This window comes from Hydra vulgaris, chromosome 12 (assembly GCF_038396675.1).
Source record: "Hydra vulgaris chromosome 12, alternate assembly HydraT2T_AEP".
Classification (NCBI taxonomy): Eukaryota; Metazoa; Cnidaria; class Hydrozoa; order Anthoathecata; family Hydridae; genus Hydra; species Hydra vulgaris.
The window spans coordinates 54,419,964-54,492,052 of record NC_088931.1 but is presented as its reverse complement, the minus strand read 5'-3'; the positions used below and the strand labels follow the sequence as shown (position 1 = coordinate 54,492,052).

At 27.0% G+C, this 72,089-nt stretch overlaps 4 protein-coding genes across 4 annotated transcripts in view; 3 read left to right on the top strand and 1 right to left on the bottom strand.

Moving 5' to 3' along the window:
• The window catches only part of LOC100214813 (transmembrane 9 superfamily member 4), an 80,808-nt gene extending 64,099 nt beyond the window's left edge, over positions 1 to 16,709 (top strand). The window contains exons 13-22 of the mRNA XM_065813731.1: positions 4,214 to 4,346; positions 4,465 to 4,546; positions 4,991 to 5,066; positions 15,141 to 15,224; positions 15,304 to 15,399; positions 15,480 to 15,559; positions 15,650 to 15,713; positions 15,789 to 15,908; positions 16,087 to 16,176; positions 16,270 to 16,709. Of these exons, the coding sequence (XP_065669803.1) occupies positions 4,214 to 4,346; positions 4,465 to 4,546; positions 4,991 to 5,066; positions 15,141 to 15,224; positions 15,304 to 15,399; positions 15,480 to 15,559; positions 15,650 to 15,713; positions 15,789 to 15,908; positions 16,087 to 16,176; positions 16,270 to 16,419 (975 nt within the window). The 3' untranslated portion in view covers positions 16,420 to 16,709. The remainder of the gene's footprint in view (positions 1 to 4,213; positions 4,347 to 4,464; positions 4,547 to 4,990; positions 5,067 to 15,140; positions 15,225 to 15,303; positions 15,400 to 15,479; positions 15,560 to 15,649; positions 15,714 to 15,788; positions 15,909 to 16,086; positions 16,177 to 16,269) is intronic.
• Positions 16,710 to 29,660: 12,951 nt separating this feature from the next.
• On the top strand, positions 29,661 to 30,348 carry LOC100212676 (calcium load-activated calcium channel). The gene has a single exon (XM_065813730.1). The coding sequence runs from the start codon at positions 29,740 to 29,742 to the stop codon at positions 30,289 to 30,291; it is 552 nt and encodes a 183-aa protein (XP_065669802.1). The 5' UTR covers positions 29,661 to 29,739; the 3' UTR covers positions 30,292 to 30,348.
• A 3,476-nt stretch (positions 30,349 to 33,824) lies between these two features.
• LOC100206517 (uncharacterized) lies at positions 33,825 to 69,043 on the top strand. Its single transcript, XM_065813729.1, has 9 exons — positions 33,825 to 33,953; positions 34,134 to 34,169; positions 34,775 to 34,815; positions 51,376 to 51,420; positions 51,498 to 51,524; positions 52,355 to 52,389; positions 55,982 to 56,060; positions 62,211 to 62,284; positions 68,931 to 69,043. Exons 1-9 carry the CDS (start codon positions 33,923 to 33,925, stop codon positions 69,016 to 69,018), a joined length of 456 nt encoding a protein of 151 aa, XP_065669801.1. The 5' UTR covers positions 33,825 to 33,922; the 3' UTR covers positions 69,019 to 69,043.
• A 2,368-nt stretch (positions 69,044 to 71,411) lies between these two features.
• LOC136088204 (histone-lysine N-methyltransferase SETMAR-like) overlaps positions 71,412 to 72,089 on the bottom strand; it is a 1,029-nt gene continuing 351 nt past the window's right edge. The window contains exon 1 of the mRNA XM_065811885.1: positions 71,412 to 72,089. This exon is cut by the window's right edge and continues 351 nt beyond it. Within this exon, the coding sequence (XP_065667957.1) occupies positions 71,412 to 72,089 (678 nt within the window).

Here is a 72,089-nt window from a genome sequence, read left to right as displayed (position 1 = left end):
GGGAAAGCAGTTTCGATATACGTATATCGAAAGAAAAAGATCAAGAGATAGTAAAAAATTTAATTAAGTCAAGAAACAATTTTACGCCTCAAGAGTTATGGAAAGTGATTAATAATGACCCTGTTTTGATAAGTGTTTATGCTAATTGTATGTTTTTGACTAAGTTACTCCTTATATTTCCTTTGAGTGTAGCTTGCGTTGAAAGATTTTTTTCAAAATTAAAAATAGTTAAAAACTGTCTTCGAAATCAGCTAAGCCAAAGCGCATTAGAAAGCTTGATGATGATTGCAATAGAAGGTCTGAAGGAGTGTTTTGACGACGATTTGTTAGAGTACTTTGTCGACGAGTTAAAACGTAAAAATCCAAATATGAGAATTATGTTGTAAATTGATAGTTTACAACGTAAATCTCATATTTTGATTTTTTTATTTGAGACTACAGACTATTGGTAAATATTTATTGTTTGTAATTTTTTTCACGAAATATTCACGGTGATTTATTTGTATTCCAACTGTGTTTTTACAATTTTTGTTTGTTGCAATTTAACTAATCTAAAAGTTCTGTTGTACAAATTTAAATTTTATACTTATAATAAAAAAAAGTAAAGGAATAAGAAAGAATTCTGTATTTACAGCCATACAAGGTTATTGTAATTAATCTAAGAAACTTTTGAAATGATGGAGCTTTTTTTTTTTTACTCGCCAGCCGAGCCGACATCAGCCTAAATTCCCAATCTGATGGAAACGCGGTATAAATTTTATTCCTGGGTAACACTCTGTTAATATATTATAAATATTAAATATATTATATTATATTATTATAAATAATATAATATATGAAATTTAACATATTTGGCAAGGTCCTCAGGAAATATATAGTATAAATTTGGAGAGATAAAATGGATGGAAATAAATATTGTTAAAACTTTTAAAATCTGGTATTTATTCTAGTTTGATTTAAACAATTTTACTCAATTATGGACTATAAATATATATTTTTTTAAACTCTAAAGAGACCAACTTTTTAAAAGAATCAAGTCTAAAAATAATTGTCATTTATCAACAAATTCAAATTTTAAAATAGTTAAAGTAGTAATTTAAAAAACTGAAAGTATCAAAATTTAAAAAACTACACAAGTAGCTGAAAATTGAAAAGTTATAAATTTTAGAATGTTGTTCAACATGCGCAAATGAATCAACTATAATTTTTAGATAATGTTTCTACTATAAAAGTTTAACTTTTTTTGGATAATGATGTTTCTACTCAAATGTTTAACTTTTTTTTGATTTTTTTTTATATTGATTATTATTGCTTTAAAATAAACCAATTACATTTGCAATAAAGAAAACTTTACTGAAATTGCTTTTGATGCAATATCAAATGCATTCCTAATAACTTTTACAGTTATAGTTAACTATAATTACAATTACAATATCAGTTAAAAGATTTTTAAAACCATAGGGCTTTGTGTGTCCCAAATGCATTATCTGCAACGAAAACATAGGTCGAAATTTTGTTTCAATTATTATCTATTTTGAAATGTTCAGTAAATTTTAACATACTGCTCTCTATCACTATTACATTGACTATAATAGTCAATAAGAAAAAATACAGTATCTGCAAAATATTCTTGCACAATTTGCAATATACTTAATGTTCGTATGTGAACCAGACAAAACCATACGAACTTTTAAAGTTTTCAGGTATTTATTAATTAGTATTAGTATTATAATAGATAAAAAAATTTTGTTTTATGTTTTTTGGTTTAATTAGTTAAAAAATGAAGCAAGAGATATTTTTTACAGATACTGTGTTCTTTCTTATAAGGGCAGTAAAGTTGTAAAGCTTCCATTATTTTGTCTGTTAAAATAAATATTGATATGATGATGAGTAAATAGTATTTATTATCAGAGGCAACTATCAATACTACACTATGTGTCTTTTTACAGTAAAATAACTTGTTCCTGATTAAGCTTAATATAACATGAGCATGCTCTCTGTCTATGGCTCCAATACAATAAGGAAAGTCTAGTTTTACATTTAGGAGCAAAATTTTTTCCAATTTGATGACTAATATCTTGTAACAAGGTGTTCCAAAATAGCAGCAAAAGTTTTAATAACTGTTAAGAGTGATTAATGACATTTGATAATTAGCTTTGATAATTAGCTTGTAGTGTGTTTATCTCCAGTGCCCCCGATACGAAGTCTTTCTTGTGCACAAATATGTTTGCATATTTTTGTTACGGTTTTTGATTAATGAAGAGCTGCAATTTTTAAGTTTTTTAAAGTTAACATTTTAAAATATTTGAAAAATTCTCATGACAATAAAGTTTTAAATCATTAAAAAGAGATCCCCTTTTAACTTTCTCTTTATTGTTTTCTTGCTGACTCAAAAATGTCTTTTTATGTTGTATTTTTTCTCTTTGCCATATAAAAAAAGTCATGTATAATTTTTTGACAAGAAGTAAAATTAACTTTTTTTAACCTATTGCACGTAGTGGAAAATTATCATAAGGCAAAGAAATGAATAGTCTCTTTGCCTGTACTGGCCCCCTTGGCTCTTATAAGTTTAAAAGTTTAGATGAGATTTATTAAAAAGGAGTATCAAATTTAAAAGAAGAAAGGAATTTAGGGATTAAGAAGTTTTCATTCATTAGTCATTTTTTTATTTTACACAAGTGAATTTTATTATAAAATAAACATAAAGTGTATTGCTAAACATATTTCAAGTATATTGTAGTTTTTAAAAACTCTAAAGTATACTTACATGATATCATAATTATATTCCAAATATATTTTACAGGGTTGGGGTCAAATACGTATTTGTATTTAGTAATAATAGGCTATATTGTCGTATTTGTATTGTGTTTAATTAAAAAAAGTATTTAAATATTTGTATTTGATTAAAATATATTTTCAGATCCATGCACTAGGTGACTGACATTTACTTTGGAAAAGTCAATAGATTTGTTGCTTTCTTTTCTATTTTGTAACAATTTTTTTCATTTTTAACTCTAAAATAATTAAAAAATTTGTTTTTAAGTGATATTTGTCAAAAAACGATATTTGTCAAAAAAGAATATATTCTATAATATTATAATATTATATATTCTAATATATTATAATATCAAAAATGCTAATTATGATTAAGCGCAAAATTAATGAAAAGGAATAAAATACTATTTTGATACTATTCTCTTTTTAAAATAATCAAAAACAGAATAGTATCGAATTTAAAAAGAAAGTAATTCAATTAAAAATAACATTTTTGGTTCTAAATTAGAATTAATATATTATTATATTTGATTCTAGATTAGAATTAATATATAATGAAAATCAATATTTATTTTCAATAACTATCATTGCAAAATTTCATGTACAAATAAGAAAAGCAAAAAATTTTCTTCAAATAAAGTTTTTTAATACTATTCCTAAATCCAAATTTCGGTATTATTTCGTATAGGCATTTTTGACATTATTCCTTCTAAATAAATTTTGTATTTTTATTATTTTGAATTACTTCCTTAAAATTAATTTTTGATATTAATCCCTGAAAAACTTTTCAATCAAAAAAATTTTGATATTAATCCTTTTTTTGAGCAATTTTTTTTCAATACTAATCTGCTTTCCCTTTTTAAATAATTTTTTTATTATTTCTAGTGAAATACAAAAAAGTGTAGTATGATTAACAGGGAGTTTTTTGCTATTTAATTAGAAATGTTTTTGAGATATGAACTATTTTCTTCAAATTTTACCTTATAATTAAAAAGAAATCTATTATTTAATAAAATGAACAAAAATTAGTTAAGATTTAAGTAATAAATTAAGTCAACGTTAAGTTAATGAAAATTAAAAACATGTTTTTTTTCTTATCCTAAAATACAAATATTTGCATTTGCATTTTGAAAATACCATTTATATATATTTAGAATTTTAATTTGTATTTGAAATTTTAATTTGTATTTGAAATTATATTTTGAATTTAGAATTAATACATTTGTAATTGTATTTGATTAAATGTATTTGACCCCAACCATGATATTGTTATTATGCTCTTAATGTATTGGGTTAAAAGTTGTATAGTGCAAATGTATTGCAGCTGTTATTACAAAAAAATCGCATTATTCAACTTAAAGTGCAATATATTTGCATTATATTATTTAATGTTGTATAATCCCCACTAATTATCTTTTGTTAATTTTTTTATCAATAGGAAGAAACATTAGAAGAAACAGGATGGAAACTTGTTCATGGAGATGTATTTCGCCCTCCAAGATATAGTATGCTCCTTTGTGCATTGATTGGCTCTGGGGTCCAGTTATTTTGTATGATTCTTGTAACAATAGGTAGGTTTTTAAATGATTATCAATAGATTTTTAGAATCACAAAATAATAAATTTTGAAAAAAAGTTGTGTAAAATTAAATAGTAAAAAAGAAATTGAATCTTGTTTAAATTTTATTAGTATTTGCCATGTTGGGAGTTTTATCTCCTGCAAGTCAAGGAAGTCTTATGAGTGCTATTATTTTCCTCTATGTTTTTATGGGGTAAGATTTTGGTTTTTTATAGGGTAAGATAATGGGTTTTTATTGAACTTTATTATGTATTTTTTTTTTAATGAAAAATAATCATTCGCAAGATGATTTAAAAAAAAATTTTTTTTACGTTCCATTAAAAATAAGATTTATAGTAAATGTGTGTAAAATAACTTAAATAAGTTTCTGTAATCTATCTACATATAATTAAATAAAATACATGTTTTCCTGTAAACATCAAATAACTGAATAATAAAGTTAATACTCTTAAAAATTAAATGTTGCGCAGGTTTTTGAAACATTTCTTTTACAAATGTTAACCTTAACTGAACTATATTATATATCAATTAGATTGATGTAAAATTTGTAATTGTTGCAAATAATATTTGTAGTGTGTTTGTTTTAGACTACACTTTAATAAAATGCAATTTTGATTTTTAATTCTGCTTGTTTTAGCGTTATTGCAGGTTATTATTCTGGAAGGTTATATAAATCTCTTAAAGGAAATCAATGGAAAAGAGCAGCATTATTAGTAATTTTTTATTTTTGTGTTTAGATTTCTTATAACCTAATTTTTTTTTTTTTAATTTTTATTTAATACAATTTAATACAAAAAGCTTGAGTATATTCTTATTATAATTGAAATTAAAAATAATTTAAAAAAAAGGTGTCTACAGAAAATTAAGTTTATACTACCAGTTTACATATCTGATTATATTTAAATACATGTCTTATTATAAAGCGTTATGTTTTACACATTTAACACAATTGATGTGTGTGTACACTTTTAAATAAAACTATTTTATTAAAGAATATTTAAAAAGTTAAAGTGGTTTCTTTGAATGTATTTGACTGTCGCATGTAGTGTAACAAAGACTCATAACAAAGCCTGTAATTTACTAAAAATAGATTAATTAAAACTAAAATCTAAAATTAATGAAATTTCAGCAGTTTTGTTCACTTGGTTTAGAAATGTAAAAATGTTTTATTTGACTTTTATATAAACTATGAGCATTAATTGGAGTTTGCTACGTGTAGCGCTAAATTCTTAATACGTGTTTCTTTACATGATATTGTATGTTTCTTTACTTGATATTGTGTGTATACAGTATCATGCAAACAACTTAACTTTCATTTTTTAATTACCTTTATAAAAAGTGTTGTCAACTTAAAAATTACCAAAGTAACATTCCAAAAATTACTAAATCAGAATTAAATCAAAAAAATTTTTAAACACTTGTTTTATTTATTTTAGTTATTTTATTGAACACTTTGCATATATTTTTGTAGTTTTTGAATATTAGTGTTATAGTAGTCAAAAAATAATTGAAAAATGAATGAAATTTAAAAATCAGATGAGAAAACCATATTAGAGATAAATGAGAAAAGATAAAACAGTTTTATTTTTTTTTAATTTTTTTTTTTTTTTACAAGAAAAAGATTTTAATTTATGTTTTTGTTGTTGTTGTAGAGAGAATTTTAAGCTGTATTTTAATGCATACAAATAAAACCTAAAATTTTTTAGTTTCTAAAAAAACTTTGTTTAATTGAAAAAAAAAAATTTCATTTGATCTCATATTTGGGAAGAATAAAGTCCTTTCAATGTGTGATTAAAATATTGCCTAATTAAAAAACCAATACTAACAATTAAAAAACAAATTAAACAAAACTTTTTTAATGATTCTTGTGATAATGTTCAATCATTGAGAGGTTCTGGATAATATGCTGAGTTCTCATTAGTATCACACTTTTTGGTGCAATAAAACTTGGTGCCTATTACATATTCGTTTGCATATTTACATGCACTGTTAGTATGCATGTTTGTAAAGCCTAATCTTGCATTTTGAACATTCACTATTTTGACACAATTGCTTGTATTGATCACTTCTATTCCAATCATTCTGATGTTTTCCAAACATGCTTTGTTCAGATAACAATACAACCTTTAATCATTTTCAGATGCTAAAAGTGTTAAATTAATATACAATTACACAAAATACAAATTCAAATTTCAAGTGAATGTTGAAAATCAAAACTACAAATACCTGTTAAACTCAATTGAACTATTATTCTTACCACATACAGCACAAGTAAGAAAACTCAGTGGACATGCATGATAAGAATGCATTTGTGGATAAAATAATACAATATTAGTTAGTAGGAAAGGAAACCATTATCCATTTCAATAATGTCAACTGCACAAAAGATCTTTCCAATAACGGCTATTCTATACTCACAAAAAATGTTAGCAAGAAGAAAAAACCATCACTCCTGATGATCATTGAATCGGTTCAAAAATTTTTGAGACTATAAATGAAATACTTTTAAAAAATTTTCGTAAAAAAGACACGCTTTTATTTATGTATAGAAAGTGTACTAAAAAGAAGAAATTAAAAGTAATATTTAAAAAAAAAAACTTTTAAAAACACGTTTTTGCACTTCAAAGAATAAAATAAAAATTTTCTATAATTACAGGTGAAATCCGTGAACCTATCCCACTGCACATAAATTCTAAATCTAAAGTTACATCAACACATAGGTACAGTTATTTATTTCGGAAAAATTCCTGAAAATTGATTTTAACAATTTTGAATATTAAAGATTTCCTTTGTAAGGTTTTGGAAGCATTTGTACGGTTTTCACGACTGTCAGGATAGATATATATTTCTAATTAATATGGTAGTAACATGTATATGATCAAAGTTGTGAAACTTTTAATGTTTATTAATATTCATAAAAATTGTATTATATGTTTTGCAGTCATGATAGAGAAATGAGTTATGATGAGCGGCCCACGCCTTTATGGATAGGTTCATGTTTTTATGGACAGGTTCATGGTTTTATGGACAGGTTCATGGTTTTATGGACAGGTTCATGGTTTTCACCTGAAATCATAGAAATTTTTTATTTCTTCTTTCATGCACAAAAGCTTGTTTTTGAGAATCTTTTTTTTTTTTTAATATTTCAAATATAGTAAAAAAATTATAATTTCACAGCCAAAAATTTACCAATTTATCAAAAAAAAAAAAAATTTTCATAAAAGTTTTTATCCTCTTATTCTAAAAAAGATTCTCTAGCACATAATCAAAAAATATTAGCTAAAAGTTTAATTTAGAGTAAATGAATAAACATTTTATAACTAAGGCGTGAGATCGAAAAAAATGAGAAACAGAAACTTTCAAAATAAATTACTAATACATTAAAAAGTAGTAATAATAGTAATCAAGTAGTTGTCAAAAAACTTAAAAAAAAAGAAATTCAAATTATAATTTATTAATGTCATCAAAGCAATTTGAAAATCCAAAAAAAACTTGCACATTTATGAAGAAAATCATGGAACTACAAATGAGTCTCAAAAGCTACTAGAATTCCTATATCTACTTTTGGAAATGTTATAAGACGATATAAGGAGACTTTATTCACCAAATAAGCTGAGAGATCAAGAAGAAAAATATATTTCACAATAAATCAGTTGTAAATAAAATTTGTTGTTCTTTTGAAAGAAATCCAGGTCTAACAGAGAAAAAACTAAAAAGTACAAAGTTTCTGATTTTTTGATAAGGAAAGTGAAAAATACTACAATTACAACTCTTTCCGACCAAATAAATACTCAGATCATTTTGACAAACAAAGTTCCGCTGCCAAAACACAAGCACAAAAACTCTACACCCAAGTTTTGACAATATCAAATAACTGCATTTTGATGAATGAGGAAACTTTTTATATGTGACTTTAGTCATTTTCTTGGTGACAAATATTATACTTTAATTGTTTGTGGCAGTGTAAGCAACAAGTATAAATACAAACTTGTAGACAGCTATGGCAAAAAATTGTTCTTATAGCAAGCAATTCATAGTTGTGGTAAAAAGAGTAAAGTTTATGTGATGTCATCAACTTTGACATCAGAAATTTATAATTAAAAATATTGGGGAATTGGGAAATAATATTTGCGTAAAACAGGCAAGACTATTTATTTAGTACAAGAATTGCTGAAGGCATGGTCAACGATAAGCAAGAAAATGACAATGAAAGTTGTGCAGAAATTAATCGGCGCCATCACCAGTAATGTATGTTTACTTTTTAGAAAAGAAAAACTTTGAAACTAAAAGTATTTTTATACTTTTTAATTTCTTAACTTTAACTAAAAATTAAAGAAATTTGTAAAAAATAATTGTTTTAAATATTTTTGAAAAGATTTTCCTTTATCATTTTTTTCGATCTCATGCTTTATTATATTCTTTATTTCATTTTACCCTGTTTTACTTTTTTTTTATTTTACCTTTTTAAGGTCCCGAAGTCACAACAGCTACTTTTTTTTATTATTATTAAGAGCATGATTTAATTATATCAGTTATTAACTTTTTTAATCAAAAGTCTCTTGTAAACAAATATCTGGTTGTACTTAATGTTTAAATAAATTTCTATCAACATGCTTAAATATAAGATATTTATGCATGGATATAACATAGATCAAGTGTGATTCTGTAGTAGATTATTTAAAGAACACATGGCTTACAATCATGAGGTTCCGTGTTCAAATCCATCCTATGCCTTTGGAAGTGAATCAACCTGTTTTTCAGTGCAGCAGCGATGGTTTTGTGTTTTGAAGAGAGATGGTTTTGTTGGTTTTGTGGTTGAAAGAGTTGCAAATAAAAAAAAAAATTTAAGGAAATAAAAAAGAAAAAAAAAGAGTAACCTCATCCACTGTAGTGGTTCTTGAGCCTTGGTGGTGTGAATTTATTTTTTTTAAATGTTACTCAAGTGCTTCTTTTTTTTATTAGCTCAGCTACTATAGAACTACAGAACTATATTTAGATCATACACAGTTATAATCAGTGTCATACACATATCAGGATCATACACAGTTATGATCAGTATATGTCACAGTTATGGCCAAAAAGATTATATTTATTACTAGAAAATGTTTTTAAAAATTTAAAGAAGGCACAGTTAAAAGCATGTTTTTCTAACTTGTATTGGCTCCTCAAAATTTTAGAACACCATCTATTCTTTTCACCATTGAGGCAACAAAAGGCTCACAATACTCTGGTGTTATCTTAAAACACCATGTATTCATTATGGCTTTTCTTAGATCTGCTAGTGAGGTTGGGTTCTGTTTAGAAGCATCTGCTTTAAATTTCACGTAACAGTTTTTGGTGGGGTTTGTATTGGATGAATTGACTGGCCTCAAGGCAAAATAAATTGGATTTTCTGTCTGTTTTGTTGATCAAAACTTTTGGATCTTTTTTTCTTAAGAAAATTATTAATTAAATTTTGACATGGTTTTTTTAAGGTTTTTTGCATGGGATAAATCCCCAGGTTCAATCCCCAGGTAGAAGTAGTTAGCACTTTAAAATTAATATTTGAGTTATTTCAGAACCAGTTTTTAGATAAAATGATTTTGCAAAACAGAAATGTAATTATCTGCTTTATCCAACCACCATCAGAAACGCTTCATGAGCTTCTTTCTGATGCCTTTTTAATTTAAAAGGACAATAAAGATTTATTTTTTTTCCCTTCAACTAAAAAATGTTGTGGAAGTCAGTTACTAATTGCATTAACATAAGCTACAAGACTTTTTTCCTCTATATAGCAATGCAATCAGGTCAGATTTGGGAAGTTTGTACAACAAAGTATACTTTTCTAGTAGAGCTAAGAATATCTTTAATGCTAGCTCTCTGCTAAATCTCTTTTCAAAAACTTTTTGGTCGGATTTATGCTTCCCTCAAATCTTTTCTACAAGTTGATTAAATTCATCTACTTTCTGGTTGTTATAAAGTTATGAGTTTGAGGCTTTATCTTGAGCCACCATTTTACATAAGTTGTTCTGTTTTTTTTTATTTATTAACCCTGGTCTTTGATTAGTCAAACTAGATCAAGCAACGCAGATTTCTTGTTTCAACAGTTATAATTGCTGAAAAATGAAAAATTTCCTTTTTTTTTCTTTTTCTTTCTTTCTTGATGAAAAGAATTATCATAATTATAGGTACTGCAGAATTGTTTTTTTTATGAATTGCTAAGTATATGTTATCAATAACAATCAGCCAAATAAATCAAAACTAAATATTTTAGATCAATTTATTGAAAATTGGAAATTTCATAATTTTATTTATTTAAATAATCTAAAAAATAAGAAGTAAAAATGAAAATGAATGTTAAGCAACTAACAATTTAGAAAAAGCAGTACTAGCAGTACTTTTTTTTATAAGAAAATGTGAACAAAAATGCATGCAAATATCTCACTTGTAAACCTCAAAATATGTAATGTTAAAACATATATCAAGTTTTACAGTTTTACTTTCACTTAAAAATTGCATTGTGGCAACATCTTAGTTTAAGACAATGCCCCTGTGTGGTCGAGTGGATAGCTTGCAGAATTTCTGAAGCAAAGCGCCATAATTCAAATCTTACCACAATAACCTTTTTTTCTAAAATACAAAGTAAAACACTTTTAAAGTTTTACAGATATTATATAGATAACATATGTAAAGATATTATACACTGTAATGAACGAAAGAGAGTGACTTTTAAAAAAAAAACTTAAAGTTTCTAAAAACATCAAAACACCAGTAGAAATTTGTTGCGCATATGTCAAGATAGTTATGTTCTTAATGTGCTCAAATAATTAGGCCTAATAAGCTGCGGATGGTCAGAAGAAAAAAAATTATGGTCTAAAACTTAATAACGAAAAAAATTAATAAGCCCGTCCTGCTACTCCAGTAAGTTCTGCTGCAGAGGCAAAAAAAAAAAAACACAATTGCCATCATGTTAGAGATACTTATGTTAAGTGTTTACACAATCAATAAAGTTATTCTGCGCATCTAGGACATTAAAAAGATGGTTTTCTTTTTAAAAGTAGAAACTTATATAATTCTTTCTATATTTTTTGTGCAACTGTAGCTAACTTTAATTGTATTTCGATTAAAAATTTTATGTAATTTATTACATCGCGGGAAATGCTTATCGACCAATTTTAAAAACACTTTTCCTATGTTAGTAGAAACATTTTTGCTATATGGGGGGTTGAACCAAATTACATTTCTAGTTCTATTTCGTTTTTTTGTATTCTTTTTTTCAGGGTCAAATTTTATTTCAAATGAGTTTTAATGAGCTCTAAGCATGCGAAATATTAATTGTAATTTTTTTTTTCTTTTCTCTTTTGCTCTAATAGCAATGTTTAAATGAATTATTTTTCTACCATTTATTCAGAAAACATTAAAGTAAAGAAATAGACATAGGCGCTAACATAGGGTGCAGGATGGGCAACTTCCCACCTAACATTTCTGGACCGAGGGCAGAGGATATCTTCTGCCCCCCATCCAAATTGTCACTGTCCCCGATTCAAAACAGCGATAATTTTATGCACTCCAAAGAAAAAAAAATTTTGCATTCAATAAGAAAGTATTTTAGCTTATCGATATTTGTATTTAAGTTCCTGATGTTGATGTGTATTACCGTGAACTTTCCTATGTTAGTTAGGAGTTCAGCTTTAAAAGTTTTAATAACAAAATATGTAGAGTCAAATACTTTTCTGTTATAAAAGAAAATATCGCCCTCATATAAATCAGTCACAAAAAAAATATTTTCAGTTTCGAAAACGTCAAAATGCAACTTTTGAAAGTCTATTGTTTCAAAGTCATTATCCATGACAAAAAAGAGAACTAAATTAAGAATTTTTCAATAGAATTCTATTAGTAAAAAAATTTCATTGTACAGAGTATAGAGTACAGACTCCATGAAAATGAAATAAAATTTAAAAAAGGAAAATTTGTTTTAATGTTTAATCACACAATTCTTTAACAAATCAATCAATGTCCAAAGAAAAGAAGCCTCATTTAAAGACTATAGACGTCTTCTTTTCAAGAGTGAGGTTAGTAAGCATTTAATATGTTAAATTTAAATCATGGAACAGACAATTGTACTAAATAGTTGCCTAGGTTAGCTAGCATACGTAGTGTGATCATTTTACGGCAGCATGCCATAATCGCATGACTACTGAAAATATTTTTTTTTAACAAATACTAAAAGGTGAAATGTATGTAATATCCATATCTAAATCCTTTAGGTCAGACACGGGCCAAACTGAAGCTGATGGTTGCGCTTGTGAAACCTCTACATCCTCACAGTATGATTCTGATCCATCAACACAGCCATCTGTGTCTACCACATCCACTTTCTCTGCCAAGTTTGAGTCAAGCAAACCTGCTGTACCGGCAGTAACAGGTACTGCCTTGGTCCTTTATCCCTTTCAACCTTTCAGCGTACAAATTCCCAACTAAGAAATTTGCATCAGATCAGTATGAAAGGTCCTGTAAGAGTATTTGGTTTGCGAAATGGCCATGGTTACACTATGTTCCTGGGACAGATTCTGTTTGGTGTTTCAATTGCTTGGAAGCTGTAAATAAAAAACTAGTAACTTTAAGCAATTGACAAGCTAATGTTTTTGTTGATTCTGGCTTTTCAAACTGGAAAAAAGGAACTGAAAAATTTTCAATTCATGAAAAGTCATCCGCCCACAAAGAAGCCACAGAGAAAATACTGTATTCCAAACAGACTCCTATATCTGCTATTTTGAGTGAACAAGTGTCATCATCTCAGGCCATCGCTCGAACTGTTGTGAAAGTAATATTTTCAAGCATTAAATATTTAGGATGACAGGGTCTTGCATTGAGAGGAGGAGAACATCATGATGGAAATCTATTTCAGCTTGTACTAGAACGGGTACAAGATGTACCCTCTGTGAAAGAGTGGTTAAACAAACGCGACACATGGATTTCAGACACAATACAAAATGAAATTGTTCAAATGTTTGCACATTCAGTTCAATGAAGCATTGTCACTATTATATCACAGTGCTCATATCTTGGCCTTACAGCTGATGGAACTACAGATGTGGCGGGTTGAACAATTTTCAGTCAGCATACGGTATGTAGGCCCTAATTTAAAAGTACAGGAATGCTTTATGGGTTTCTACAATGCCAGAACAGCACTGCTGAAACATTGTTTAATGCCATAATTGATGTGTTTACCCACTGCACAATACCCATAAACTAGTTGGCTATGCATTTGATGGAGCCAGTAACATGAGCGGACACTTATCTGGAGTAGGAGCTCTTCTCGGAGTAACTTTCCCACAGGCAGTGTATGTTCACTGCGCAAATCATTTGTTGGATCTTGTTTTACAAGAGGTCTGCTTTGAAGTAAAAATGGTTATTGACACAATTCAATTTGTGGAACAATCATAAGAGAGTCTTTAAAGGGAAAGGCATTGCATGAATCTCTGTTTGGTTCAGATGATGTTGTTCTGAACTTGGTCAGCTTATGTCCAACTCAATGGTGCATTAGGGCAAAAGCCATTAGTAGAATTATGACAACTTATGGAGAAGTTTATGAAACATTGCTCAGCTAGCAAGTGACAGGTCAGTACGTGTTGATGCAAGGACTAAAATCTCAGGCTTAGCCAGGCAAGTTTCTAAGGCACAAACCTTTTATGGAGTCCTATTATGCGATGCTCTGTTTTCCAAATTTGAATTGGTTGCCAAAGCTTTACAGAGCCCATTTGCCCACTGAGTGCATCAGCCGCTGAAAAATGTGTTCAACTCCTTCTGGCTCAACTTCAAGACTTGCGTAGTGATGAATTTGCTTTAGAATTACACAGGAAGGCCATCAAGAAAGTTACCACAATGAATCTCGAGCTGCCTAAGGCACAGCTTAGTTCCACAGTTAATGTTTCTGCTCGTTTCTTGCATGGAGCTCAAAGCCGTAATGTAGAACAATTAACTACAGATGTTATCTGGAAGAAATTCTCTTCGAAGCCATTGACCACTCATTTGCAGAACTGCAGCGTTGTTTTAACCAAGAAGGATTGCATAAAATTGCACAGAAGCTATTTTGATAGATTCATGCACATCCACAAGTAATGCAGCCATACTAGCCAGCATGCCACTGCAAAGTTTGCCAAATAATGTCGATGTTCCTATGTTGCAGTTGTAGTTACAACTTCTTCTACAGTTGTTTAAGGACAAGTCACTGTCTAAAGATTTACACCAGCTAGTAGTAGTTTTAAAAGACCTTGAACCAAGTACCCGCAGGTTATTTGACATGGTGGAACAGGTAGTTATGTTGTGTTTATCTGTTCTAATACCCGTAGCTGGTTCTGAAAGGTCCTTCAGTGCATTGAGATGGCTTAATACTTGGTTGCAGTCAACAATGTCACAGAGTCGCCTCACTCAGCTCGCTTTAATGCACATTAACAAAGATTACCTAGACAAGGTTGACATTACAGCACTCATGGAGGAGTTTGTGGCTAAAGGATTGCAAATCTGCATTTAGCAGGGTTAATTACGTCTAAAAAAATTTCAGTGGGATAACGCCTCCCAAACACCTCATTCAGGGATGGGTACCCCTCCCCAAGCCCCACCCGATTCTGCCCCCTTAATTATCATTAAAAATTATATTTATTTATCACTTTTTTTTACTTATTTTAAAGTGTATTTATATATATATATATATATATATATATATATATATATATATATATATTCATTTCTATATTTTAAATAAGGTTTGGTTCTCACAGTACATTTAATGTTGTAATTTTTTTTAGACTGGCTTGCTTTATCCTGGCTTTGTTTGCGCAATATCGTTTTTTTTCAACTTGTTTCTTTGGGCAAAGAATTCTTCAGCAGCTGTAAATTCTATAAGTCGTTTAATGCTTGTTTGTATTTTTATTGTTAGTATTATTTTGCTATAGTTTCAAAAAATTATAGGTTCCGTTTACAACAATGTTGGCTTTGATTTGTTTATGGTTTGGTATTTCGATTCCTTTGGTATTCCTTGGTTATTTTTTTGGATACCGAAAAGCAGTGAGTTTCTTTAAATCTGTGTTACCTTTATGTCAAAATAATTTCAAAGTGTTATTTAAATTTTGTTTTCTAAAAATCAGCCTTTTTCTCAACCTGTACGAACTAATCAAATACCACGTCAAATTCCAGATCAAATGTGGTATATGCATCCTTTTGTTGGGTAATAATTTCAGTTATACCGTTTGAAATTATTAAAATCAATAGAAAACCCTCTGTTCATATTATTAAGTTCCATTTTAATATTTTACAGAATGATTGTTGCTGGTATTCTACCATTTGGAGCAGTATTTATTGAGTTGTTTTTTATACTATCAGTTAGTCTTTTTTAATTTTAGTTTTTGTTAAGGTTTGCTGGTTAAACAAACTGCAAGTTTAAATTCAATTTTTAGGCTTTATGGGATAATCAATTCTACTATCTTTTTGGGTTTTTGTTTTTGGTGTTTGTCATTGTATGCTTTTGTTGCTCAGAGATTGCTGTTGTTATGATATACTTTCAGCTCTGCGAAGAGGTAAGATAATGTTAACGTTATTTGTTACTTTTTTTAATGCAAAATCTAAATGTGTCTAATAGTAGTAGGTGGGCTTCAACCCTATCCCATAAGTAACAATCTGTCAGCCCCAACTTCTTTAAACAAAATTCTTGCAATAAGACTAATGAGTATGCTATTAATTTATTTTCTTAATTAGAATTACAATTGGTGGTGGCGATCTTTTTTAATGTCTGGATCTTGTGCTCTCTACGTTTTTTGCTATTTTGTCTACTACTTTTTGACTAAGGTAGTGTAAACAATATTTGATATTTGTATTTAGTTTTTCAACTAGTATTTATTCTCTGGTTATACTAATTTATGTTTATAATTTTTTTAACAGCTTGATATAGTAAGTTTTTTCTCTGGTTTGATGTATTTTGGATACTCTATTGTCATTGCTTTCTCCTTCTGGATAATCACAGGAACTGTCGGCTTTTTTGCGACGTACATCTTTATAAGAAACATTTACAGCTCTGTAAAAATAGATTAATTTTTTAAAATTTTCGTTTTGTTTTTGAGTTTGATTTATTTGTGATTTAATTTTTGTTTTGCGATCAATGAGGGTTTAAAATTTAATACAGTTTTTAGCAGTGCTTTTGAAGCATGTCTTGTGTCGCTGCTTTTTGGTTCGTTCTACAGTTTTTCATTTTTTTTCTTTTTTATTTGGAATGTTTGTGTATTTATATTGATTCTATTTATAGAAGTAAATTTGTTATCCTTTTTCCAAATTGAAATTTGAGGGTGTCCTCTTTTTACAGGCAGTAATTTTTTTAATCTAAATTTCGTTTCTTTTTGTTTATTAAAATGTTAAAAAATCAACGTTTGGTATATCGATAAAAAATCATCTTCAGAAAAATAGAAAACTGATTCAGTTTTTAACTTTGAAACTGAAGATGTTAGCAAAGCTTTAGATGGCGAAAAAAGTGTTGAATTTTTTGATTAAATTTTTAAACATCAACATCAAAACAATATAAAAAGTTGAACACAAAAAACTTTGAAGCTTCTGCTATTTCAGTTATTGCAAAATATCTAGAAAGTTTTTTTAATATTCTGGAGAATGATAAATTAGAAGGAATTAAAAATTACTAGTTTTTTGTAAACTCTTATTTGGTATCAAAACAAAAAAATTTCAAAGTTTATATAAGATTTCAATTTTTGTTAATAGAAATTCTGTTTTATTTCCCGTTTACGTAGTCATGTCGTCAGTGTTTATTATATAAAAAGCAGACTTTTACAAATTTAGAGTTCTTCGGATCAAATACGTAACATTCTCAGCTTATTTTAAAAATTTAACTAAATAAAGCATTTAGCTCTTCTTTTTTTTCAATGACACGCAAATTGCAGTTTTTTTTTATTCAAAAAAAAAAAAAATTGACAAGAAATGTAAAAATAAAAGAGAATGTTTATCTCCTGAATTCTACGCAACGCGCTATATAAGCTCCTGAATTTTAACTTTGAAGTAACTTTTCTTCAAAACTTTTATTTACATATTCGTACAACCTTTTCTTTGATTATGATTATTTTTTCCAAATTTTGTTGTTTTTTAAATTTTAATAACGACTACATGCCAAAAAAGCGTTCTAAAAACCATTTAGTCAGCTACGCAACATCAAGTTTGTATTACATTTCAAGCTCAAGTACAAAAAAACACATTTTACACTGGCTTCGATTCCAACCACAACTCTTCTTACGTTCATTGCAGCATAATAATGCCAGTGCATTTTATTAGGGGAAAGCCCGGATATTTAAGAAAAAATTGATTGTATACATGTACTAACAGCAAAGTGTCAAAAGACTTTTTTAAAAGTATAAACATCTATCGAATTAGAAACAAAAAAATAATTATTATGTACCTTAATAATATACAAAACATCAAAGAAAAAATGTTAGAAAAAAGGCATGTTTCAAATTGCAGGGTAGCCTCGGACACATAGTTTAACCTTGGTTTTATTTCTTTTTTACCCGTGTGACACAATTATAATATACAAATAGTTAGCCTTAGACTGTTCTCAACGCATTTTTAAAAAAATTGACTTTAAAAATTGCCTCTAGTATTTAAGGAATGGGAATGAAAATGTCATCATTTAAAAATATAAACATTAGCTTTTTACTAATGAAAATAAACACTTTTTTCAAATCTTAGGTCTTTTTACTGGAATTAAATGATTAACTACTATGGGTTTGTGTATTATATTAAATGTATTATTATTTACATAAAAAAGTTGCTTATTTTTAAAATGTAAATGGATTAAGTTGTCTGGAATCACCCTCTAAAAATATGTCCGATACCACCCAATCATACCTCATTCACAAATACTAGTTTTAAAACTAGTGAACTAAAATATAAATCATTTTTTTATTATTATTATATTATATTGTAATTAAAAATCTTTAATCAATAAGAAGTTATTATTTTACATAAAAGTTAGGTATATTAATATGTGAATCAAATATGATGATACATCGGTATTCTGGTGGTGGGAAACAATATCTTGCACTCCAAGGTGATCGCTTCGGTTTAATATGATAGATGTTTTGCATAATCCATTTTTTCATTCAAATAATGTTTTTTTAGTATTTTAAACCACATAGCTTCTTTAGTTCAAGCTGTACATCAAATGTACGGAGTTGCCTGTCATCCGGGGCTACCCGACTTTCCCCTATATGCTTTGTATCCAAAAAATTTATTGATGTTAAAACATACTTATTTTTATATTGAGATGTAATTAAATCTGCATTAGTTGCAGAAAAACACTGCATTACAAACATTATGATACAAAACATAATGAACCCCAATATTGAAAGATCCTAATTTAAGTATTGCAAGTTTTAGATGCTCACCTCTCAAACATGTTTTTAAAATAGGTAGAGTTGTTTATGGAAACCGCAGTGTTGATAACGTAAGAGCTCTTACACAAAAGACTGTTGCCGATGTGTTAGGTGTCGTAATAGCTGCACTTGGTGAAATTTAATCCACTTTAAATAAATATTTGAAAAAATAAACAAAGGATAAATTGACGGAAAATGTTTTAACTAGTTTATAAACTATGTAGTTAAAATTAGTTATAATTTGATGTACTTTTGAAAAATTAAAACGAAAAAAATCTAATTGCATGTTGTTTTATTTTATAAATCAAATCTAGACATTTTTTAAACTAATTATTTATTTTTTTATGTCAGTATTGGAAATTCTTATGTTTTCTTTGTATCATTATATTAGTAAATTTGTTTTATAGATAGTCGAATTCAAGAAAAAAACGAGGAATGAGTACTTAAACCGAACTTTGTTAAAAATATATAAAAAATATATTTTTAACAAAGAACTTATAATATTTAGAAAAAGTGTTTTAAAATGAGCAAAATTGATCATATTTTGTTACGTGTCAATTTTTCTTTATCTGTTTTTAATTAAACTTAAGGACATTTTACAGTACTCAACTTAAACTTTCGGACATTTCACAGAACTCTTAGATATTTCATTAAAATTTCAGAATTTAGTTAAATCAGAATATTTCAAAAGTTATTGATTTTTTTTGATGAGCTCTTTAATTTTCTATTGCTTTGTGGAATGTTGTAAAGCATTTAGGTTTATAAATCAGTATATAGAGTAGTTCATAAAAAATCTGATGATTCAATAAAGTGCATATGGGTTGTGAACATATCCTAAAAATTTGAAGACTATATCCAGTGTAAAGTTATCGTGTTTTATAATTTCCAGAAATGCTCAAATTGCGAACTTGAAAAAAATGCAAAAGAAAGTTTAAAAAGTAAAAATTCTAACAAATAAATCTCTAAATGCTAATAGCTACCTGTAGCATAAAATTTATAGTGTAGTTAACCTGAGACTCAACTGGGAAAAAAAATTTTAAAGTCAATTTTTGACATAGTTAGAACTGCATTCTTGGCATTTGACATTTTTGACATAGTTAGAACTGTATTTAGCAGAATAAAGTCCACCATATAACTTCTTGAGGAAAATTACTTAAACTATTTTTATTCACGATCACTTCCTGTGAGATTGTGTCATTTTTATTCACGATCACTTCCTGTGAGATTGTGTCATTTTTATTCGCGATCACTTCCTGTGAGATCATTTTTTTAACATTTTTATTTTTATAAAACCATTTCATATGTTAATATGTCATCAAAATATATAAAAAGCAATAAAAAAAATACTAAAATATTCGTGTAAAAGTAAAAAAATATAAAACTTGCTTATTTTATTGAGTATAACACACAAAAATACAAACGTAAAATGATTTTATTCAAACAAATTAAATAACTTGACAAATATATTCTTCTTCGTTAACGTTGTCTCTCTCATCGTTGTTATTAAACAAAGACATAGAGTTGTGACAATCTATTCCATGACATTGTATGCAAGTAATAATGCACTTAATACCATTACGTTTACAAGGACAAGTGTTATTGCAAGATTACTTTGTTATAATGCAATGAATTTTTATAATTACTTGAATTCATACTATGAATTTATAATTACTATAAATTCATTATGAAGTTTTTTACAAAATTTTTTCATATTATATTCATATAATTCCAGCTAATATAATAAAAAGTCCAAAAACAAAAATCCTAGTAAAAATAATGTATATTTAAAAAACTACAAAAATGTTACAAATAAAGCTTTAGTCTAAAAAATAAAAAAAACAGTCACCAATTTTAATTAGATAAGCTGTCATACCTTTTTTTATAAAACCACTGTGTCCTTATTTTTTGCAAAATAAATCTTATTCTTTTTCCACTATAATTTTCCTAAATTCTGGATACTTAGTGCCTCCTTTAAAAAGCATTTTTTGGCTTTAGGATCATTGCTTAAGTTTGTCTTATCATAGTTGATGATGCAGCTAGGTAAAAAATACAGTCATGTTGTATTTTTTTCAAGATTATTGAAGAAGTTATCAGTTATATGATATGATGTTTTTGCTCTGTGGTAATATTGGTTGCGTATCTATTTGACAAAACATGTTTGCTACATATTGAAAAACTTGTCGCCTACTCTTTTCGTGGAAGGTTATACTTTCATTTCAATTTTATTCAAATATCTTTTAGCCATAATTCTCAAATCTAATAAATCAAATAGAAATCTCCACTCACTGTTTTTTTTAAGTTGTAATTCTCCTTCTCAACACTAAACATCTTAGATCGACCTGATGTTTTATGGCCATTTTTCATTCTATAGTTTCTACTCAGAGTTTAATTTAGAATTTCTTTGAAGCATCCCAAAGAGTTATTTTTTTGTTTTACACTAACTAAACACCCGTCTACATATTGTCTTTATTATAAGTTTTGTATGTTTTGTAGACTTTGCCATTCCTGACACATCTATAGCCTCTTTTGATTCTCTGACCATTTATTTTATGCTAAATCAAATATAGTATATACATAATATAAATATATTATATACATATATACTATATATATATATATATATATATATATATATATATATATATATATATATATATATATATATATATATATATATATATGTATGTATATATATATATATATATATATATATATATATATATACATATTATATATATATATATATATGTATATATATATATATATATATATATATATATATATATATATATATATATATATATATATATATATATATATATATATATAGCACAAAAATACAAGTTTTTATGTCCACAAATAAAAGAGACTATTGAGATGGAATTTCCAAATAACCCCAATAAGTTTTCCAAATAGCCCCTCTGAATAAATCTCAAAATATTTTATGAGATATTTTGTTATACTTTAAATACAATGTCAAATTTAAATTGTTGGATTGTTATATACTTTTATTAAATAATCTTTAAAATATTACTGTTTCTTTATTTATAGCTCAGAAATAAAGTTAGTCAAGTAATTTTTTCAAAATAAAAATTATGGTTATTTTACTCTCAAGTTTTAATCCGAGGATGAATGTAACCCGATTCTACCCGAGGATAAATGTAACTTCTATCCGAGGACGAATGTAACTTCTATCCGAGGACGAATGTAACTTCTATTACCCTTTTATTTTAACAACAGAAAAGTAGTTTAGTAAAAAAATTGCAAACATAACCACATAACCATAAACCACTTAATCTTAAGATTATTTATATAGCAAGCAGTTTTAGCAAAAAAATAATTATTTCCAAACACTCTCATTGTTTCTAAATACCCCCGATTTACGGTACCAAAAAATTATTATAAATTCTTTTTTTTTCCTTTACTTTATATGTCATTACTGGGACCAAGATATCTCTTTGCAAAACCTGCAAATGCATTCGTAGAGAATGATATCTCATAGAGTTTTCTATTGGTGAAAGGGGTGATGTGACTATTTTCATATACCTATATTTTCTTATCAATGTAATGATTTTTTATTCATTGTTTCCACTTAATATTTGAACTTCAAAAATGGGTAAGTAAAACCACTGATTTAGGAAAAAAATCAAGTTTTAGGAGATATGGAGAACAAGAGATTGTCAAACCGCGTACAAACTCGAGTTTGCACGAGGTTAAATATTGCAGACTGTTACAAACTTGTTATTTGATGTTAATTAGTGACCTTTGTCATGAAGTGATGCACATTCATCCATTATGTTGACCTAAAGATCTTTAGAACTTGTGGCCATACCTCTACCATGTGTTAGCCATCCTCTGCTTATAATTGCTTATCATACTTTGCCCAATGACTAAATCTAGCCATAAACCTGCCCAATAACGATAACTTCTTCTAATACAATAATACCCATTCTTGCAATACTGCATATATAGTGAGAGATGATCAAATTGTAAGGATTGGATTTTTTGAAGTTATAAACGTCCGCTCTTAGCATAATTAATGTGTCGCATTGCTGCAAAGAGATTAATTATTGGTCAAAAATATTTAGTTTAATGGTTTACTTTTTGTAGATATTATATTTGGCAGTTGTTGTATGCGTGCGCCATTTTTTATTTTATCTTTATTTCTTTTTTCTTTTTTCTTTTATTTATTTTATATATACAGTACTGTGAATAAATTTTAGACCACTTACATTTTTTCAAAAAATCCCGGAGAATTCTTTTTTAATATTTAAGTTTGTAGTTCTAAATTATATACTTATTAAAACACATGTATTTCACACAAAATATGGAGCAATTACAAACTTTTTAATGTCAAACTTCAAAAAAAACTCTTAATATTTACTATGTCCTTTTTTGCCTCAATTCCAGCCAATATTCGCCGGGGAATAGATTCATACAAATTAGTTATAAAATCCTAAGGTATGGTGTGCCATTTTCTTAGGAGTACTTCAAAACATTCTTTAGTATTTCGAGGAGCATGTTCGATCTTCTTTCTGTCCAGGTAATCCCAAATATGCTCAATTATATTCAAAACTGGACTCTGGGGAAAAGAATAGAAAAAATGAACTACTAATTGTTGCATATTTCTTTCGCCTATTTTTAGAACAAAAATTGATATTTCCTTCGCCTATTTTTAGGACAAAAAAATTTTCAATTAGTCTAACATTTAAATAGATAATAGATTTCAGTATATAGAATGAGGAAAAAACTCAAAATTTTGCAGATCTTTAAGTATGATCTTTTAGTGATAAAGTTGACTATGATCTTTAAACCATAAGGTTGGGTTTTTTTTAACTTAAAAAATCTAACTATAAGATTAATTGATTGATTGGTTTCACTGTTAAAGTTAAACTATTATATAATACATAATAATAAGTTGTTGTTTTTTTTTGTTAATATATTATTACTTATATATTAACAAAATTAATTTTGTGTTTTAGTTGTTGTAATTAATAAGGCACACAATTTGTCAGCTAACCATTGAGTAAAGGATCTTTTTAGTGATGTTTCAATAGCTTTATCTTCACTTCTAACAACTGAATAATTTTGATTTACCTCGAATGAACTAATGGAAAATCCTAGTTCGAATAGCTGATTTATTGACCATTTAGAGCCAAATATATGATCTGCTTCAACTCCTAATCCAAACAGCATATATATATATATATATATATATGTATATATATATATATATATGTATATATATATATATATATATATATATATATATATATATGTATAATATATATATATATATATATATATATATATATATATATATATATATATATATATATATATATATATATATAACAGTATACATGATCTTAGCCTTACAGCTTTTGTAATTGCTCGACCGACCGAACCGAGGATTGCTTTAGTTCGTCTTCTATCAAAAAAGACGTAGAAGTGGAGTTATTTCATAAAAAGACGAAAAAGTGAAGTTAAGTTTTTGTGATAATTTATGCTATCAAAGGGGCCATTGCATCTTCAAAATATATGCAATGTTTATCAAATTTTTTGCGACATTTTAGTATCCTCACTGCAAACAGATTATGAAACAGATAAAATAGATGATCCATTCAAACGGTGTTTAATACTTGATGACCAATCATCTTTTCTCTTTTCCCAAATTTTAAGAAGATTTTCTTTACGCATATTGTTTCTATATGGATGATTTGGCGCAATCTAGATGCTTAGGATCCACATTAGTTTGTCTAGCAACAAATGAAACAGTTCTTTCTCCAAGAAAAACTCTCCTAAAAAATATATTGTTATTGTTATTGCCGAGTAGTTATTCAAAAAGTTTATTTTTCCTTTTGTCTTCTTCCTCTCTACGTTTCTATTTATAGTATATATTAGTAAATTAATCGAATTTTATTTACAACTTATTTGTGAGCTGAGGATTTTCTGTGGTTGAAAGCCTTGTTTCTATAATCTTTTCTGCAAATTTGGTGCTTGTTTTTCCGTTCAAAAAATTTATTTGTTGTGAATCAGTTCTAAAATTTGAAAACTAAAAGCTTTTGCTCCTTTTTTCTCCCGCAGTGACAAGTGTAGCATTGGTCGTTTCTTTACAGATAATACAAATCTCGTCATCCATATTTTCGTAATTTTAAATAATCGAAAAGACTTATTTCTAAAATCTTAAGCGCATTATGTCAGTAAATGGTTAATGCTCAATGTTTTTGAACAAAAAGTTTTAATTTTGACATTCTATTTTATATATTCTCATTTATTGGGCATCAAATATTGTCATTTATTGGGCATTAAATTAAAAAAAAGAAATGCCTAACATTAAGTTAACAGTACTTGGTAAACTTGGTACCAGATCTCCTATACTTAAAAAATAAATAAAATTCATTTATGTATTGCTGCGATTTAAAACATTTTATGCAAACTTACATTTTATTGATATGAATCTCTATATATATAAAAGGCAATGTTTGTATGTTTGATGTTAGCTATAGGCGTCAACACCTCTGGACCAATCAATACCAAACTTGGCACAGGCACTATGTAGGCCTGAGCGGTAGTTTTGGCCAGGTTTGGGCCACCAGCGGCTCCTCCGGCCGCAGGGTTTGGGCCATCAGTGGCGCTCCGGCCCCGAGGTTTTCCAAGACATTCAAAGAAAGTATTCCCAGACATTCAAAGAAAGTTTCCCAGACATTAAAAGAAAGTATTTAAACAGCTTAACTCACATTAAACACAATGAAATTTGGAAAAGATAAATTTGGTCAAGTTTTTTAGGTAGTTTTGTTATTTTTTTAAAGATTTTAACGGAGTTTTTATTTTATTATAATAACTTTATTTTCTTTGCACTTTTTAATGCTCACATAGGGCTCTATAAAAAGATTGTGGTGACTCTGGTCATCCATATCTTCTTTGAGCCCCAGTCTGTTTATATAAATATATGTATATATTTTCTTTTTTTTATGGAATAATTTTTTATATTATTGTATGAACAGCAAAATATATGAAAAAAAATATATATATATATACTGCTTTTTACAAATTTCGCCCTGGTTGACCCCTTTTTTAGTCCATTTTGACAACACTAATAGAAACAAACATATATATACAACATAAATAAACAAACAGTATATGACTTTCGGTCTTTTAAAAACGCGTCGAGCTTTTTTGAGGTAAGTGGGCTATGCCCGTCCCCTCCCCCTCAGATTTTTGCAAAGTAATGATGATTTTTTTACTGTCAAAAAAATTGAGTACTATTATATAAATAGAAACACTTTTATCTACTTTTGGCAAAACAAACAAAAATAAATCGACTGTATTTGTTTTAGCAGTAAATAGTTACTGCTAAAACAAGTAAAATAATTAGTTATTTTACGCCATGAAAAAAGTCAATGGTTTAAAAAAAAACTTTTAAGTTAATCAATTTAAGTTAACCTAATTTTTAGATTAGTTAAATTAACTCACCACCGCGGTGGTAAATTAATTTACCTAACTTTTGTTAAGTAAAAATAACAATGTAGAAGCATTGACCGACTATAAAACTTACCTAATAACTACGATATACAAAACCAAAAATTACGCTCGTTTTTAAGTCCGTGCAAATGAGTTTCAAATGCAAAAGATAAAATTATTCAAAGACAATTTTCTGTATAATAAACATTTTGTTTAACACTTAATTTAAACATGGACGTATAAGGTTATATATAGTGTTTTATATTATAAGATTATTTCTTTTATACGCCCATGATCTATATAATAAAATGTTTTTGTCAAATGCTTTCTTACTATTCAACAATCCGAACAAGATAAATAAGACAATTCCGTATTTTTTCAAGCGAAAACCATATATACCTTATGTGTCTAGTGAAGCAACAATTTGTGAACTAACTGAAAGGCCTCGTCAAACAAATGCATCTAGTGAAGCAACAACTCGTGAAATAACTGAAAAGCCTCGTCAAACAAATGCATCTAGTGAAGCGTCAAACAAATCGATTATTAGTGAACTACCTGAAAACTCTTTTTTTTTTAAATGAATTTTAACTAAAAAAACTATCCACACCGAAAATCAACATTTTTCATCCGCCCAAACATTGTGTTTTCCCCAAAACAAAAATTGGAGGTCAAGATCGTTCATGCCAGCAAAATTGGTTCAAGGATTTTCCGTAGTTGCATTATAATAAAAGGTAAGAAAAAGTGTAATTCAAGAAAAAAAAAGGAAGCCTAAAAAATCAGAGAAATAAAGAAGATTTCATATTACTAAAGGTTTCTTTCCATGAAAAAAAGCTCCAAAATATTTTCAGACTCACCAAGATTCTGCATGTCACAAAATATATATTGCCAGTTGAAAATATTAAAAGCGATACTATTGCACTTGTTATCAAAGATATTCTCATTAGAATTAACTTAAGTTTCAATAATTGCAGGGGTAAACCTATGATGGTGCATCTAATATGGTGGGAAGAAATCTGGAGTAACAACTCAAATTCTTGCTGAACAGTCAAAAGCTGTTGCCATACATAGCTAAGGGCATTCTCTTAGTTTAATGTTTAATTACCCAGAAACAGTTGAAGATTATTTTAAGTCGATATATTTTGAAGCTCTTGACACAACTATTAATGCAGTAGAATATCGATTCGAACAGCCAGCATTTAAGAAGTTTGTAAACGTTGAAAAACTGTTTTTGAAAGTCATTAATAAGACGGATCTATCAAAGGAACTTAAGGTTTTAGAATCTGATTTCCATGGAGATTTGAATCGGAACCAAATAGAAAGCGAGCTTCATCTCATACCAACTAATGTTCAAATTTCTATGCCAATTAATTTTCGAGATATATAACTTTTCAAGATATAAGTCACTTCAGAATATGGATAAAGAAAATTGCCCAATAGTCCAGAATATTTTGATCATTACCTAAATCGTTCTCAATTTGGATAATGGAGGATCAATTAGAGAATCAAAACGTAGCTCAGATCAACAGAGACTCAAAAAAGATTGTTAGTACTAAATACGCAAGTTGGTATTGTCAATAGGCTATCTTTATTAGAAGTAGGCAAGCAATTTACTGATGCACAGGATAGGCTCAGGAGTGAGTTCGGAACATTTACTATAAAAGACCTTAATTTTTTATCACATTTTTGCAAAAAAAATTTCAGTATTTAAAGAAAATTTCCGATCGAAATTTTCATTTTAAAAATTAGGGCATAAAAGTTTTTTTGAAAACTCAAAAGTATTTGAATTCAAGATAAATATTTCTCTTTCCTCTCCCCCTCCCCCAGTTTTATTGCACTCCGTGGCCCATGATGATGATGATACTATTGCTCCTTGTTTTCAATGATATTTATTTGATCATGAGGTCAGATTAACCAGTTGCTGTCGTATTTTATTAACATCAGCAGTATTTTTTGTACTGTAACTTTAATACTAGTATAAGTAACCTTTAGTTCAGCTATATCACTAGTTTTTCCAGAAAGACTTGTGTTTATTACTTGAAGGGTTTCATTTCTTTGAACATGTAAAAGTGCTTTGATGTTTTTCATTTATATTTCTAGATTAATAGACATTGTGAGTTATAAATTTTAGACATGAATATGTTGATCTATTGATTTTTATTCGCTTTCTTTTTTTTATTACATAGCATTTAAATATTATGAAAATATGTTGGGATATCATTTGACATGTTGGTTTTATAAAATTACGCCATCTTTCTTCTTATATGCCGGTACTCATTTGACTTCGAGTAAGCTCTCGAGTTCTCGAGTGTTAATTCTCGTGTCAGCTGAATTAATCAAAGCGCGAGATTGGAAAAGTTATAAAATTTCAACATAGAAGTAATTTCTTTTTATATGTCTATCAATCAGTTAATAAGTAATCTTGGGTCTATAATTAACTTTTTGTAGACGAATTAACAATTTTTAAAAAGTGTTTTAAAATATATAAATAGTGTAATTTACTTTGTGTCTAGTTTAACATAGCTAAGTAAATTACACTAATTTAGCATTTACTTTTTTTCTAACTCTGAGATTTGGTTGACCATTGCTTGTCAACATGCTAAGGTAAATTGTGTTCATTTATTTGACTTAGACAGAAAAGTAATGAAAATTGGGGTTACTCATATTTTCTCAACTTAATGTAAATTAAATTTAAATAAATATGGGTTTAAAAGTATTAATAATAACGAATAACTATATTAGAAAAAGTTTTAAAAAAAAAGACAATTAAAGAAAATTAAGTTAGATTTTTATTTAAGATTTTGTATTAAAATTGGTTGATTGGAATGATTTTAAAGTTAAATTTAATAAGTAATTGATGATAAATAAAAAGATCAATGCTTTAAAAAATTAATCAAAAAGTTCCATAATTTCTATAATTAAATATTGATGCTTTACAGTTTATAGGTAAGATATAAATGTTAGTTGTTGCTTTTTCTTTTTCTTTTTTTTTTTTACATGTAATGATAATGGCTTATTTCAGTGTTCCAAAATAAATTGATATAAAGAAAAATTCTTTTATACATTAAAGCATGTTTTAAAAAATAAAATTGAAACAAGTGAAAAAAGAATTAATTATTAACTTTCTAAGTTGTTTATAAAGCGTATTTCTCATATCTTAATGATTATTTATGTCTTTATTGATCTCTTGCATTTTAGCATAGCTAAACAACTCTTGTAATTAAATGGGAATTTATTTATTATATTATAATTTTATATAATTTAAATAAGTAATAACAGATATAGAATTTAGAAAACTAAAGATTAATAGTGTTAATCATTAGTAGATATATAAGGTGCTCTTTTTAAATTTAAGTGATTTTAAATGTAAGTTTTCTATTGAAATTTAAACTTGTAATTGTAAAAAATATTTGTTTCAAGGAACTTAGTAAGGACTTAAAAACTTATTAATAAAAAAAAATTGACTTTTTTTAGAAAATTCTGTTTTAAATAAAGCATAAGATATATTTAGAAGATCATAATGCTGGAGGATACTATTCTGATTGTATTCATTGCTTTGGCAACTGCACTTCTAAGTGAAGGGTTATCCTATGTTCTTATTTACCGAACAGAACACTACAAAAAGCTGTCTGTTGAAGTTGAAAAGAATACAAAAAAACTTGAAAAGAAAAAGGAAGCCATAATAGATATTTCAAAACAAAGTGGACAAAAAAAAAAGATTGAACGTGTAGAAGAAAAATTAAAAAATCAAAATCGGGATTTGTCAATGGTTAAGATGAAGTCGATGTTTGCTATCGGTTTTACTTTTACAGCACTTATGGGAATGTTTAATTCTATCTTTGATGGAAGAGTGGTTGCTAAGTTACCATTTAGTCCAATATCTTGGTTTCATGGACTTTCGCATCGCAACATTCGAGGAGAAGATTTTACTGATTGTTCTTTTATTTTTTTCTATATAATTTGTACCATGGCTATACGTCAAAATATTCAAAAAGTATTGGGCTTTATGCCATCTCGAGCAGTTAGTAAGGCTGGTGGTGGAATGTTTTCTCCTCCCTCTGTCCCTAAATAAACTTTATTTATAATTTAGGTATTTTTCTTCTAGAAGAGAATTGAATGCTATCTTGTATTTTTTGTTTTTTTATAAAATGATTTTTTTGTTTTTTTATAAAATCTTTAAGTATTAAATGTTATCTCATCCTGTCAATACTATTAGGCTATTATTTACTGTATAAACAATTGCTTTTTTCTGAGCATCATTGCGTTCATTATTTAAATATAAAGACACCAGTTTTTTTATAAATTTAGACTCTGCCTACTCCTGGCAAAAACTTATAATAAATAACCTTGACTATTATAACAACAAATTTTTTTTTTTTTTTTTTTTTTTTTATAAAGAGAGAGAGTTTATAAAACAAAATTTTTAATGAAAATGATTTTAATTTAATAATTTCAGAATATTATTTATCTATAAAAAAAATTTGATTTATTTTTTGAATAATGTTAAATTTACTTTTGGTCAAAATTAAAAGTTTAAATATCATACACTAATAGTATGATTTATGGTAATTTCCTTTTCATTGACAATAGATGTATTACAAAATTTTTTTATTAGGCAGAATAAGTCATAGGAAGGCTAAGGTTAGTTGGCTACAGTTATATATGCTCTACAGTTATATATGCATTTTTAAATAAATTTATAAAAGTGTTTTTGTAGTTTTAAAGAGTTTGTGTCAACTTACTTAATTGAATTAACATACTATAAAAGTGATGGTATAAAATTTATTGTAGAATTTCACACTTTTTTTTGTTGCAAAGTTTTCGAAATTTGCTTTTATAGGTCCATAGTCTAAAAAATCTTGGACAACTGTCTTAGGTTAAGTAAAGGCTAGATAAGATAAGGTGTGCATTTTAAGGCCACATAAGTCCTATGTTAAAACTTTTTGTTGATAGGAATGTTAACTACTGCACTAATTTTACTAAATTAATTTGAAGGATAAATAGATTACAAAAAATCATAAACAGAAAAACCATTTTCACCAAATTGCTTTAATCTTGAAAATATTTATTGGCTTCTCATATAACATTTTATCTGTTAATTTTGGTTTTCTTGCAAAAGTCACTAGAACTACTTGCTTTTTGCAAGATTAATTTTTATCAATTGATTTGTAAAGACTCCAATAATTGCATGCTTGGCCTGGTGATATACTTATTATTAATTTACTTATTTGATTTCACAATCGTGTATGTGTTTTCATTTAGTAATCTTTCACCCTAACACCTTTGTTGTTTATTGTTCTCCTTCTCAAGGCTGTACTCTCTAATTTTGTTTTTGATCAAATTGACCTAGCCCTTTTTCTTTAACAGTCAATATTGTTGTTGGTAACTTTAATGGTCATCAAACTAAATGGTTTGGTTTTAGTTCCACTGACTCTGCTGACACTAATGACCACTAATGAATTTTTATCTTTCTTAATCTTTTACATAGTTAACTTTGTGACTCTTTCCAGAAAACCCTAATGGCTTAGATTTGCTTATCTAACGAAGAATAAGGAGAAACTGAGCTTTAGCTCAGTTTCTTCTTATTCTTCTTTAGATAGGTGTCTTATTACTTCTTACTACTACCTTAAGGATTAATAAGATTCTATTTGTAATTTTCTTTATGATGGTCCTTGGGCTCTTAGAAGAACTTAATGCAGGAGGACACTTTTCTGATTGTATTCATTACATTAACATTGTTCTTATTCACTGAACAGAACACTACAAATAGGTGTTTATTAAAGTTAAAAAAAAAACAAAGTTGTTTAACTTTTTTTAACTTTAATTTTTTTGGCTCCTATTGTTCCTATATTCTCCTGGATTCAGGCAGGCATGAAGGCTATTGTTCCTTTTCGCAATTTCAAATCAGGTTTCACTCTTGAAATGCACAATTATTTCTTCATGTATAGTTGATATTTCTTACTGTTATGGTGAAAGGTTACATTTTACTCAAATTATTATTGACATTTTATTGTTATGTAATTTTTTTCATAAACCAGCCCTAGTTCATAAAAAAATTTAGCTAATAAATTTGCTAAAATATACTTCCAATATAATATATGTCCCTATATATATATAACACCTGTGTCATAAAATTTGAGACTAGCTTTAATTAGCAATAATTAATTAGTAAGTTTGATAAAATAATTAGTATTCGGTATCAAATTAAAGCTCTATTTTTCATCTATCTACTAGTATACAAGTTGTTTGATTATTTTTTGTTTAAATGATAATTTAAAATGCCAAATCAACAAGCTCTATAAAGTCCTGTGTACAATTTTTGTCAATAAAAAACTTTTATGTGGAAAACACGTCATTCAGAACCACTTCAAGATGAAAGGCTACTCAAAAGCTACAACTTATAGATATATAAACAGTTACGATCAAAATAAATTATTGAGTCGGAAAGTTGGAAATGGAAGAACGCCTACTTTTAATATGCAAAACAACCTCATTAAAATAAGGCTAATGTTTAACCATTGAAGAAGTAACTCACTTGCAAAGGCTGCTAGAAAGCTTGGTTGTTGCAAAAACACCATTGGACAAATCTTAAAGTGCTTCAAAAAACCTATTCTTTCTTAAAAAAATAAATAAAAGGTCAGGCAAAACTCCTGAATAGACGCTTTGAGATCGCCAAAAATGTGATTGACTTTATTTAAAATAGTGTGACCACAAATTTATTATTAATGATGAGTTTTAGTTTACTTTGTCAAACAGCACATGCCTGGTAATGCATACTATTCAAATGATCAATATTTGACACTAAACAATGTTAAATATTATGACATCTCAAAATTTGAAAAAAAAAGTTACTTGTATAATGGCATCTCCCAACGAAGATCGCATTAATTTACATTGTTTTAAAGTTTTTTAAAGCCAGTCTCAAATTTTATGGTACAGGTGTTGTATATATATATATATATATATATATATATATATATATATATATATATATATATATATATATATATATATATGTATATATTTATATATATATATATATATATATATATATATATATATATATATATATATATATATATATATATATATATATATATATATATATATATGTAAACACATATAAAACTATAGTTCATGTTTTTGAACTAAATGAAATATTTACCTTCATTATTTACCCATTTATTTAACCATTATTTTACCTACTTACTCTTGTTTCTATGTTTGTTTATCATTGATTTTTTCTCTAGAATTTAATTATATAAGCATATATTGTCTAATTCAAGTTGGTCCAAGTTATTACTTGCTCCAACTATTATTTATGGTTTATACTTCTATGATTATTTTGTTAATTATGTTATTAGTTTGTTAGATTATTAGTGTAGCTTGACTTTCAGGTTAATTTTTTTAATCCTTAAATCATGCTGATTATGTGTTTAAGTAAAGCATTGTACACTGAGGTGTGAGTTTGAAAAAGATTAAAATCATTATTGCTCTTAAAATTGATGTTGTTGTATTATACTTTTTTATTAGATTATATATCAATTATTTTAATTTTATTTATTGGTAAACTTGAAAATCCTTGATATATTTTATTTATGTTTATAGATTTATATACATATTGCATAAATAAACAAAAAAAATGTTAGAGACTAGAGACGCAAATATTATTGAAGCTAGATCAAAGTTGGATGCACTCTTAAATGAAATGGCTAACAAAAATACAGGGTTTAGGTTTGTTGTTTCAAATTTAATTTCATAAAAACTTGATTATTCATTTTTTAGTACATTTCTATTATTCTTCATAGTTATAATTATTTCAAATGAGTAAGTAGCTTTTTTTTTAAATAAATATTTTTTGTTAAGTAAAGTTTTTTTATAGTATGGCATTTAAGTAAATACAATTTTATTTAGTTTATCTGCAGATGATTATAATGTTGAGAATAAAAGGTAATATATTTCATTTTGTTTTATTCATCTAAGTTTAATAGTTTTTTCTGCAAATCAAAGAAAAATAAATACACTGAAATAAAGTTGTAGGTTATAAAAATTTATAAATACTCTTATAAAACTCTAAGTAATTCAGTTGTTGATTACATAAATGAAAATCATTTAAAGTTATTGAAATAAAAGCATGCTTAAAACTTATGTAATAAATGTATATGAAATTGGCATAATTTAATGCAATACAAACCATTTAAAATTAATGAAATATAATTATGTTAAAACTGCATAAAATTGATAAAATAAAAGTATACTATAATTGCATAAAATAAATAAAATAAAAATGTTATGACTGTATAAAATTAATGAGAAAACTTAATTTAATTAAAATGCTTTTTCAAAGTATAAATTATTTTTAACAATCAAAAATGAAAATAAAAAAGTATATTTATATGTACAACTTTTATAAAGCATAAGTAGGTGGTCATGACATTAAACTGGTTGTAAGTTGGTACATATGAAGTTCTTTAGCTGTGGTGAAGCCATTTAATGTCTTTACATTTATTACAACCCATTATGTATATTTATTTAAAATAAAAATTTTTATTTAGTGATGTTTGGGCTTCAACACCTTCAAAAAGGAATAACTTACGTAAGTTTTAAACTTGATTGTTAAATTAATGAATATTGATGAGTTTTGCAGATTCATCAATATAATTCAATCTAAAATTTTACTGTTAATTTGAAGAATATATTGATGAATAAATCTATGATTGTGAATGACCTTTTTTTCATTATTTTAAAAAAATATTGTTGTTGGATTTTTCTTAGATATTTTTGTTTTTTAACTAAAAATATAAGTTCAACACTCAATATAATAGCAATTTAAAATCTCTTGTAATATATATTTATATATCCAAAATGTGTTAATAATATATATTTATAATAGTAAACTTTTATACTCTAAGTTTTATACTTGCTATCAAAATCATTAGATATGCAAAAAAAGATGAGAGAAAGTGAAACAAAATCAAAAAAAAAACTTGTTACCCAGATATCATTCTGGAAAACTTATCAATCATTAAATTTAACATCTAATTTGACAGTTTCTCATGAAATATGGTTTCAAATTTTTTTTTTTTGAAATAATGGAATCCTTTGGTTATGTTTAATTTTTATTAAAGTGCTAACAAGATACTCAGACACTTTCAAAAAAATTTTGATTGTTATATGTGTCTATTATTCTAATACCGTTAACTTCTGCATCTTATGGCGGTCAGAGTCAGTGGTTGAATTTTTTTTTTTTTACATCAAAATCGTGATTTTTCTTATATTGATTTTTGAGATGGTTCTTTTTATTTGTGTTGTTAAAAAAGCTTTTGAATATTATAAACTAACAAAACCTTTTTTGCAATTCTTGCTACAGTAGTAACTTTAGCTTTGCAGCTGGCATTTTTAGGGTTGGAAAAAACCCAGGGTTTTTTAAAAAACTAATTGGTTTTTTTTGGGTTTTATGGATTTTCAAAGTTTTTTTAAAAACTGATCAAAATTTAAAATTTTTATTATAGTATGTGTACTGTAATTTTTTAAAAATTTAAATATTCACCTCCCCATTGATCCTGTGTCCACTACAGTCAAGGGAGCTAATTTTTATTTTAAGGGAGCTACTAATTTTTAAAAATGTTCTCTCTCAATCCTTAACTCAGAAATACTAACATTTTTAAACAAAGGGGCTGTGCGAAGAAACAGATTGAGCACAGTAATTTCAAAGAGCGCATGATAGATTTGAATTTCAACATCTTAATTGTAAGCAAAATGTTTAACAACTAGCCTATTACCACATATCAATGTATACATGGGGACTCCTTCAACTATAAATGATGTTAATTAATTGCATTAAATTAAAAACATGTTGAGAATATTTTTGTCTAAGAAAACTCACAATAAAAATTGTCCACTGAGTTATTCAAAGTTGGTAAGACAATATAAATATTGCAAACTTTTTTTTATACTATCATGTTCAACATGTTACTTCAAAAACCTCTTTGCATAAGTTTACAACATGTAATCTACAAGTTTGCAACATGATGTTGTAACTGTAAATTATCGCCATAAACACTTTTTAAATGTTTTTGCATCATAGAAGAAAACTGTTACCCTAATCGCCAACTTTTTTTTTTTTAACAGAACTTTATACTATACAGCTTCCTGGAAAAGTTCTATGCCCGATAAACACTATGCAGTAAATATCTTAATTTTTTTATTTTATATTATCATAATCGCATTTTTAAATTGAGGTGATTAGCCAATTTGTGTTGACATAGAACACAAGATAATGTTTTTGCTGTTCGGACTGCTATCGGAGAAATTTAAATTAAGTAAAATAAAAAATGGTATCCAATCAAAACAAGTGTAAACAAATAAGTTTACTTTTATAACAAATAAGCTATATATATTATATCAAATTTATATGATTTATCCATAAGTAAATGTTATTGTAAAATGAAATGTATTTTGCATTTGCAATTATATATATATATATATATATATATATATATATATATATATATATATATATATATATATATATATATATATATATATATATATATATATATATATATATAGTTCTATAGATTGTTGCATTTGGGAAGTACGGAAAGAAAAAAATGATTCTTACGCCAACAAATACGTCTTTTTTAATTACTTTTGAATTTCGTTCAACATTTGCGTGTTGTCAGAAAGTAAAAACCATTAATTTAATTACAAATTAATTGTTTTTCTAAAAAACCACAAAAGCACAAATTTAATTGACCAGAATGTTTTTAAAAACATTCTGAATGTTTTTAACAATATAAACAATATTTTTATTTTTTTTAATAAAATATTTTTATTTTTATTTTTTTTAATAAAATGTTTTTATTTTATTTTTTTCACTGTAAATCATGCGCAGAGTGTTGCAATATCGACTATCTTATAGTCTGACTTGCAACAAAGTGCTGCTACATCGACTGACAAATAGCCTGACTCGCAAGAAGTGCTGCTATATCGACTGACAAATAGCCTGACTCGCAACGGAGTGCTGCTACATCGACTATCTTTTAGCCTGACTCGCAAAGAAGTGCTGCTACATCGACTGAGGGTTTGGTTGGGGCAGGCAGTCTATCAATTAATAAAAAAAAAAATTCCGGTCTTGCATTTTAGTTTTTACTTTTTGTCAACAAAATACGGGAAAACTTTCTGACAACCAGTTAAGAGTTATCACACTCTTAAAATTATAATATGTTGTCATCAAGCGAAATTAGGGGCGCTCGGGGTCAGAGCCACGAGAGCGATCTTGAAATTTGAAATTGCGAAAGACTGTGTTTATAAAAGCTTTCTATTTGTTATACTACTTCAACAATGTAGTTTTTCATACTTCCCAACTTCTTGTTTTTTATTTGCGCCAGATCGCTATTTTTTTTAACTATAAATGGTAAAAAAAAAACCAACCAAACAAAAACATAAGTACTTCATATAAGGATATAAGTATAAGAAATACGGAGTTTTACTGTTTTTTTGAACTATAAATGGTAAAAAAAAAACCAACCAAACAAAAACATAAGTACTTCATATAAGGATATAAGTATAAGAAATACGGAGTTTTACTGTTAAGTCAACAAGTTTTATTATTACCTAAAAAATTTAATTAAAAATATTTTACAAATAAACCATATAAAATTTTTTTTTTCTGTCCCAAACTTTTGAACGAGCTTATTTTATACTCTCATTATAAGCTGAGCGAGCGTTGTTTTCCGTGCCTAGAAGGTATAAAAGTACCATTTACGGGCGTGTTTCACGAGTGCAGTGCGATCACGCCCGCTTCATCACAAGCCCTGTGTATATATATATATATCAGAGGCTATTCTAGGAAAATAAATTGGGTGGTAGTAACCTTGCGCCAAAGCCTTTTCGTAAGGAAATTTGCTGTAAGTATGCATTTTTTCGTGAATAAAAAAAAATTTGGCGTTAAAAAAAAAAGAAAAAGGTCCTCAATTTCTGAATTAGGGCAACGCCCAAATACAGTCAGCGCTGTCAATTACAGTTTAGAATAGCCCCTATAACTATATATATATAATTTTATATATATAGTTATATATATATATATATATATATATATATATATATATATATATATATATATATATATATATATAATATATATATATATATAATATATATATATATATATATATATAAATTAGTAGAAAACACTTATCTAATTTTTTCTTTCTTCTACACAGTGTTTCTCCATCAGTAGGTTCATCAGGAAGAATGTCTAAACATTAAAAAATTTCAAATTATAGAAAAAAATTATTTCACAGGAAGTTGGGAATTGTTATAATTAATTATGTAATAACTGTAGTATTTAACAACCAGGAAGTTGCATTAACTAAATGATGGAGAAACACTGTGTAGAAGAAAGAAAAAATTAGATAAGTGTTTTTACTAATTTATTATTGCTCTGTTCTTTAAGAACATTGAGCACTCTCTTTGTAGAATACACTAATATATATATATATGTATATATATATATATATATATATATATATATATATATATATATATATATATATATATACATATACATATACATATACATATACATATACATATACATATACATATACATATACATATACATATACATATACATATACATATACATATACATATACATATACATATATATATATATATATATATATATATATATATATATATATATATATATATATATATATATATATATATATATATATATATATATATATATATATATATATATATATATATATAAGCAAACCAAATGGCATGTGGGGCATAATAAAAAAATCTTTTTTTTCAATTTGATGCTAAAATCTCTATTTCTTTCTTTTGTTTGACCACTTCTAGAGTTTGCTGTACCAGTATGGGCTCCTTATTAAAAACAGGATGTTGCCAATTTAGAAATAATACAGCGTCGCGCCACTAAATTTATACCTTTAATCAATAATCAATAAGTCACAGCATAAACTAATACTAATACTGTGTGTATATATATATATATATATATATATATATATATATATATATATATATATATATATATATATATATATATATATATATATATATATATATATATATATATAAAAGATATATATATAAAAGATATATGTATAACAGATATATATAAAAAAGATATATATATATATATAAAAGATATATATAATAAAGATAGATATATATATATATATATATATATATGTATATATGCATATATACACACATACACACACATATAAATATATATATATATTCAAATTTATTTATTTAATACCATGATAATAAAAATGCACTTTTTATTATTATAATAAAATGCCCATTACCTGTTTAATTTCTGACTTGATTAATTTATTTTTTATAAATGCATTTTGCATCAATCATTTCACAAAATAGGGATCAACTCTTGAAAAATAGTTTTTTATGATTTAATAAGTAAAAAACTCTTTTCCAATAAATTTTTTATAATAACTTTTATTATAAGTTTTCATTAATTTAAAATCAAACAATTGTTCTAAATTGTTGTTATTAAACATAATTAAAATAACTTAAAGTAAATTTTCAAATTTCTTTATATTTAACTTATTTATTTCAAAGTTTTTTTTTGCATTCAAATTTAATAGCTGAAAGTGAAAATTTATTTTCACTTTCAGCTATTAAATCAATAACATATATTAAATTTATAATGTCATTGACAAATAAAAGTATTGTATGGAAGTTTTTCTTAAAAAGTTCATGTGACTTATCAAAACTTAAATGCAGCCTATTTGATAAGATAATTTCTAGAAGAGGGAAAGCTGGAGGTTGGAACACCACTAACATGATTAAACACCTTAAAGCAATACATAAAGAAAAGTTAATAGAAGAACAGCTCAAAGAAAAAGAGGAAATTAAAAAACAATCATAGAGAGAGAAAAGCAATTCTGTTTTAGCTGGATCTTCTCACTTATCAAGTAAGAAAATTAAAGTATGTGACAACATTCAACAAGTTTTAATACAGGTGAATACTTGTTAATGAGTGTCTATGCTTTCCTATGTTCATACTAACATTTTTTGTATTTTTTGTTTACAGATATGTGAAGTACAATTAACTCAGAAAACATTGGAAGAAACTTTAGATTTGAAGAAAATTTGGGATATAAACAGTACTGCATCACAAGAGATTCATAACTTAATTGCAGAGATGATTGCATTGGATAATCAGCCATTATCCATAGTTGAAGATTTAGGTTTCAACAGGTTGATAAAAAAATTAAAACCAAATTATGATATTCTTATTTTACCAATACAGTATTACCATCAATTCACTCAACAATAGTGGACAAGGTGAAATTTAAATTACACAATGCTGAATTCTTAAGCTTTACTACTGATATATGGAATAGTAGTTCAAATAAAAGCTTCATGAGCCTAACAGGTCACTGTTAAGACTACATTTAATCAGAAAACTGTTGCACCTAGAGTAGCTCCATTTCCTGAGAGGCATACAGCAGCAAATATTGCAGAATTGATTGAAAATATTATGGCTAAATTTAAAATATCACCTTCAAAAATTCATTTAATAGCTAGAGATAATGGTGCAAATATTGTTAAGGCTATTAAAGGTAGCCCATATGATAGTATGCCTTGTTTTTTACACACACTGCAACTAGTAATTAATAAGTGTATTTTTAAACAAACAGTAGTCAAGAATGTCATTGCAAACTGCCATTCAATTGTTGGGCATTTCAGCCATTCACCCCAAGCCTGCTGTAAACTTGAAGCTCTTCAAGAAGCAAACAATGTTCCAAAGCACAAACTTATTCAAAATATTTCAACAAGGTGGAATAGTGCCTATAATATGTTAGAAGAATTTATGAACAAAGGAAACCTCTAACCATATATGCACTTGAAAATGGTAAGCTTCCTCCATTAAATGCAAACAAATGGATAATTAATGGACAATTTTGTGTTTTGCTAAAAAATCTCCACAAAACAACAGTTCTGTTGAGTGAAAGAAATTGTATTGTCTCAGATATTATACTACAGATACAGTTTTTGAAACATTTCATTAATAAAGCTTTAATTGATGACAAGTTGATTGGCCTGTGGCCTGGAGAGTACACTAAATAAATTAACTAATTTAATGGAGCATAGATTCAAACAATATACTGATAACTATAACATCTTGTCAACATTTCTTTATACCAGATTCAAATTAAAAATGTTCAAAAATAAAAACACCTTCTCAGCTACTAAAACAAGTATTGAGAACATAACTATTCAACTTATTAAAACCCATGAAAATATAAAAAACATCAAAGTTACTGAAAATGATCAGTCTGCAGCTTGTGACATTGAAATTATTGACTCAAAATATGCAAATAATGGTACTAAATGAATACAAAGATATAGTAGAAATGGATTTGACAATTGCATTAAAGAACTTGTAGTATTTATTCTAAACAAATGGGTCAACCACAAACTTCAATTTCAAATGAAACTTTATTAAACGAAATTCAACTCTACTTAAATGAAGACCTTATTGACAAAGAAAGCAATCCTTTGTTGTGGTGGAAATCACGGAAAACCAAAATGCCACTATTAGCAAAGCTTGCTTTAAAGTATTTGAGCTGCCCATTGTCTTCTATGGAGAGTGAAAGACTTTTTAGTATTGGTGGAAATGTATATACTGCAAAGAGAAATAGCTTAACAGGAGCTCATGGTGAAATGTTAATGTTTCTGAGCTATAATATGAGAAATTAAAAACATTTGATTTTGTCTCTTAAACCTTTTTTTTAAATATACAAATTTTATAATAAAAAAAATATTCCATGTTTTTGTCTTTGAGAGGGTTAAAGTATCGGTGTCAGTATCGGTATCGGTATTGAAAAATGACTCTTCAGTCAAAATTTTGGTTTTGGCACAACTCTAATTTAAATAATATGCCAGTCATATATATATATATATATATATATATATATATATATATATATATATATATATATATATATATATATATATATATATATATATATATATAATACATACATACATATATATATATATATATATATATATATATATATATATATATATATATATATATATATATATATATATATATATATATATATATATATATATACACACACTCCATGCGAGTCAGGTATAAGATAGTCGATGAAGCAACACTACGTTGCGAGTCAGGCTATTTGTCAGATGTAGCAGCACTCTGTTGCAACTCAGGCTATTGTCAGTCGATGTAGCAGCAGTTTGTTGCGAGTCAGGCTATGAGATTGTTGATGTAGCAACATTCCGTGCATTGTTTACAGTAAAAAAAAAAAAAAAAAAAAAACATTTTATTAAAAAAAATAAAAACAAAAACATTTTATTAAAAAAAATAAAAATAAAAACATTGTTTATATTTTTAAAAACATTCAGAATGTTTTTAACAACATTCAGAATGTTGTTAAAAACATTCAGAATGTTGTTAAAAACATTCAGAATGTTGTTAAAAACATTCAGAATGTTGTTAAAAACATTCAGAATGTTGTTAAAAACATTCAGAATGTTGTTAAAAACATTCAGAATGTTGTTAAAAACATTCTGGTCAGTTAAATTTGCGTATTTGCGGTTATTTTAAAAAACAATTAATTTGTAATTAAATTAATGGTTTTAACTTTCTGACAACACGCAAATGTTGGACGAAAGTCAAAAGTAATTAAAAGTGACGTATTTGTTGACATAAGAATCACACATCACACCACAGAAGTAAATAAGCGCCATGTTTCACTAATAGCCAACCCTCGGAATTAGGAAAATTGAGGTCGGCAATAATTTGCCGACCTCAATCTTTTAGAGGTCGGCAATAATTATTTGATACAAAGGTCTAACCGTAAAACATAGAAACGAGGTCGGCAATTTTTTGCCGACCTCAAACACTTTCAGGTCGGCATTGCTGAATGCCGACCCTAATTCCGAGGGTTGAATAGCTTATGAGCACTGGTCCATTATGGATACTTTAAATTCAGATAAATGCATTCTTATGTGGATTAAATAGAAATATAGATCATGAAGTGAGTCTTTTTGAAAAAATTACAGTAACTGATAACCATCTTATAACAATTATTTTATTAGCCAAATTGGTTAATGAGATAAGCTCTAATTAAGGTAAAGTTTTTAAGAATAATGTTATTGAATAAAGTTATATTATGTTTCAATTAATGGCTTGAGCATAAGTCAAGTAAATTTTAGAAATATTAGGTTATGGCGTACGTGACTATATCATCAGCATAGTTAAGATGGTATGTGTGTGTATATATGTGTGTGTATGTATGTGTATATATATATATATATATATATATATATATATATATATATATATATATATATATATATATGTATATATATATATGTATATATATATATATATATGTATATATATATATATATATATATATATATATATATATATATATATATATATATATATATATATATATATAGATAGATAGATAGATAGATAGTGACTAAATAGATAGATAATGACTAAAATAGATAGATAATGACTAAATAGATAGATAGATAATGACTAAATAGATAGATAGATAATGACTAAAAAGTTAAATTTTTGCCTTTTTGGCTTTATAATTTCCATTTAGTTTTATAATAAATGATATAAGCTGAACATATATTTTTTTTTAGCTTGTATTTGAATTCAATTAAATAAAATAAAACAATTAACAGTATCAACTTTATAACAGACACGTGATAAGAGGTATTTTTAACAAGCACATTGTAAAATCTTTGATATTTCGAACTTGTTTTTGCCTTTCCATTCCATATTTTTTAAGTACATAATCATACACTGTATGATTGTATCATATCACTATATGGTATGTACACAGTCGTGTATTACAGGACTGTAGCAAAGACTGTAGCTCTAATGCAAAGCCCTGTAGAGGTTACATGAAACTTTCTCTGTTGAAACCATACTGAGCCAGGAGCTATTCTAGACTGTTTTCGACAATGTCGACTTATTTGGGCACTGATTTGAGCGCTGTCCCAATTAAAAATTGAGGACCTTTTTTCTTTTTTTTACGTTTTTTATGGCAGGTACTGTTTTTTTTTGTGAGAAAACGCTGATACTTGGCAATATTTCTGCTAAATTTTGAAGGGAGGGTACTGCCGCCCAAATTTTTTTCCTAGGATAGCCCCTGCAAGCATAATTAGAAGAATTCGGGCATAAACAGTACAAGGTAAACAGTGACATAACTCATTTTGGTTAATATATAGTTTAATATATAGTTTAAACACTAGGAGAATAAAACCTCCACTTTGGTGCGAAGAAGATGACAGTTTATTGAAATGTGTCACAATAAGTTTACTCGGTTTCATTATTTGGATCCGTTTGCAAAATTTAAAGAAAATAGAGTTATGAGAAAATGTGTAATCCATAAGAGCTGAATCCATAAGCATAAAATTTTAAAAAATGAAACTAAGTGTTAAGTAGATATAATACAGCTGCTGAACTCTTGCTGTTTATATGCGATATGCGATAGAGAAAAGCTGAAAAAATAAATGGGATAGAGAAAAGCTGAAAAAATAAATGGGATAGAGAAAAGCTGAAAAAATAAATGGGATAGAGAAAAGCTGAAAAAATAAATGGGATAGAGAAAAGCTGAAAAAATTGTTTGCGCAGCTTAGCTTCTAAATTTTATATTTAAAGCAACTGAATCAAAACAACACAATATATTCTATTGTAAATATTTAAATTAATATCTAATACATTAATATCGAATATTAATATCTAAATAAAATATTTAACTGAATCAAATTAACACATACATAGCTCTATTGTGTGTGTTTCATCTCCTTTTAGTAAACTTGGTTTTGATGTTCATTTTCACCCGCTGTTCATAGTCATCCCCATTTACAGTACATGTTTTAAACTTGCGTTGCATACAAGTTTCCAACATTTTCTCTTATCGAATAAGGAAAAATTTTACAAGCTTGGAAGCACATAACGTATGTATTTAATATTTTAATGTTGTATGCACTTCACAAGGACAAATCCACTTCTAGTAAACTGTAGCATAATTTTTTTTCCCTGACAACTTTCCACTTACAGACTGTAAGTAAAGTGTAACAATTATTATATAGTGTTCTGCTAGTGGCCTTGTACTGAATTTTGCAGTTTATAACATAAACTTTACAAAATAAAGATCAAATACTAATATAAAATGACAAATCTAAAATGCTTGTTTAGACATATAGGCCTTTGAGAGGAGAGGAAAGATATAAAATTAATAGTAATCTCCTGTACTTTGAAATTTATTTAATAGAATGATTTTGTTTTCCTTTATAAACATTTAACTTATTTGTCTTGATATTTTAATACATATTACAATAATATTTTTTAATATTTAATAATATGGTTTAAAGATTAATAAATTACAGAATTGCTAAAAAAAATGATTGATCAGATTTTGGATTATTCTGTAAGGAGTTTAAACAAAAAATTGTATTATGAATACCATTTTATATATAAATATAGTGTATACAAGAGTATTTACAGTATAAAACTTGCAATTTGTTTATAATAATGCATTTATAGGAGCTAAAATCAGACTTAAATTTAAAAAAAAAAAAAGATCTAAATATGTATGGGTTTTTTAAGGTGGGCTTTTTTTTGGGGGAGGGGGTTTGCCATCCATTGGCATTTTTCTATGTTTCTAAGACTTTTGAATTAAACTTGTAAAATCCTGAACAAATCAATATAGGTATAAACTTATATTTTTTCACAATGCGATTCATACTTTTTTTGTGAACTTCAAATCTTCATCAGTTTTAACAAGCTGTATAATTTCCAATGTGGGGTAACATTTAACATTTTGTTTGTTTCTTGTCTCTGAAACTAGTTTGTTCTTAGTTTTCCTTGTTTCCCTTTAGATGGTTCAATTCATGCTATGATCTAACTAAAGTATTTATCTCATGCTTCTCTACATCAGATTTACATTTTTATTAATACTGTCTTATGGATGTCTAGGATTCTTTTTGTGATTTTTTTCATGATGGTCCTTGGGCTGATTTTGTGTTTCTGCTGAAACACAATCTTTTGTGTTTCTGCTGAAAATCTTTTATAATCTCTTGGGTTTAGATGATTATAAAAGAAGTTTTATTTGGCTAAGTGTATATACAATGTATGTGCACTCCACTGCACCTATAGCTATATCAATTAATGTATGTACACCCAGCCGTTTTTGAAAACAAAAATATGAAAATAAAGAGATTAAATCGTAATCAGAAGCACCTAAATGTGAATGTGGGGAAACAGAGCACTGACTAGGATGATGGAAAAAAACACATCTAAACTTCTTATAGTATTTGTGTTAATAAGTTTCAGGTAATAATAACATAAAATAGATCTTGACCCGGAGATAATCCTTTGCAAAAAGGTGGTAGCTCTCTTTTTAAAAAGTGTTTCACTTTCATAAAAGACACGTCGAGAAATAAATCCAAAGAATGTCAATTACCAGTAAATTGGACAATAATGGTGATTGTCCTGCCTGCCAAAATACAGCATCAGTAACAGAAAATGTTCAATGTTTTGTATACAAATCAAGGTTTCACATTGTTTGCCCATTTATTTCAAAAGAAGATAAAATAGCTAGCAAAACCACAGTTTCAAATTTTCTTCTCCCTTCAACTAAGAAAAACTTTCTGTTCTTTTGTGATATCTGCCTAACCAATCTAAATCAGAAGCATTGAGGCTGAACATGCTAGAATGTAATGTTACAGAAATCAAAAATGAGCTCAATGAAATAAAACAACTGTTAAAATAGAGGTCAAGTGATTCTAAATCGAAAAATAATAATTCATGGTTCAACAAAGAAAGGTTAAATACAGTGAAAACTCCAACACCAGAGTCTCTCTTATTTATAGGAAAAATATCTGATGAAAAAGTTAACAAAGATAACATAGGTATAATCAAAAATATAGTCATGAATAATAATATTCAATTGAAAAATTCATATCGTAATAAATCAGGTGATCTTGTCCTAGTATGTAACTCTGAAGAATCTAAAGACCAATTACTGATTTCTCTCATAGACACAAATAATCAAATTAAAATAAAATCATATCAATTAAACATGCAAAAAATTATTATGAGTGGTTTACCTAGGAATATAATGAAAACGAAGTTGTTAATATGCTGCACTCACAAAACAGTTTTATCCAAGAATTTAGCAAGGTGAACAACATCAAAGATCATTTTAAAATAGAAGCTATCAAACCGATAAAAAATAAACCATCAATGTTTCAAGTGTTTGCAAAAACAGGTAAAGTATTACAAGGAGGTTTTCAATATAAAATTTTCAAAAATAATTTCAGTATAAAAACAAAGTCACACTTGGATTAACTTCTTGCTGAATATATGAAAAACTCAATGTAATGCGTTGTTTTAACTGTCAAAGCTTTGGACATTTTGCAAAAGAATGCAAGAAACAAAAAATGATATGTGCTAAATGTAGCAAAAAACATCGAACTGATCAGTGTTCTTCAATGGATAAAAAATGTGTTAACTGTGTTTTGGATGGACAAAATAATAATTTTCACTGTGCATAATTTTCAAATTTCAATTTGATATTAAATGTCCTTCACTTGAGAGAGGAAAAAATACTATGAAAGAAACACTTGAAATTAATTGTTCAAACGCCAAGTCTAAAAGGATGATAGAACCTACATAAGTTATATATTATGCTTACTATGGAATGTTTGCTCTCTTACTAATAAACTTCCAGATGTAATGGAGCATATACTTGACCGGAATCCAGACATGGATGTCTTCTGAAAATAATAATACAACAGCAATGATAAAAAATTATGGATATGTTTTTTAGCACAAAATAAGAAAAGAAAGAGAAAGAAAAAGATGGTGGGTAGGAATTATGTTAAAACAATCAATTAAGCACAAACAACTACCAAATAAACAGTTTCACTCCTTTGAACATGTGCGTGTTAAAATTACTGTAGCCAAAAGATCACTAATTTTAATTTACATTTATAGACTAATATTTGTCTTTCACATAACATTTCTGGATGAATTCATGGATTTACTTGAAAAAATAGTATCAGCAGGTTGGAAATACGTTATAGCGGGTGATATAAACATACAATTAGATACTAAAGAACTATTTAGCAAAAGCTTCAAAGAAATACTAGATGTACTAAATCTAGCACAACAAGTCAAAGAATCAACTAAAATGGGACACATGCTAGATGTTGTAATTAACAAGCCAGATGAAATATCAGTAATTATGCTCGCTGTAACAGACTTAGATTTAAATGATCATTTTCTCATCGATTTTAAAGTAGAACAAAAAATAGAAAAAAATTCTACTAAACTATCACTTACAGAAATTTAAGGACAGTGAACATACAATCCTTTAGCAACGAAATATCAAGAAATAAACCAGAAATATCATCAGCTGGAAATATGAAAGACAAAATAACTATATATAACCAAATAACGAACAAGATAGTGCAGAAAAACTAAGAAAAAGCAGAAAAATTGGTTAGGAGAACAAAAAAAAGAACATGTTTCTCTAACCTATTAAATAGAAATACAACAAGTAAAAAATCTATTCTTTTTAGATAAAACTCAAGAATATGTACTACCAACAGCCAATTCAGACAAAGAACTAGCTAACAACTTATATAATTGTTTTACTGAAAAAATCAGAAAACTCAGGTCTGGTCTTCAAGTATCCCTAACAAATAAAAACACATTAGATTATAATGGTCAGTTTTTAAGAAATTTTGATCCAATGACATACAAAGAAATTTATAAAATCACCATGTCGTTTGGAGTAAAATGTCCTCCTGATGATCCGATTCCAGCATATCTACTACAGAATAATTTACAAACATATATACATATATGGGTTGAAATAGTAAACCTATCGCTAGAATCAAGCAGCATGGATTATTTAAAAAGTGCTACATTACTTCCAATAATAAAGAAGTTAGACTCTGCCACAGATAATGAAGACTTCAAAAATTATAGACCAGTAGAAATAGAAAGAGTAGTTTCCAATTATCTTGATTCCCACATGACAACAATCTTCATATCGAACATCAATATGGATACATAAAACATCACTCAACTGAAATACTTTTACTTAAGCTTAACAATGATATTTTTGAACTCTTTGATAAACATACACCTTCAGTACTAATGTTACTTGATCTAACTGCTGCCTTTGACACTATTGATCAGCCAAAACTAATTGGACTAATAACCAGTGAAATAAATATAATTGACTCAGCTCACAAGTGATTGGAATCATTTTTAGTTAACCATACACAAAAAGTTAAAATTGGTAACGCATATGATCATGATGATCATCAAACTCTATAAGCATTCCTTCCTTCATCTCAATATAATGTGCTAGCCTTAGATATACCAAAATGTCTTGAATACATATCTAAATGGATGAGTGAATCATTCTTACCTTTTAACCAATCGAAATGTAAAATATTAATTATGGCGCCACTTAGCATTCAAAAAGATATTATTATTAAAGGTCCTTTTATTAACAAGAAATGCATTATATTTGTTGACTCAGCTAAAAGTTAAGGGGTGATGCTTGACAATGAATTATCTTTAAAAATACAAATAAATAAGATTGTTAAAAACTGTTGAGCAAAATATCCAAAATAAAACAATTCTTATCGCACAAAGATTTATGCACCATAATATGTTCACTAATATTTCCACAGCTAGATTATTGCAACTGCCTCTACTTTGGAATTGAAAAGTCACTATTAAAAAAACTGCATAAAGACTGGTATTTAAAACTAGAATAGAAAATCATGTAAATGACCAGGAATTTAATAAATTGCATTGGCTGAAAATTATAGAAAAAGTATATCTCAAGGTCCTTTTAATAATGCACAAATCTATTATTCTGGAAGCACCATTGTCATTGTCATTATAATTTAATTCACTACTCAAAAAGAACACTAAAATTAAAGTAAACAAAATGCATCGTTTTGGTTATCAAGCATTAGCCCACTATGATCCTAAACTTTGGAATATACTTTCAAATATCATCCATGACGAAAAAAACACAACTATTTATAAGAAAAAACTAAAATCTTATTTAATGGTGAATGGGGCGCTATATCACCAGAAAACTCTTGATTGTTAAATTAAAATCTCTTAAACAATAATATAAAAATTTTATTAATATAATAATTTGTTGCACAGCTGAGCAAGTATTTTGCTAACTATCCACTATTCTGGCAAAACACAGTAGCTGTGGATAAACAAATGTATTTATTTATTTAGGATCAAAAACAAGACTTATGTTGAGTAGAAAAGATAAATGATTTGGATTGTCTGGAAATTGAGTTGGAAAGTATTTGTGTTAGAGATTGAGAAAAACAAAAGTTGTGGGCCTTAACGTCTGCAGAGTCACTGACACTAGAGCCAAGCCATTCAGTGTGATGAGTATTCACCAACAACATTCAGTGTGATGAGTAAGTCACCAACAACAACAATATTGGCTGAAGGACAAAGAGAAAAGGACTCGGTCAATGTGATCAGAAATAACATCGAAAAGAGTGCAGTCTTGAGATGAAGGAGAGCAATATAGAACAAATAGAATGGTGATAGAGTGAAGTGGTGCTAAACAGAAGCACATAAAAGAATAGTATGTGGGTTCAAACCTAGTTTCCTGTGACTATTCGAGTCAAATTAAAGGAAAATAACAATCAAACACAAGTAACTAAAAAAATTACTCAATCTTAATTGTGCTTTACCTATAATAAAACAACACTTGATTTATAAACTTAATTTTAAGGGTTGCTCAAGACGTATAAGCTCAAGATATATAAAAAATGTTAATCTGGGTCTCAAAACAAGCTCAACTGTATAAAAATTTCAAAAATAATAGTTATTATTAAAACAAGGACTATGTGTATTTAATATATTCTGTTAATATATTCTGTGTACTTTAAATTTTGAAATGCTCAATACTCACTAAACTGAACATTCAAAGTTTAAAGTGTACATAATCCATTATTTTCCGAAAAAGAATAACAATGAAAATTTATATGCAGTTTGTATATTATTTAGCAAGGACCCCAAGGCGAAAAAAGAAAAAAGACACATGTGATGAAGGTTAGGAAATTTTATTTTGTAATTTTTATATCCAAATGTTTCTTTTATATGTTTTCTTTTCTTTTGTTTTTGTTTAGATTACAGTATCAATGATTCTAATCAAAGTTAGTTAAAGCAATTATAAATAATACTTTTGCATAATTATCATAATTATTTTTCATAATTATTATAATTACTTTGTCTATTCAAGTATTTTATGAGTTGTTGCTATGGTTTTGTCTATTTTATATTATATATTTATGATTATGAACTGATATAAAATTATTTTATTTATGATTATTATATTATATTTTTATGAGTGTTATTAATTTATACTTATACTTTAGATTATTGGTATTTTATATTATATTTATTATTTAATTATTTATTAATCATTTTCACTATATCAAAATTTTATTTTTTTCATGATAAATTTTGAACGTTGTTGGTTTTCAAAATAGTTAATTTTTAGCAAGGTATATAAAAAAAAAAAATTATTTTTTTATTGAATTAAAAGATTTCTTTTGTTTTTTTTCATTTTTATATAAAGTACATTTAAAATATAGTAGTGTTTTATTAATTTTTTACATTATTAATATAAATGTTTATTTTAGTTATGTTATAAAAATATTTGATCGCCATGTTGATTTGGCTAAGTTTAATGAAAACACTCCAATTTATGTAATGATGAGAGATTGGATGAAAAATAATGCAAATGATTCATCTGAAAACGTTCGAAACTTGATGAATACTAATTTTCCTGTATTTTTTCTCGAATTTTATTTTAGTTTTATATATATATATATATAAATTTAGTTAAATGATTCTAACAAAATAAATATTTTATAATAAATAAACACAAATATTCAATAATAAACAATAAAAATACTGAACATAAGTATTTATATTCATTTAATGACAGATTTTTTTTTGTTATTTTTGTTTTTATTTTTAGGATAAAGATGTTGAAGATGATAAGAACATTTATGTGTGAGTTTTTTATTTTGCTGTCTCATGTTTTTGTTTATTTGTTTTATTTTATATTGTATTTGTTATGTTTGTTTTTACTCTTAATATTTGTTTTAATTATTTATAAGGGCTTGAATTGACACAAAATAATCTAATTGCTAAATTTTTCTTTTGAAATTCCGGTAAGGGGGGTTGCATTAGTACAAAATTTATTTTTTTTAGTTGTACTTTAGTTTGTATTTTCTATTTTTTTAACATAATATCTCTCATGTTTGAATCTCATAGTATTTTTTTAACATAATATCTCTCATGTTTGAATCTCATAGTATTTTTTTAACATAATATCTCTCATGTTTGAATCTCATAGTATTTTTTTAACATAATATCTCTCATGTTTGAATCTCATAGTATTTTTTTAACATAATATCTCTCATGTTTGAATCTCATAGTATTCTCGTTTGGCAGGGTTTAAAAAAGCTTAGGTTTCTGTTATAATATACAGCTTAAGTTGCAGTTATAATTTAATGTGCGAGTAATGTACGTAATACTATTGCAATACTTTTAGGAATTGTTTTTACCTAACACAATACCTAAAAAAGTTTAAGTTGAAATACAACTATTATAATATTTAAACCACTTAAACAGTTATAAAAAAACTATTTAATACCCCATTCATCATGACAATAAAACATGTTTTTTTTAAAGTGTATTAAGTTTATAATGTAAAAAGCTATATAAAACAACAATACTGAAAAGTTATTTTGTCAATAAAAAGCTTGTGTTAATAGAAAGCAACTTTGTTACATTGTTTTATTACTGTTTTATATAGTTTATAACACTAAAAACATAAAATGCATTTAAAATAAAACTTTTTAAGTTGATGTTTTCATTCAATTTTTTTGTTCAAATTGTTTTGCAATAAAATAAGGGAAGAGAAAAAGAATTTGGCGTTATAAATCAAATTATATTTCCATAAGTCTATGCTTAAAATTTTTTTTCGAAAAAAAAATTTGAATAGAATTAGAATAAATCATCTTATTAATTTTAAATTTTTTATAATTTAGTTTTTATTTCACTCATTAATGTTAGCAATAGAATGTTTCTACTTTTTAAAATAATTCAAGAAACAAAAAATAATGCTGCCTTTACAAAATATTAAACTATTAAAAATGTCTACAATTTAAATATAACTTTCTTCCTTACATGCATAATCTTCTTAATTTAATATTGTTTTGTAGCTAGATCTATATTTGATTTTCAGAAACGATCCTTGCATTTGCCACTGGGTATTACAAGTGTTGCTGCAGTTTCCATTCGATTAAATTTATAATATTTGTATACAAGCATTAAAACTTTTCACAAAACTTTTTTAAATTTTTTAAAAATTTTTTAAAATTTTAAATTCAAGATTATTTGAATAAGAGAATTTTAGAAGACTTTTGTTTTGTTTCTCCATACAGCAGCCTTGTTTGTCAAGGTTCTTGTTTCGGAGTTAAAAAGTTGAGAGAGGGTTATAGCCACAACTAAAGTAGCCTCCTCGATTGAAGTAGCCCTTTTGGCCTTGGGAAGATAAATAATGTAAAAAATATTTAAAATAAGACTAAATTCTCTTGTTCAAATAGATTTCTTTTTAAAATGAATTCCTAAAAATGAATTTTATAGTCGTTTTTAGGAATATTAGTGTATTTATAGAAATTGTTTTATCTTGATATAGCTATAAATAAAATGAAAATATAAAAAAAGGTATTATGTTTTTCATATTCTGTTTCAAATTTCTTGTTAAAATAATTTTTAGTTAGATTATTATGTGTTTACAACAAATAAAATAAAAATAGAAACATTTCTATAGCTTACCTTTGCAAGTGTCTTGCAGCATATTAAGTATACTGAATAGTAAATGAAGTAAACTTAACTGTTGTAACTAGGAAATTTACTGTGATTTTATCCATAAAGTAAATCACATTAAATTTAACTTTTAAATAGATGTAAGAATTATTATTGTTAGATAAGCTTAGTTTGAGCCCATTAATTTTAATAAAATATAATAGTTCTAAAGTAATTACAAAAAATTATTAAATTAAAAATTTAGTTGCGTAAAAGTTTAATTGAGTTCAGGTTCAGAACAAAAAATTAAAAAAAAAAATTTTAAGTTTCTCCTTGAAAGCAAAGAAGGACTCATCACCTGAACTACCACCTTATCATCTTGCTTATAAATAGTGGCCACAATATTTCACAGTTGCAAATCTTTTATAGTTTGCTATTTGCTTTCTTTGCATTATGCTTTCTGATCCATTTGTACTCAAATTGAAATTTGGAGTATTGGATCTTTATATTTCCAATTTTTTGGAATTAAAGCATTGTTTTATAAAGTTTATATTATTTTTTTAGTTTAGCATGAATACATAATTAATAAAAAAAAATTAAAAACAAATAGACTTATTTTTTTTAAATTTTTTCTTATTCTTATCAAAATCTTATTCTTATTAAAATCTTATTAAAAATTATATTTATTTAATTATAAAAAATAATTGTATTATCTTATTAAAAATCTATTATTATTATTTCCATTAAATTTTAATATGAGAAAAACTTATGATTAAACTTTTATAACTTTTTATACTATAAACATTAAATATACACCATTATTATGGTATATATTTAATGTTTATAATATAAATATCATTAAATACATTTTTTATTAGTATAATGGTGTATATTTAATATTTATACTATAAACATTAAATACACACCATAAAATAAAACTAATAAAAGTGTAAAAAATGTTTCAGTGAAAGACGTTATGTATTGTTTTTACGCTGTACTGAGTGTACAGCATGAAAAGATAACATTGAAAAAAGTTTAGTAACATAATGACTTATTTAGTAATTATTTAGTAATAGAGCTGGGTAAAAAAAGCTAGCAATCTTTTATTAAGAAATTTATTAGAAATATAAAATAATTGCTTTTTTAATGGTATTTTATAATGATTTATTTTGTAGCAGTTTTATTATAGCATTTTTTTTTAATGTCTGAAAATGATCTAAATACAATTCTATTCAGATCTAAATACAACGAAAAATATAGAAAATCTAAATACAGATCTAAATACAACGAAAAATATAGAAAATATTAGACTACTGTTAGTTATGTTTTATATGGAATGACGTCTTAAAAAATTTTTTAATCAAGTTATTTTGATTTCTTTCTTTATATTATATGTTTTCAAAAAGTTTGTATTAACTAAAGAAATATGCTGAAAAAGAACAGGAAAATGGTTCCACTTACCCAGAGAATTCTCTGGGTAAATGGAACCATTTTCCTGTTCTGCTCTGTTTTTTTAAGACAACACACAACAGATAATATGTATCTAAGGATGTAATTTTCTAATATGTTTTGCTCGTTTAAATTTTTCAGAAAGTGAAGAAAAAAATATATATATAATATAAAAAACAATTGCTGTCCCAAATCAAACCCTTAATTGATGTAGCAACACTCCTTCCATGTTCTCCCTATTTAGTCTGTCAGTGTATGTACTGAAGCCTGTCAGCAGATACCTATTTCATTATGATGTCATCAGTATGTGTGTATATAATATAAACTTTATTTTTCATAGGTTACCTTCTGCTAAACAAGAAGCCCCTCTATATCCCAGATCAGTTTCACCCTCTATACAAACAACATTTGTGGAAAATGTAAGATTAGTTTAAAGTAAATTTTGGTTGGTTTATATCTATTTTTTTAAACATTATCTTAAGAGAATTATCCAAATAAAAACAAAATGCAAAATGTAAATACTTTTTAAACAACGTGAATTTTTCAAAACAATAACTGTGTAGTTATTGCGTACAATACTTTTATTATATAATATACAACAATTATTTAGGTTCAAGTACCCAGCACCACATTTATTTATTTTTAAGTTTTTTGAAATAAAGGCCTAAGGAATCTCTTGTCCAAATAATTTGGCAAAATTATTGGGTCAAAGTTTTAATTCATAAAACATGTAATTATAACATTCTCTTTTTTTTTCTAAACAAATTTTAACATCAATAGTTACACATGGTTGATGTCATTATGTAAATGTCTTTTGTAAAATTAGGGTAGTGAATAAACTTTTTTTAAACCAAAACAACATATATCAGGTACCAAAAAAAATTTATCAAATTAAATATAAATAAATTTATATTTTGATAATTTGTTTATTGGTAGTCTTTACATACAATACATTTTTTTTGTGTGTGTTTTTTTTAACATCTTTGTTTCCAACAAGGCTGCAAGCAACTATTAGAGTTGGAAGTTGCTGGAAGAGAAACGATGAAGATTGTAGAGCAAGATAACAATTGACAGGTGACTTAAAAGATTGCAAATTATATGAATCAGGAAAGCAAGATGAAGGAAGCGAATTCCAAAGAACTGATGTTCGAGGAAAAAAACTAAACCAATAAGCATTTTTGGAGCATTAAGGAACAGTCACAGGAAAAGGATGAGACTTAATTGAATGACGAGTAACACAAGAATAAATTTTAGTAGATGGCACAAGAGACACTAGCTTTTTAGAGCAGTGCCCATTATAGTATTTGTAGAAAAGAGAAAGAGAAGCAACATTGTGTTGATATGATAATGGTTGGAGGTTAGCTGCAAGAGCAGGTCCAACAAAGGTTTACAATGCGTTGTTGCACCTTGTCTAAAAGAGAAAGGGCATCATTAGAAGATCCGCCTCAGATATGGCAACAGTATTCCATACAAAGCCGGATTTGAGATTTATAGAGATAGAGAATAGAATTCGGAGAACGAAAGTGTTAAGCTCGATAAAGAGATACAACCTTAGCAGATGCTAATTTTGCAACGGATTTGATATATGGTTTTCAAGAAAGATTGGAAGTAAGAGTTAATCCTAGAAGATGAAAGGTAGATGACTCATCGCGTACATTACCGTTTATAAATATAAGAAGATCTAAATTATTGCGATAACGATTGGCTAAATAAAATTGAGTTTCATCTGAAGTGACAATAAGTATTAGTAAAATTAAATGTACATCGAAGGTTTTAATTGAGGTTAGGGTTTTGTCATTATTATAGTTTTAAAAACAATTAATAATTTATTACATCAATTACCACTAAGATCATGGTTGGCAAAAAAGTTTATATTTTTCTAGTTAACTTGTCTATTATCTAAAATTCAAAAAAGTTTGAAAAAGTCAATTTTACAATGATGAAAATTCGTGGAAAAAATTATGTTAAAAGTTGTGTTTTTACCTTTAAATTGTTTGAAAATGATAAATAAGATTTAATTAGTAAAAAAGTTCTTAATGAAGACCTTTTGGACTTTTTAAGACTGAACTTATCAAGAGGTTTATTGCAAATTTAAAAAATGTTAATAATTTTCTATTTAATTAAACAGCCTTCAGAGTTAGGAAAAATGAGGTATGCAATAAACTCATGCCAACCTTTAACAGTTTAAGATTGGCAAAAAAAGTTTGACACAAAGGGGTTACCATTAAACATAGAAACAAAGTTAGCAATTTTTTGCTGACCCCCAACACTTTTAGGTTGGCAGTTAGGTTGGCATTGTCGAACACCGACCTTAATTCTGAGGGCTGATTAAATATTGCATGAATAAATAGTTAGTATATTTCAAAACTATGTTTGTTAAAAATAAGTAAGTTGGCACACATCTACTAAATTTGATACAAATTCATCTATCTAGCACACATCTAATAAAAGCAAAACAAATTCATGCACTGCATCAGTGTCTTTTCAGACAATATGTGCAAATAAATTAAAACATAATAAATAAAGGTAGAGAAACTGAAGTGTTTGTGAGTTTTCCTTCCAAACAACATCCTTTAAAGAAACAACATTTTTAAGTTTATTTCTAAATCTGTTACTTTTTTTTGTATCTAGCAAAATAACTTTGTTATCACTTTGTTGAAAAATTATAGAAATATGAAAACTAAAATCAAACCATTTGAAATTTTTTATGAATTTCTTTTTTTTTTTTTTTTTTAAAGAATATATTCTTTAGGAAAAAAAAATTTAATAAAAAATTCCATAAGATTTTTTTTTTTTTACTATTTGCTTCATTTCAGCCAGAAAACTAATGCTTTCATGTTTTAACTTTCCTTTTTTAATCATGTTTTTTTTTCATTTCCCGTTTTCTTTTTTCTTTTTTTAAGAAATTTTTTCATAAGATACATTCTACTCAACAAGAACTGTTTTCTTGATAGATTTCTTAGAGTCTTTCTTTTTTTAGAGTTCCTTTAAAAATGGTACTTTTATAATATTTAATTTTAACTTTATGAAAATCGTTAAAGCCCTCATGATGCATTAGTATCAATAGTTCACCTGAATAAATCATCAGTACATTAGTATCAAATAGCTCTGTTTTGTGTCCTGTAATGGTTATAAAACAACTTTTAATTGGTTACTAAAATTTCACATGTTTAGTTGTAAATAATTGATTATTTTTTGTTGAAAAAACTGTTAAAGCTCTTTAAAAATCTACTATGTCTCTACATGATTTTTACAGTCGACAAAATTTTTTTTACAGATTTTTTTATTTTTTCTGCAAATGGGCTTGGTATATCTCTTCTATGCTTGCATTAATTGTTTTTTCTTGTTCCCTACTGGCCTCAAAAATATCAAATCTGTATTTTTGGGGTTGATCTTGAATCTAAAATAATATTCTTTATGTTTTTTTTTTAAATGTTTATTAATCAAATTAGTAAACTCAGTTAAAAATTTTCAAATTAACTGGTATAAGTAATTGTCACCAGTTAATAGGAATGAGTTTAAAATATCTGTTCAGCTCAATAAAAAATAAAAAAGATAAAAAATTTCAAATATTTTATTTTTTTACTCAATTGTCTTCTATCGTTCCTTTTTGATGTAGATGATCTCATTGAGAATTCACCCTTCTAACAAACTCTTGTATACATTCCTTATCAAATTTAAACTCTTTTTTTTTCTCCTTCTAAGTTGATTAGTATCTGAAGTACACCAGTTATTGTAGCATACTTTCCCTTTCAATTGAGACCAGAAGTCCTCAATAGGTCTACAATATGGGAGATTTGCAGGGTTTTGTTTCCTTGGGTACAATTGGAACATTGTTTTTAACTAAATAGGCTATCACCGCTTTTGCATAATGTGCACTAGCTAAGGGATTGTCCATAAATTACACAATGCTAAATTTCACTAAGGAGCATTTGTAATGGAAATGGAATCAATTTTCATTAATAGTTAAATGTGAACGTGTGAAATAAGATTCATCATCCAAAACTCAATCACGATCCTTATAATTCATATAAAAGGAAATGACATTAGCTTCTTGCTTCCACCCTCTGAACAAAATTTATATCTGGTTTTTTAGTTTTGCTGAAACAATCTTAGTTAATCAAGTAATACTAATTTTGGGCTGAGATAAAAGAAAATGACAACGAAAATTTTTTATTAGCTCTAGTTTCTGAGATATTCAATTGCAATATATTTTTATTTCAGTTAATTTGCAGCAGAGCATTATGACATCATTTACATATTCTAATAATATTTAAAGTGCAATTGGTTTTTTTATTACAGATATATTCTAACAGTTTTAAACAAAGAAATCATGATCATCAAGCTAATAGGTATAAAGATGATTATGGGGTATTGTCACAAGACCTTGATCATTTTGCTTTCCTTTTGTAGACTAGTTCTGGAGCATCCCTAAACACAAACCAACAGTAATCTGCAAGCATAGCCTCATTCCAATGACCTTGATATCTTTGTTCCATTACAGAAATAACTTTAGTGATGAACATGGTGAAACTATTTGCCATGTTCATCACTAACAGCTCCACAACTGGGGGGAAGAAATCTAGGTGTGAGTAGAGGAAATGAATCTTGAGGGACATGTTACATCCGAGTTGATGGTATTTTTGCAGAAGTACTGTTACCAATTGAATGTAGTTATCATCTCTTTTGTTGCCTAAAAATCCACAAATCACTCGCTTAAGAGCTTCCCAAGTTTCCTTTTCTTGTCGCTTTGACAAAAATTAAAACCAACTTAATATGTAATGGTGGAAGAAGAACATCTTTTGGATCAACAAGTGATTCAGTAACAACATTTTTTCATCTGTGTTGAGATTTCTTGCAAGCCAGTCTTCTTTTATATAATGTGAACTTCTGTCTCTACTGTCCTACATACACAAAAAGCAGCAGTATTTAGTATACCCTAATTGCATTCCTAAAAGTATATCAATTACTTTTTGATCACTACAACTTTTCCATTTTTGTGTTTTGTTTATTGTAATTAATTGAGTGGAGGCAAATTTTCATGTTTATATAAGTCTCTTTCATGTGAACTGCATGGCCAATAAGAACAGAAGGAAGACGGTTACAATTGTGCAGTAATACAGCTTTCAAGTCTAATCTCTATTCAGTTAGATCATAGTTCAAATTAAGACAATACATTAATCCTAAGACATCCATGCAAACAACAAGATTATTTTTCTTCTCAAAAAAGGAAAGCAGACTTTGTTGCTGTTTTCTGTAATGTGAAACATGGACATCAAATTAAAGAAGTTTCCACTGCTTTAGTCTTGACCCTAGAAGTTCTGCCTTTTCCTGTGACAAGTCCAGATCTCGAACAAGATCACTTAATTCTGCTTAATTCTACTTCATTTTCTGCTTTTAAATCACAACTTTGTGGTGGAGTCGGAACTGGTAAATTATCAAAATGTGGAATAGGTCGAATAGCAGATGGAAGACTCTGATATTTAACTGTTCCTATTTTCTTCATTGACAAACCTGCCTTAATGGGTGGGGTCAAGCAGAAATAGAAGTCATCTGTATGTTTTTTTAGGCTCCCTCCATACCATAGGAACAGCAAAAGCCGAAGACCTTTTTTATTTTTCAACCATTCTTGTAGTGTAACTTAACAAGAGCTACAGCATATATGTGGAGCCCATGACTTATCCTGGCCCCATACTTTCATATCGAAATAATGCTGGTAAGAAGTCTTTACAAGAGGTGTCATAGTTCTTTTCTGTGAGGAAAATGTTATTTCACCACAAATGTAGCAAAGCCTGTTTATTAAATTTACACACTTCCTTTGCGTGTTGGTTTGTCAAATTTTACACCAGAAAAAAAAAACTAAGAATAGATTAGACCAGAAACTTTAGCCAACACACATAACTAATATCACAAATTTTAAACATAAATAAAACATGGATAGTCAAAAACAAAACAAAATTTTTTTTCGAAAAATGAAAGTTTGTACCCTTGAGTGAAAATGTTTGCTTTTATTTCTTAAACTTGAGCTAATTTGATAATAATATCATTTTTAGTATTAGTTTTGATATTAAAAATGATATTAAAACAAAATCATTGTTGGGCAGTGTTTAAAAAGTTTTTTTTTCTTTTAAATTTGTTATTATAGTGAAAAATTGTTTGGTTCTTACAGCAAATGGAAATTATTAGGCTATTACAGCCAATGAAAACTTATATTATTCATTATTGATTTTATAATTCTTCATCTTTGTTAAAGCACCTACTTTTTATTTGTTTCAGACTCATTTTTTGTTTTTTTTTTGTTTCTAAAATAAAAAGAGAAAAGTGTTTCTTGAAAACATTTCATACATTTTTAAGTTTTTTTTATAATGCCAGCATCACTTAGAAAATTAAAACTTAAATATAGAGAAAAATATTAACTTGCAATGAGTTGGCATTTTTAAATAATTCAAAAAATATACATTTATGTTGTTGCTTTAATGTTAATTTTTTTAAAATTCAAAGTAATTATATTATGTTAATTATATTAAGTCCTTATATTATTTTTTTATTTAATCTCATTTTTAAAATAGATTTTAAATGTTGAAGAAGATATTGATAAACTACGTAAAGAAAATATGTTAAGATGGAGAAATGAAAAAAATAGGTAATTATATTGTATATTGGATAAGTTTAAAGGGCTACAGTTTTAGTTAAATTCTGTAAGGTGCTCTACAGGACAAAACCTTTTAAGACTATTTTTTTGTTTTGGTTTAAAAAAAAATAGCTAAAATTATAAGCGAAATATTCAAATATTATTTTGAGTTTATATCTTATTCATTATCAATTATGGTTAATTATCATTACAATTAATATAATTATAATATAATAATAATATATTAGTATTATATTATAATTATATTAATAATAATATTATAAATATTAGTAATATACTTATAATATGTATATATTATATTATTATATAAATGTTATATGATATAAGCTATTTATAAGATAATATAATTATAATATAAATATTATTATAATATTTATTATTTGATAATTCTGTTAATATCCCTTTTTTAGTATGACAAAATCGTAACACTTAATGGACATATAGGCTAGAGTATAAAATATATATATACATCTTTTAAATATCTTTTATATATATATATATATATATATATATATATATATTTATATATATATATATATATATAAACGCAAATATAATATCGCGGGGTGAAGCATAAATGGTGATGTTGTTTATCTGACAGGATAAACTAGGTATTGATGCTGACCCTTCACAAAACGCCAGTAATAATAAATGCGATTCTGAGGAGAAGTTTATTACCACCACTACATAAATTATGATTACACAAAAGCATTAATTTTTTTTTTTTTTACCTTATACCTCATATTATTTTATGTTTATTCATTTTAAGTATTAATATATCTATGCATATGCATATTTGTTTTAAAGTAAGTTAAACATTTGTATTTAATGAAGATTTATGTTTACTTATGTGGCCTATTTTGTTTAAGGTGTATTTTAATGATAAAATTACTGTTGATTATGATTTGTGTATAAGCTTTTCCTTTTTAAAATAAATCTGTGTTTATTCTTTACATTATTTGCTTTTCTTTGTTTTTATTACTTATCCTCCTTTATATCAAAAGTTTTTTTAATAAAAATGTATCATATTTTTCTGTGGGCTTTCATTGCTCAGTCTAGTTCAAGCACTGTTCAAGTCTTACCTGCATCAAATATTTTTCAAGCTTACCTGCATCAAATATAACAAAAAAATATATAATATACTTTATCATACAAATGAGAGTTAGTAAGAATTTTGCAAAATGTATTTCCATTAAAAGACTTTATTCTCACTTTGATTTTGACATTTGAGATATTCATATCTCTAGTGTTGGGACTATATCTGCCACATAAGTCTTTTTACTACTTTTATTATATAGTTTGTAGGACCTTTAATCAGATTTAGTTCAGATGGACTTCAAATATCCTCTGTTAATGTGCCTTCATTACCAAAATATTAATAAAAATTTGTGATTGTTAACATCCTTTGCATTGATTTTCTCCATTCCTAATTCTTTGTAAATAAATAAAAACACTTTATTTAATTGAAGGGCTTATTGTGAAACAATGACAAGCCACACTTTTTTCAAAAATGAGTTATCATTTTTATAATCATAAATAGTATACACAATTTTTATTTATTGTTTTTGTCCAATATATAATATCCATTAGTATTTTTATGATGTATAAATTTGAGAGAATAATAGGTAAGCACTGATTTTATAGATTTAAATAAAACTTAAAAGTCATTTTTCTCAAATATTTGTTTTTGTGGCTTATCATTGTTTCACAATAAGCCCTTCAATTGATATTAAAGTTTTAAAGTTTTGAAATTTCAAATTAAGCGCTTATGAAGAACTAGCACTGCTTAATGTGTTGTAATTTATTTTTGTCTTTGGAAAAAAAAAGTTGGAAACTATAGCTGTTATTAACAAAGTGTTCAAGATCATTACACACAATTACACACAATTACAAGATCATTACACACAATTACACACAATTACAAGATCATTACACACAATTACGCACAATTACAAGATCATTACAAACAATTACAAGTTCATTACGCATAATTACACACAACTACAAGATCATTACACGCAGTTACAGGAATTTCTTTTTATCATTTAAACACAATTTTTTATTTTGTAATTTTTTAGAAAAATAACAAAAAATAAAGCATTTTGTTTATTTCATTTTTCAACATTTTTTATTTGACAACATGAAGAGTGAGCAGGTTTTAAAGAAATTTGTTTATTTCACCTAATGATTCCTAGATGAAATAAACAAAATGTTTTAATTTTTGTTATTTTTCTAAAAAATTGTGTTTAAATGATAAAGAATTTTTTGCTTTATTATTAAGATAATAATAATAATACAAATCTAAGCTTCTAAACGTTTTTTACTTAAGCACAAATGAAATTAAATATTTATCAAGTCTTTTACAGATATTTTCAGAATGTCGTATTTATTTAAAAACTTATTAATTGTGCAGCAATTTGAATGTTTACTTATAATCTTACTAGTTTATACTTATGAGACTTTACTTTCCTATGCCAATCAAAGATAGAAAATTGTTGCAAGTTTTATTAGATACATGGATAAATTATACGGTTCTGTTTAATTTGCATTTTTTAGGTCTTTACTGTTTATTAGCCATTAATTGAAATTAATTAATTGAAATCTGTCGTTTTTAGGAGAGATTTACAAAATTTATGGTGACTTGAACATTCTGTGGTTTTAGCTGTAACACGCAAACATTTATTTTTGTCTTCTACGTGAACTTTAAAATTATTTGGATATTGTTTGTTGCTGAATTAGTAGTTTTTTAAGAATAGGAGAAGTTGCAAGAATAGGAGAAGAGATTGCACACTTTAAAATCAAATGCAGAAAGGTTAAACTCATGTTTGGAAAACCTAATTTTAAAGTTAAACCTTATAGAAACACTGGATAATGATTTTTAACCATGATAAAAGAAGCTATTGATACTGAATTTAGCGAAAGCTCTAGTTTTCTCAACGAGGTTCCGTTATTAGATACTTAGATTCAGTTATTAGACAGATAAATTTTTTAATTTTGAGTTTGAGTATCTAATGATCTTTAAATAAATAACTATTGGTGATAATAACACTTTAAGTGACATTGAGTGATAGTTATTAGATGATAAATAAACTTGATACCAGTGTAAGAAATCTAAATGATGGCGGAGTAGAGACTGCTACATATGGATCAATGCTTATAAATATTTAATTTGATTGAATTCTAACAGAATTAAAAATTATTATATCAAGAAAATTCAAACATGAAAGTTGGAACTTTAATGAACTTATTGAAATTTTTAATGAAGAACTTTGTGCTCGTGAACGTAGTTGGTAGAATACCAAAAAGAGACGAAGTTGATTTGCTAAATGAATCCACTACTCAAACACTTCATGTAGATACAAAGAATTCCTTGGTTTGCTATTTTTGTCCTAAGAATCATTTTTCTAACAAATACTTAAATGTTACTGTTAGGGAAAATAGGAAAAATTTACTAAAAAACAAGAACGTTGCTTCATTTGTATGCAAAAGCGGCAAATATACAAAAATTGTAATGTATCATATAAATGTGTGAAATGCAATGCAATGGAAAACATAATGTTAGCACTTGCAGTAGCTCCAGTAAAGAAAAAAGAAGTAAACAATGTTTTAACGATTTCAAGCCAAATGAAACTGTTACAAATTATGTTAACTGTTCACAAAAAACAATATTGCTACAAACAGCAACTGCTTACTAAAAATACTGATGCAATAAAAGAAGTGTAATCAAGATTATTATTTGATTGTTGTAGTCAGCAAACATATTGTACTGAAGCCTTACGAAAGAAACTAAGTTTTAAAGTATTACAACAAGAAACAGTATTAATGAAACGATTTGCTTCAGGTGAAGGAGTTCTAAAAACATTAGATGTAGTACATGTTTGTGTGCGTTGAAAAACTAAAGTTGTTAATATTTTTTATTGAAGCTCTTTGTTTACCTTTCCTATGTTCCCCGTCATAAATTCAAGATTTGAAATTGACATTCAAAACTTATCCATACTTAAAAAAATTATAGTTAGCAGAAAATGATTTAGTGGAAATCAATCTTGAAATTGACATTTTAATTGGAATGGATAAGTATTATAAATTTATGGCATGACATATCATCAGCAAAACCTTGGGTGGACCAATAGCCTTAGAAAGTAATTTGGGACAGTTATTTGTGGCCCAACAAACATGATTGTTAAAAGAAGGTTTACGTCTTTAAATTATTATTCCACACATGTCATGCGTATTAGCACCTTGCAGACGATGATAGTTTAAAATTGAGTCTAATAAAGTTCTGGGAAATCAAAAGTTTAGGAGTTAAAGAAGATGAAATTTATAAATTCCAAAATAAGGTGTACCATGTTGGGAACCGATATGCAATCACTTTTTAAACCATTTCACGAAACTTTTCCTGATACCTATTCAAATAGTTAAAAAAGGCTTGATATATTTAAACAACAACTTGACAAAGATAAAGCACTCCTGCACGAGTATAATAATATTATTTACCAATACTTGAATGATGGAATTACTCTTTATACAGACTCTGGCTTGCCAGGAAAAATTCATTACATGCCTCATGCAACTGTTATGATTGGATAAAGACAAAACGAAAGGAAGAATAATGTTCGATGCATCTTCTAAAATTGATAAGCATTCATCACTAAATGACTGTTTGTATTCTGGTCCCTGTTTATTGGCCTTGTTATTTGATATTATAAGTTTTAGTACATGACGTCATTGATTTTTTTTGCTTGTTTACTTAATCGATCTTTTAAACGAACAAAAAAATCAATGACGTCATGTGCTAAAACTCTTATAATATCACTCTGAGTAAAAAAACGCGTATGAATAAATTATCAAGTCTGTAAATTGCGGCCTATATTATGAAGACTTTTTGGCCTACAACAAAACGGAGTAGTCGAGCTTCGACCAAAATAAAAAAATTGGTTTTTCTTGATATGCATTTATTCTTTTGTTTTAATCAAAAAAAAGCCTAAACGTTTTTTGTTTTTTTTATCATTCTTTTAATATGAGCACAACATGTCTCGGAGGTTTGAGATCTCTTTAAAGAATTCGAAAATTTTGTTTCACAGTTTCTTTTTGATTTGTATGTGGATGATTCCTGACTGGATTTGATAATGTTGCTGATGCCTTTGAATTTTTTAAAAGAGCTCACAAGGTGAAGAAAGAAGGTGGCTTTGAATTAGAAAAAGTGGGCATCTAACTCAGAAGAATTAATGAACTTAATAAAGTCTCAGATTGATATTTCTAACACTAATATACATAAGAGGGTGTAAGGACTTAATTGGGATACAAAGTTGAATAAACTTGTTTTTTGCTTTGATGATTTAGTGGATGAGGCGCTTAAATTGCCACAAACTAAACGATCAAAAATTCAACTAAACAATCAAAAAGTTCAAAAATATATGATTCTTTTAAACTGTTAATTTCGGTTACTATCCAATCAAAAACGATGCTTTAGAGAATATGTACAGAAAAAAATGGACTAGGATGACCTTTTGTCAGATGATGTCTGGACTCAGTGGTGTAAATGGTTGATTTTTAAAATTTGACTAAAGAACTTAGTTTAAATATTCCAAGATGTGTATTTATTGATATAACTGAACAAATAAAATCTGCTCAAATTCATGGTTTGTGTGGCAGTTCAACACAAGCATATACAGTAGGGTGGAGTGAATTTTAGTTTTTTTTACAATTCGTTTAGCCTGGGTGTGCAAAAGTTGTCTATTCATTTAGGAAATACTCTGGAAAAATATCAATGCTCTAGGAAATTATCTTGAGGTTCCTCAAGACCTTTAAATTTTTAATGGGTCCCTAATATTATGTAAAAAAAAGTTTTTCAAAAGTATGTCATGTTGGGTCTCAAAAGAAGCAAAATTTTATAAAAATTTCAAAAATAACAATTATTTTTAAAAAAAGATTGTTCTTTTATAGTTTATTGCAGAAAAAATGACCTTTTAAACTAAAAATGAAAAAAGTTTATTTTTTTTTAATTATGATTTCAAAGCCATTCTGGCATAAACATCACCTTGAATGGATATAAGATCGAGGTATTTGTTTTCAAGAGGAAAAAAAAAGATTTTATTCATAATTAAGCATTGCGTTATTTGCAAAAAAGCACAAGGTAAAACTATGAAAGGTCCTAAACTGCCTATCTTCCTAATTATCGACTAAACAGTAATTTTTACCTTTGCTAATATAGTGTAGTTGACTTTGCATGACCATTTTACATAAAGGACGTCCAACATGCTACATAAAGCCTATCTTTTTATTTACATGTGCAGTGACAAGAAATGTACACCTGGAATTGACCCCAAGTATGGACGTCCTTTCAGTTATTTGCGCACTTGAAAGATTTTTTGCGAGTTTCTGTTTCCTAAATAACCAAATTTTTTTTCCCTAAGTAATCCATAAATATTTCAACCTTTTTGAGCTCCTGGACACCAAAGACCGATAATAAGTAGTGATTTTGTGGCATTCAAAAACGGATTTTCGAAATTTTTGTATCTGAGAATTGGTTTCTTTTTGATCGTTTGCCCTTCTTTTATGTTATTAAATAAATTTAAGTAGAATAATTGTATTTTTGAATAATGCGTTCGTTTTAAAAGTTTATTTGTTTGTTTTTTAGATGGAGAGAGTATTCGTTACAGACGCAACAGTGCAATCTTGAAAGCTTAGTGATATTGAAAAATGCGTTTACTCCTCAACTTTCTTAATCGATATACGTATTTAATTTTGAAATTGATTAGAATCGTCCAATACGACAGTATTAAAAAAAAAAATTTTAATAAATTTAATCTTTAAATCAAAATCTTGTCTAAGGGTATAAAAAGTATATATATATTAAATAATATTTTTAACATATATATATATATATATATATATATATATATATATATATATATATATATATATATATATATATATATATATATATATATATGCTTTCTTACAATTATATGAATTAACCTTTATAGAAAAAATAATACAAAGTAAAATAAAAAATCTGTTTGCTCATTTGTTAGTTATTTAAATATACGCGTGAAATACCTTGAGAAAATAAGTCGGCAAAATGTTAATACTAATGGATACTTATACTTTAAATGATTCAGGGAGAAGTTATATTAAAATATTTGTGGCAACCCTGCTTATTAACAGCGTTTAAGTATAATTTTGATATTATTTAATAAAGTTTGATGACGCGAAAATGTTTGAAATTAATATTTGAATTTTCAAAATAATATTATTTGCTGCTGGTACTGATATCGTTCAAAGTTACTGTTGTTTGAATCTCTTCTCGGTGGTACAACAACAGTGTCAGACTCAAGAACATTGTTTTTATGCTTAATAGCGTTTTTGGACGAGTTTAAATGCATTTCTTGAATGCTTTGTATCTGGTTTAATAGATCGCTACTCGAGTCTCTATCGCTTTTCATAATAAAATCGTTATCATAGCTATGCTTTCGTTTCTTATTGTCGTGGTAAAAAAAATTTTTCCATCTTGAATTTGTTTTTTTTGTCGTAGTTTCGCTTACCTCGTTCTCAAAATTTTTGTTTAAATCATTAGCACTTCGACTTATAGTCTTTTCAACTTTATATTGAGAACTGCTATTTAGAGTCGCTGATGGCAAGAAAATACTAGACTTGCTTAACTTTCGGTTAGACAAATTTCTAGGAAAGTTATTTGCTGTCGCTTTGCTCTCCTGTAAACTTATTTTCCTCTCCTGCGAGCTCATTTTTCTTTCCTGATAGTTTGATTGATTCTTTCGTACTCTTGATAGTTCAATCCACATCTCTATTCTAAAGAGAAGCTGATCCTCTAAATTTTTGTATTGATGTTGCATCTCAAGTTCGCATACTTTTTGAATAATATTTTGCGATACCCGTGTGCTATTATTCACATTGTATTGAAAGTTATATTGAGAGTTCATGTTTTCTTGATTTAAATTATCAAGTTATTCCTTCTGTTTGTGTCAACATATTTCTTTAAAAAAGTTAAAAAAATTTACTTAATTTTACCAAGATAATGCTTCTTTTAATGCTGACAAAAATGCAAACAACGCAAATGAAAGATAAAGTAATAGGCGAATAAAAATAATTAAAGTCACGTGATAATCTTTTGTACTGCTTAGTGGTAGTTCAGTGACGACGATTATGAGATACACATTCTGTTTTGTGTTCTCATTACATGTATAAATTAGTTAATATTTTTTATGTTACTTGTGTTATTTACATGTTTTCCCGTGTATCGCACTTTAATCTCGTTTAAAATCTTTACATTTATTTAAATGTTTCAGTTCTTTATCTTTACATATTTATTTAATTCAGTTCTTTAACTATTATTCTCCTTTTTTTTTTTTTTTTGTGTTATGTATAAAAATGGATTTAATTAAAAAATTTGTGTCAACAATGTCTATGTCTATAACTAAATCTATGTTAAAAATAGTTCAATTCTAAACGTAAAACTTATGTTTAAATTTTTTTTAAAATACGAATAACTTATAAAACTCCCTTAAAAACTTTTTACGTCAAAAATAAAGAAATTTTTATTACTATTAACTCTATTATCAGAGTTTAAGCAAAACGCCGAGGTGTGGAAAAGTAACAGCATATTATTTTATCCTAAACTCATTTATTTGTGTGCAGTGTATTTAAGTGACCGACATTCTCTAAAATTAATCTCTTCCTATTTTAATGAATGGCATATATGTAATATTTTATATTTGCTAACAAAAGATTAATTTCTTTTTCACATCAAGATATTTCAGAGCAACGTTAAGTAGTCAGCAATCTAGCCACTGCCCTACGAACGCATAAATCCAAAATCGCAAATAAGATTTTCAATATAAAAAAGCATAGCACATAAAATATACGAAATAGTTCGTGAAAAATATAGATAGTTTTTTATGATGTGATGTTCAAAATACAGAGCCGCCATACTGTGGGTCAAACAAAGTGAGCAACAAGCAAAACCACACGTCTAAGCGAAAGCGTCATTTCAGAGGCAATCAACACTAATGTGAAAAACCTATATATCAGGTAACCAAAAAAGTTCGTGCGGTTTTTCCGTATATAATAAAAACACACAAAACGACAAAAGTAAGTACATTTATTCATCAAAATAGTCACCATTAGCATCTAAAACCTTTTCCCAACGTAAAACAAGCTTATTTATTCCACTTCTAAAAAATTCTCGGTCCTTTGAGTCTATAAAAGCTTTCAACTCCATTTCAACCGCGTCCTGGTCTCGGAACTGCTGTCCTTTTAAATGATTTCCCAGGGAAAGGAAAAAATGGAAATCAGTAGGGGAGAGGTCTGGCGAGTATGGTGGATGAGGCAAACTCTCCCAACCAAGGCTTTGGAGCTTGTCTTGAGTCACGCGAGCGGTGTGCGGTCTCGCGTTGTCGTGGAGAAGCAGAACTCCTCTCCTGTGCACCAGAGCAGGCTGCTTTACAAGCAACAGGTCGTGAACTCGTTGCAGCTGTGCTGAGTAGACCAGTCCAGTAATGGTTTGGCCTGTTGGGAGCAGCTCGTAATGCACCACACCAGCTGTAGTCCACCAAATGCAGAGCAAAACCTTCCGCTCGTGGAGATTGGGCTTGGGTGTCTTTGGGATGGGGTCATCGGGGGACAACCAATGGTAGCAACGCTTGGTATTGTTGTACACAATCCATTTTTCGTCGCATGTCAATAAACGATCAAGAAAAGGCTCAACATTGTGGCGTGATAAGAGTGATGTGCAGATCGTAAGCCGTTGCTTCTTGTTGTCGATCGACAATTTGTGCGG

Excerpts from the sequence above, each read along its gene's own strand:
- LOC100212676 (XM_065813730.1), top strand. The coding sequence starts at position 29,740 with ATGCTGGAGGATACTATTCTGATTGTATTCATTGCTTTGGCAACTGCA.
- LOC100206517 (XM_065813729.1), top strand. The coding sequence starts at position 33,923 with ATGAAATGGCTAACAAAAATACAGGGTTTAG. Across the intron at positions 34,816-51,375 it reads TTCAAAAAGGAATAACTTAC|CAAGGACCCCAAGGCGAAAA; the intron begins GTAAGTTTTAAA and ends TATATTATTTAG. Across the intron at positions 51,421-51,497 it reads AAAAGACACATGTGATGAAG|ATTACAGTATCAATGATTCT; the intron begins GTTAGGAAATTT and ends GTTTTTGTTTAG.